Below are 72,089 nucleotides of genomic sequence, written 5' to 3'. Positions count from 1 at the left end.
TGCTTTGGTTTTTCGCAGAACTGATCGTGATTTGATGGTGGATGTACACGAAGCTCGGGCATTTCTTCGCCGTTGACACCCCGAAGCCCCTCAAAACAATACTCGGAAAATCTTGTTTGGAAGCGAAGAAAAGAAAAAAGAAAAGAAAATCGAAGAGGAAAAGGAAGGACAAGGTAATCAATATCGAGAACAGAGCAGTATCAAGTGAGAGGCCCTCTCAAGAACAAGAAGAGATAGAAAAATCGCTTTATGTGAAAACCCCCAAAACACTCGACTCGTGCTCCAGAACAGGTCCTGCAAAAAAGCACAGAACCGCAACAAAACCACAAACCCACCTCAGATCAGTCTCCAATCCACCAAAAACGAACAAAAAAAGAACTACAAGAGTAAAGACATGAATTACACGAATTAGGGTTTAAGGAAATATCAGTACCTTTTGGGCCTCAAACGCATCGAAACTGTTGGGAAACGCAGGCTGGTTCTCTGCTGGTGAAGACAGCAGCAGAGAGCAAAGAGAACAGAAATCCAGAGCTTCAACGGAGCCCCAATCACAGGCGATTCAGACCCTGCCGACATAAATCTTTTTCTCCTTCTCAAAACCCTCCAGTAGGAGCAGTTACTGGGCGACAAGAGAAAAGAGGGAAATAAAAGCTAGATAATATATATATATATATGTGAAGAATTCAGGAAAAATGAAACCCCTCAACTGCAGAGTAAAGGGTGAGGAGGATTAGGAATCTATGGCTGCTATTCCTCTCGGAAGAAGATGACAAAGACTGGTTCCTAGCTATTTCCGACTCCGCACGCAGAGCAGTGATATCGACTTCATGCTACTGGGGGTTTGGGTATATAGGGAGGGAGAAAGAAAAGGTTTCAGCCAACTGCAATCGTAAAGAACCAAATAAATATACATATATATAAATATTACGTTGACCTTATAAGGTCTTAAAATAACCGATTGCCTTGTGTTTTCTAAATTATTATTATTATTTTAACCGCCCTAACAGTGTTTGGAATTAAAATTTTATTATTAATAATAATGATATAAATCAGTGAAAAAATGTCTGTTTCGGTCTTCTCCAATTGCGAAAATAGACATGGATGAAAACTTAAAATTTATTTTTTTAATATTATTATTATATTTAAATTTGTAAAATGGTAAAAAAAATTTAGACCTTACTCTATCCAATTAATAATTCATTGCATAGGGCAAATCACCACGGACGTAACGTAAACATCCAAAAAGAATACCTTAAAATATTGCATAGGGCTCTATTGTACTTGTATTTCATTATTATTATTATTTCTTTTCGCTTTAGAAAAAGGAAATTATTTGTTTAACAACATGAAGGAAGGTTCATCACCCCTGACCATACCATTCTATTCTATGCCGTCCAGTGCATACAGTGCTGCGTGTCTTCCCCACGCGCTTCAAGTGCGTGTGGGATTGAAAAGATTGACGTGCGGTCCGGGTGGTGGGTGACTTTATTGTCGACGGAGCAGTTTTTAGTTTTCGGCTCCACGACTGGCAGCTTTACTGTTGCTCAATCTTTGTGCCGCAAGTTGCGTGAAATTTGCAGTAATGCCACTGTAATGTTTGGATGGGAACTGGGCAAGAAAATTCAACTATCATACCCATATGGTTTGGTTAGAAAGGGAAGAAAATAAATAATGACATAATTATGGTTAAAATAATAAATAACTATATATAATTATTAAAATATAATCGTAATTGATTAAAAATTATTAATTTTAATATACATATATATATAACCTTTCATAAAATATTCTTTAACTTATAATTTATCCCAAGAATGTTCAATAAATAAAATTGTGAACTTAAATATGTTATAATAATATAAAATTTTAATAAAATTATTTCTATAAAATATATAACATCTATCATTTCAGGCGTTAGATTTTTTAAACTCAATTCCAATTAAAATATATAATTATTAATTTAGGTCTAATTTAAGTATGTAATTTTTATTTTTGACTTTCAATTTCATGTACTTTCGTATGTTGTTGTCCATTATTTATTTTAATATAAAAAAATTATTTAATAATATAATTTATTAAAATAATTACAGATAAAATTTATGAATACAATTAACTTATTAGTTACGAATATAAAATTATAATTATGGTGAATAAGTGTCTAATTGCCTATATCTAATACCACGGGTGTACTCTTTACTTTTTAGGTCATAAATAATGGAACGTATTGATTCATTTGGGTCAGTCCATTGCTTGGCATCTAGTTTGGTCTCCAACCCAGTTCTTAGTCCAAAAGCTCGGATAATATTTTTATTCAATCTGAGATTCTTGTGCCCTATCAATTTTGAACACCCGCACAGTGATCCTCATCAACTCGTAATTTTTATCAAATCTGAGATTCTCGAAAATGATTCCTATCACTACCATATATCTCGATCCTCTATCCTTTCACAATAATTGACGATATACAATGTATCTTTATCTCTATATAAGTCATCCTGATCGTAGGTCAATATATGTAATACCACATGGATATACTCTTACTTTTCAGGTCATAAATAATATGAGCATTTTTATAATAATAGTTATTTATACTCACAAAAGCATATATCAACGTATTAATTAATAGTATAATGAAAACTATTGTCTCAATGTGTGTCTGGCCCTTGCATTTGAAAAAATCGGGACGTGACAATAAAGTCAAAAATGAAAGCAATATAAAGAAAAGGTTTATTATATATAATAAATAGCTAGAGGAAAATTGTTTAATTCTCTCAACGTTCAGTGTAAGAAACTCCGACGCGTATACATCTTCATTGTCCAGCTCTTGCCCGGGGTGATCAAGTCCGTTGAAAATACTTATTAGAGAAATTACTTAGATATTCTTTTTCAAAATATTTTTTAATGAAAGAAGAATAAGAAACATATATTATTAGAGAAAATACTTAGATGACGTGTATAATTGAATTTATTTTGATGTATATATGAACTATGGCCTGGTTAAATAGATCCAATGAAAAATTCAGAAAAAAATTCAAATGAAAAACCTAAAGGAAAAAGTCTTGCGTTGAAGAATTCATCCAATGACTACATATACTAACATACATTGGTGTAATCACGAAACCCAAGAACCAAAAGCAAACCTGAAGTAAAAAAGAAAAAAACAAATATATCAAGCAAAGGTACTCGAGAAACACTGTTTGTCAAAGGGGTCTTCAAGTCACTTTTTCAATAAACCCAAAAAAGAGGTTCTAGAGACTCTTAGGTAATCTCCTACAAGACATTCACTCCGTAATATCCTAAAATTAATAAAAGTGTAAATTAAATTTACTTAAATTAAATTTAATTAAATAATTAATATGATATAATTTTGTGTGGTTGTGTGCAGGTGCGTGGAAGCCATGGAATGGCCAGTGGCCATATTTTTTTCAAAGTGAGCAGAGAGTGAGAGATAGAGATCGGGTGAGGGAGATGGAGAGAAGGAGATCGAGTGAGAGAGAGATCCGTGAGCAGCTGAGAGATTGAGAGAGGGAGCGGCGGCCATGGGAGCTAGCCGAGAGCTCAGCCATGGCAGCCGAGCAGGGCGGCAGCGGCGACCGCGTGGGGCGCGGGTGGAAGTGGTGCAGCTGCTTGTGGTGGTGGCGGCCAGAGGCACGTGGAGGTAGCAAACGGCAAACGGCGAGGGCGGAGCTGGCCGAGGCAGCGGCTGGGGCAACGTTGGCCATGGCCGCAACGCGCCCAGGTGCAGGGGAGGCAGCGTGGAAGAAGAAGAAGGAAGGGAGAAGAAGAAAGAAAGAAGAGGAAAAAGAAGAAGAAGAAGAAAAGAAAAGAAGAAGAAGAAGAGGAGGAGAAAAATAAGTGAAAAATAAATGAATTTTGGAATTATTTTAGCGTGAAAAGTGACCAGGTACGTGGGTAAAAATTAATAGAAGCAGGTTATGTCTAAATTATAAATTTTTCGCGATTAAAATTAATTAATTTTGGTCCCGGTTGTGTTATTTGTTAGGAAATGATTTAATTTGTCTCGGGAGCTTGAGAGAGATCGGAATCAGCTAGTTTCAGATAAGTTTCTAACCCTTTCCTCGTATTCTTTAATTCCCGTGAGAAACCCTATGATTTCTCGTATTTTATACTCTCCCTTTGTCTGTTTCGGCTTATTTATTAATTATGAAATTTTGAGTCATTTGATTTAAATTTAATTTATTAAGCTGGCTTCGAGGATTTTATTAGCTTGATTTAATTTAAAATAAATATGAGACTCGTTGAGATATTAATTGTGGTGCGCTTACGTGAGATTTTAGACTGCTAAATTAATTATATTACACGGTAGATTTATTTAATTAAAGCTGCGATTTTATTTATTGCCAGCGAACGTTTTACTTCGCAGCAGGCGCGTAAGAAAAGCAAGGAACGGCCGTCTAAAGGTAAGCTCTTAACCCCCTCTTCCTGATCTTTAATTCCCGTGGAAGACCCTGTGATTTCCTGTATTTTATCACCTCCCTTACTTTAATTCGGCACCTTGCCTTATTAGTTAAACTATTATTCATTTGTTTTAATTTAAATTAAATCTAAGGTTTCTATAATTTTATTCGTTGTGAGCCTACGGGGGTTTGTACCGCCCCCATTCCTTTCGGAATGATACTGAACCCAGTTGGGGAACTAGGTTCCTAGTCGTGCGGGTTTTATTTACGATTTTTTCTCGGATTTACTTATGATTTGGTTAGAGCTATTGAGCAGTGGGGCAGGGGTCAACTGTTTGGTGACGGCAGGGTAGACTATTGTACGGCCTTGAAGTGGACCGTCAGGCGGACACTCCTAGTCACTGGACGTTGACCGGTGCCGGGCACTGCTGACTAGCTCTGCCAGTATGTGATTTACTGCATGATTAGATACATTGTATTATTGTTCATGATTTGATATGCACATGGGTACGGGATGCATATTGGGATATCCATTTATTGAGTATGCTTGGACACGGACATTCTAGTTTGGTTAGGTTGCATCCAGCGCGAGCATATGCATGGCGTGTGGTTTACTATGTGGGCGGAGCATGGCCTGATGCCTAGATGTATGGGCGCCTTGTATCACGTTGATGCTCACTACGCCATTGCATTTCTATGTGCATTGCATGGATACTGGTAGTATTTAGTTCTCGGACGGGAGTACCGTTCCGAGGGAGCCTATGGCTCGGTTGTCGGGAGTACCGACGGATACAGGTGACGGGAGTACCAGCCTGGGACAGCGCGCGCAGGTTTGTGGAGACATTTGTTGCCTTTCAGGGCAGCGGCAGGTTGGTATGGGACTTGGGTGCCAAGTGTCTTATGTGGGCCCCAAGGACCGGTATGTGCTTTTATTTTATTATGCTATTGAGCTGTTATGTTGTAGCGTCTCATGGCTTGTGTGTACCTGGGGGTTTATTCTGGGGTGAGATTTCTGGTTTTGTGTAGCCTTCAGCCTTTTCTTCCTTATGCTTGCTGAGTCTCTCGACTCACTTTGCTTTCCATCATTCCAGGTAGTGGTGGCGTAGGCCATGGCAAGGGAGTCAGCTTTAACGACAGAGTCGGTGTGGTGTACAGGCAGTCTCGTCAATCCCTATCCACTCTGATGTCTAAGTAGAATTTACTCTATTATTTCGTACTGTGCCAGGTGTTTTCTCGAGTCTTGTGTATGTCGGCACAAGAGTTTGTGTTTATTTATTTATCTTGTGACCGCTGTATTAGCGGGGTACCCATAGTGCATGCATATCTTGAGCTTTGCTTCCGCTGTTCTTATTTTCGTGTATGCATGCCGGGGTGGTCTTTGTCTCGTGTTTTATTTTTATTTTTTTCCTTTCCGTAGGCGCTCCCGTTCGGGTAGTCCGGGTGGTTGGGGATATCCGGGCGGGGGTGCTTACACACTTAATATTATGGATATCGCTACCCCATAAATCTTCTCTTGAAAGTTGAAATAACCAATCTCGAAATGGACAAAAACTGTATCATTTGTCAACCATCATCTCTATAAATAAATAGAGGGTGACGCTTTCTCTCTAGGTACGAAGCAAATATTATTACAGATGCTTTATAATTTTTTATTTTTAAAAAATTTAACTTAAGTATCAGAGAATTTGTATGAAAAATACTCTACATTCTCTTATATATTTTTTTTTCAACACCTTGATGGCTTAAAAATAGTTTCCCAACATTTAAATTCATTGTTATATTTAAGTAATAACAAGTGACATCGTTTATAAGAAATTATCAAAAAACCCAAACACAATGGTTCACACGAGATTTCAAATAGCTAAAAATAGGCAAAGTGAGAAAGGTCACAACATTAATAGTCTCCCAAATCCTCAAAGACAACGAGAGACTCTCAAAAGGGCTCTTAGAACATCTAGGATGGCACCTCTAACTATTCCTTTTAAGTACGAAGGCTTGAGATAATGGAATGAAAAGAACGCCAAGGCCTTCCGAGAGATGCCCGCCTTCTTGTAAAATCTTATGCCTCAAGCTCCATTACCAACCACTTTACAAAATTAGATAAAAAAAAGGAATCATTATCAAAAAATCCTCCAAACCCTACGAGAAAGTCTCTTGTGGGGCTTTCTCTTAGAGACCTATCGAGAAAACGGGGTGCGAGAGAGTCTCTAGAACTAGTAGGAAAAAGGTAACTTGACAATTGCTAGAAAAGAAGTTGGCATTGCTCAACCCCATAAAGGAAAATACTGGGAAATCGTAAAAAGCACTATTGTGGTTCCACTAAGGCATTAACCCCCACGAGAAACTGTTGATTTTATAATCCAATCTACTTCTCGATCAAACACCAGATTAAGCGTAAAAACGAAACAGAAATCAAAATATTACAACCACAACTCACACACGCAAAATATCAACACAACGAGTTACGTGTTCGGATCAAAATAGATCCTACTTACAACAGAGGCTCCGTCTTTAGTCAATCCACTAAAATCTCAAGATTATAATCGATTACAAGATCACAACTGAAGTAAAACAGTATTGCAAAACAAAGAATTGAAAAACAGAATACAAAACAAGAATAAGTGTTAGTTCTGTTCGAACGGATCTCGCGATCCAGTCAAGAATTTGTTCTATCAATTTCTACCAATCACTCACGCCTCAAGCGATTAAAACACAATAGAAACTGCACAATACTTTTGCTTACCGGATGATCTTACCATAGAAACAAACAACCGATCGATCGAGAGAATGATTCACAAGAAGAGTGTCACACTTCAAGTGCCAATTAAGGTTTCAAAAATGAGCGAGAGAATGTGATATGAAGATTAGGGCATTATCAGAGCCCTTTTATAGCCGCATCATTGAGATTGGAATTAGGTTGGGCCAACAAGCGCAACACGAGTAAAGACAAACTTAAGGGCTTGACCCATAACATATCTCAACCCAAATAAATTTGGCCCACATGATAATCAACAGAATATATACAATATTTAAATTCAATTCAAATGAATGATAAATGTAACTCAATTTTATATAAAAACATGCAATCAGATTGTATATCAAAATATAAATGATAAAACATTTAATGTATTTTGAATCACATATTAATCAATAGGAACTTGAAACTAACAAACAATCTATCTTCAATAGTCACAAAGCCACCGACATGAAGAAATTAATTGAATAAGTACTAGAACAAAAGAGACTGCTACCTATTGAAGAGGATCAATACAAAAGAAATATTCTATTTACTCCTTGTTATGCCTGCTAAAATAAATAAATAAAGGAAATGCCACGTGGCAGCCCTAAGAGCCGCCATGTGGCAAGCTATAACATTGCCACCTGGCTGCATGATGCAGCCAGGAGGCGGCCACAATGGCCGCATGTGTAATACCCTGAGATACCGTAAATATCTTGATTTTAGGCCCTAAAAAAATTATTAAAATTTTAGTGAGTATGTATAAATTTAGTAGTGAAATTTATTTAATGATATAAGGTATGTGACCCTAAAGAAATTATTAGAGTTTTAAATGTTTATTAAGTATAAATTTATTTTTAAGTTGTATGTAATTAATTTATCTTAAATCATAGTACGAATAAAATGTATAGTATAATTGAAATATACTTATGTACCAAAAATTATAAATAGTATGTATTGGAATGCTGTTAAACGTATGTATATAGGTGTGTATATAGTACATAGGTAGGTATAGGCATATATGTATGTATATGTATATACATTAAAAAAAATCAAAAATTAGCAAAAATCTGTAGCAGGGGCACGGCCATGCTCTGGCCGTGCCTGCGATCAAGCAATCAGAGGTAAGGGAGGCTTTTAATGCCTCAAAGGACGTCGGGTATGGCTTTCAAGACCCGTGGCGATCTTGATGTGATAAGACACGTCGGGTTTTGGCATAAATAGCCAAGTTCGCGCAAGGCCTTCATCAGATTTCTTTGGCTTCAAAGATCGCTCGATTTGGGTAGTGTTTGAGAGCTTGGTGAGTGGGGTCTTAGTTCTTGTTTCGTGGGCAACGTTTCTGGAGAATTTGATGGCCAACAGAGCAGAGGAAGCACTGGATTGGGCCTCGCCAAAAAATCGCGTCATTCGCTAGAGCCGAGACTTCATCGCACAAATCGAGGTACTTCGTGTTATTTTTTCTTGATTTTAAGGCTATATTCGGGTTCGGGAGATTGGAAATAAGAGGATAGGAAGCTTCTTTTGAAGCTTGGAGCCTGGCAACGTTGCCGGCGACGAAAGGGCCGTTGGAGAAGACGCACCAGTCGGGCGCGTGCAAGCCACGCGTCCGCGAGTGGGAAGAAGGCGCGTGGCCTTCATGCGCCCGACATGAAATAGAAAAAATAAATAAATAAGAAAAGAAAAAAATAAAGAAAAAATAAAATAAAAGAAATAAAAATTTTGCAAATTTTTTTATTAAATCTGGAATTTTGTTTATGTCTTGTTTTATGAAAAATATTCTGGAAAATGCTAAATTAATCATTTATTTAAATAGTTTTGCTATTATGGAAATAAGGAAAAAATAGGAATTTAATTTGGAAAATTCCAAGAAAATTTCAGAATGCTAGAAATATTATTTAAAGAATATTAGTAAAGAGAAATTGAATTATATGAAAGCCTAGATAATTATTATGTAATTTTGAAGAAATAAGGCTTAGAAATAAAGAGAAATTATAGAAATTATGAAAAATAGTGAAGTAATATTCTGAAAAATAAATTTAAATGTTTTAGGAGTTCTTGAGGGCAAGAGGATTGGGAAATAGCCGCCGACACGATTTTCGAGATTGACACGCTTTTCGAGGCAACTTGTCAATAAGTGTACCGTTTCAAGTTTAGTACTGTTATAAATGTTTATCTTTGAGAATGCTTTCGTCATATTGGCATACTCTGATATGTACCCATCACGTAGATTGTATCCATGACATGATTATGAAATGCATAAATATACGTTGATATCATTGATCACACGCATTTGAAGCCGTAGGGAGTACGAACTGGCACCGCTACTTTACCAAGGGTGCACCCATACACCCCGACTTCGAAAGAGGTGGCTGCAAAAATGGTAGGTAGCATGAGGGGTGCAGTTGACACCTACGAGGAAAGACATTGCATACACACATGACATAGCATTATATACCCTTACTTAGATGGTTCATCATCTAACTTGGGTTCGCCCCTAGAACATTCGACGTTCCAGTCGGGATTTGCAGTGATGATACAGAGATTGAAGATGTGTAGTGACGTGAGACGTCAAGAAACGAGTAACTGTGCCATGTTATATTGTAATATTTATAGTTCAAGAATTATGTACGTTTTAATTTATTTTCAAAATCTTATGTATTAACTTTGTAATGAATGCCATGTTCAGTTATTTATGCCATGAGCAGGTTCGATTTAGCTTACGCTTTATAAGATTGTATTTACCTCTAGTGTATAAATTAAGCACTAGATAGGTCCTAGGGAATTTCGGGAATAATGTAATATAGAAAAAATAAATAAATAAAAATAAGACCAAATTTTCTAAGGCATAACACGCCCTGAGAATGTGGGCTGTTACAGCATGGAAATGGCCTAAGGTTGCTTCCCTCCCCTACGCTGCCACGCAGCAGCGTGGCTAGGGAATGAGGACTCTTCCCCCTTTGCCATGCTGCCATACGGCAGCGTGGCTAAAGAAATTAAGAGGGGGGCTCCACCCCCGAGAGAGGTCACTCAGGGGTGCCTAATGCGCGCCCCTGTGCACGCGTTTGTGTGTTGCACCCATGTACCATCGCGCCAATAACCTCGTAAGACTTGGTTAAAATCACCTCCGATATACCCGCCGAGAAAAATAAGTCACACGACACATGGATGCCCCTTCCATCGCTATAAATAGGGGGTATTTTCCCTCATTCGGGATGCAACCTCTCACTCTCGTACTTACTTTTTGTCTTCAAGCATTTCACTTCTGCGAGAGACTAACTTAAGTATCAGAGGGTCCACGCCGGGATTCTCACCCGCGTCCCTAACCGATTTTCTTTCCAGCAGGTCATCCATCACTCTCAACCTAGCCAAGGGACTCACCCATCGCTGCCGTGACGCCCGAGCCCGAGAGACTCATTCATCGCTGCCGTGACCCTCGAGAGACTCATCCATCGCTCTCAACCTAGCCAAGGGACTCACCCATCGCTGTCATGATGCTCGAGAGACTCATCCATCACTGTCACTCCACTCCGGGAGACTCACTCATCTCTCTCAATAATTATTCATCGTTTGGACAATCCACATGTCACCCATTGCCCGAAAGAGTCATTCCCTGAGTGAGACATCAATTGCCCAGATACATCCCACGAGAGTCATCCATCATTCGAATCAGACATACGAGGGTCATCTATTAACAATTTTTCCTTTTACAAATTTATTATTATAACCGTGTAACAATACTCCTAAATCATGAAAACAACCCTTTTTTTTTCCCCCTAAATTTAAGATACCCTAACTCACAACTTACTCGGGAAAAAAGCGATCCCCACGATTCAATTCAAAACTGAGTCTGTGATGTTACATGACTGGGATGATGCTATTACATGCTAAGCCTTCTTTTTAACCTTGATTGGTTATGCCCGCACGTGTTTTACCAGCTTGGTAAAAAGGTCTATCTCATCCTTTAAGCAACTAAGAAGAGAGTTTATTAATGCCTTCATAATTAACATCCAAAGAAAGAAAAATGTTATGTATTTGCTCAAGCGTCTAACATGGTGGAAAATAAACTCTCAAACAGTATTTTGATCGATTCAAAAATATAATCTAGAGACTCGAGACTTATAGGTGGGAGTGATAGTCCGACAATGCTCCAAGGGATAAATGATATCACTACAAAAATCTCTTGATCTTGATTAGCAAGCTTCTTTGGTAGATTTATATGAAGTTTGGTACGGGAAAAGTTTTTAAATTCTTGAAATTCATAATTCTTGGGAATATTCTTATAAATATTTGATTCTCAAGATTTATGCAATTTTATGTTTGGTTATATTTAAATATTTTCAGAAATGTTGAGTATATTTTTTTAGGAATCTTACATTCCTATGTTTGATTTAAATGCAATATTTTTTAAAATTCATGTTTTTTTTTCAAAATTACCCTTATTTGATTTTTTGTTTAAAAATGATAAATTCCTTCTACTATATAAAATATTAGGACCCGCAACATCTTTAGAAAATCAAAAAAATGTTATTTTTTATACATTATGTATATATATGCATGTGTGTATATATATATAATATATATACATAATATATATGTTTGTATTAATATATACTTTAATATATATTATTTTATAATAAATAATATAAATATATTATAATATATATGTTTATATTTAATCATGGTTGTTAAATTCTCGATTTTACGGGTACGATTTTATGATTTTTTGCACCGAAAACCCTTACGATTTTATGATTTTATAGTTGAATCGCATTTGATTTTACAATTTTACATGTCGAAGATTCTCTTACGATTTTAACATTTTAACAACCTTGTATTTAATATATAATATATATATATATAATATGTTTGTATAGAGTTATAAAAGGGTAAGGAGTGTTTTAGATTTTTTCTTTGTTAAAAACATTCTCAAGTCCATAGGAAACTTGGATTCTTAACCCACCATGAAATCTTTTTGTAGGAAAGTTACTTAAAAATTATGTCCAAAAATCTTATTTTTTAGGATTCTTTTTATAAAAAGTTATACCAAATATGGGAATATAGATTCTCAACTAAATATTTTCAAGAATCTTAAAATTTTTCAGGTATCAAATGCCTCCTAAGTATATTTTACATGTTGATGCAATAAGGGTGGTAGGTGGAAATGAAGAAAAAGAAAATAAAGAGAAAGAAAGAGATGTTGAAGACACTTTAAAACTCAAATTTAAAAAATACACCTAGGTTACAGGGTTAAGGTTCGTCATTTTGACAGCTATTAAAGATCAACCCTTATTAAATTCCTCAAGAATTGAAGGATCAAGGTTATTTGTGAACTCTAAATAAAGATCAAGGCTATTGAAGGATCAAGGTTTGTGGTACTCATTGAAACTTCACTAACAAATGCTATGAATTGATGAATCAAATAGAAGTTTTGATTAAGGAGGGAAAATTGGAAACAAGAAAAAAAGAAAATAGAAGTTCCTAGTAACGAGAGAAATTCCTAATAATCCAGCCAAAGGAAAAACAACGATGGTATCTACCCTTGGTGAAAAGGCCCACAAATGAATCTAAAACACTTACATACGCTTTAAGAAATTATTATAAGACAGACTCAAAATGCTAGCAGGGATATATATCTACCTTTCAATATGTAATGCCTAGATAAAATAACTCTTTACCTATTGCGGTATCTTTTTTGCATATTTTATTTTTCAGGATAATAAATACATGAAAAAAAAGACTAAAATCTCGGTGAATAAGCAAAACTAGTACCGGATGTGAAAAAGGCGTGAGAATGATTTAGAGTTCACCGAGAAGAATAAAGAATGGGTAGAAAAATTTTAAATCAAAAATGCAAAAAAACATAAGAATAATTTAAGGTCTATCATCCAAAAAAATCTAGGATCATAAAGGCAAAAATCATGAGAATAATTTAAGAAAAACCTAATATAAAAAATATATAAAATATGAGAATGATCTAAAATAAAAAATTGCAAGAAACACGAGAATTATCTAAGACAAAGTTGAAGGCTACTAAAACGTGTAATGAGCTAAAAGATCCATTGTGATGCACATAGCTCAAATCTTTTAAGACATGCAATTGACCAAAAAAAACCTCATTGTGACACACGCAATAAGAAAATGAAGGTCACTAAGACATGCAATTAGCTAAAATATCGATCATGATACACACACTTCAAAATTATTGAGACATATAATAGATAAAAACAGACTCATTGTGATTCACATAATACTAAACCTTAAAAGGCCAACAAGAAAAATCTCATAATTTATGATTAACCAAAGTAAAAGAAGAACAAGCTTATTGAGCACAAGAACACGAGAAACCCTATCAATCAAAGGGGTCCTCTTAAAAAAACCCTTCATAGACCCTCAAATGTTTTGAGAGACTCTCACGGGTAGTCTCCCGCAAGACATTTATCTAATATGAATGCAAATTAACTTCTATCTCTAAAGTGTTCTCCTTAAAAGTCAAATTAATAGCCAATCTTGAGGTAGACATAAACTCTATCACCTATTAGCCATCATCTCTATAAATAGATGGATGGTGACCAATTCTCTTCAAGTACAACACCAACACCATTTTAATGCTTTATAATTTTCTACTTCTAACAAATCTAACTTAAATATCAAAAGATTTATATTAAAAATACCATAGGCTCTTTGACTCTCTTCTTTTTTGCATTATTTAAAAATAATATTTTAATATCTAAATTTTATTATTATATTCAAACAACAACATATATATGTATTAAAAAGTCAAGATTTTACAACATCACTCACCATCTTAAATTTTTTTATAGTAATTTATTATTTATTATTTTATTTAACAATTTGTCAAAAAAAGTTATTACTTTCCCATCATTCTGAAATGATCTCTCACAGTATTACTTTTGTAGCACTTAAAAATTTGAGCTGTTGATGGGACAAGTGGGCATTGTGTGAAATACTTAATAAACCATCTCTTGACACAAGGAGCAACGGTTTATTAATATACTGTGTGATAATATGAGAGAACCCACCATAGCTACTACCCTTATGGCAATATATGGTAATAACTTTGTCAGACTTATAGCTAACTAGTTAGGCGTGACGATACCCACACTGCTACCTAAAGGCGAGATAATTTATTAATATACTGTGTGAGTGCATCCAGAATGAAATTCCACAGGTTAAATAGTTTTTTTTTTTTTTTTTTTTTGTGATTAAGATTTAAGAAATTATATAAATTTTTATATCTTTAATTTTAAAATTATTATATATATATTTAATCAATTTTTCTACCTAATTTACACTCAAAGAATAATAATATTGCGAGAATTATCCAATAAAATAATTTGTACTCTAAATAGAAGAAATTTATTTATAAAAATTATTTCAAGTCCTCTTTGAGTCTTTAGTATATATATGTTGATTAACAATTGAGAATTTCTCATATGTAATATTCGTTCAGAAGTTGACAAGCTCTGGTCTACCACTATATTCGTCTCTAGAACTCAATCTACCCCCTTCAAAAATTATTAGTGCTTGTAGAGTTATGTTATATTAATACAATATGGTCATTATTTTTTGTGTGTTAAATTAATTTTATTCCAAAGTAACGAATGATACCATTAGGAGGTGATATGACTTTGCAAATGTCAAAATCACATCATAAGCAAGTAGTTATGCTTGGTGATCTAACTCTCTTAGTTAATAAGGAAAAATACCAGCCACACTAACCAAAAGGAAGGCATGGGTTACATCATACTTGCTTAATTTTCTTCAATTATTATTATAAGAAACAGAGATAAGGGAGATCGATCATCATTCATGGGTTTATAAAATATATATATATATATATATAGGTTGACATGAGTGTTTGAGGCCCTACTTTACTTAATTGTAGCTGACTAATGTTAATTAATATATGGACCAATTGTTTCCTCTTTTGAATAACTACTACTCTAGTAGTCTTATAATATTATACCTCAAAAACAATGGATGCAAAAATTCAACCATGCTTATGCTTAAGAAAAAAAATCTTAATTTTTTTTTAGATATACTCATATTTTTAAGTCTATATTGATTGGTTTATGAATGATATATTTTTTTTTTATTTCTGAAGCTTTTCTTTAATTTTTGTACCAGTCAATATATATTTTTCATATTATTTTATTTTTCAAGTTTGAATATTAATCATAAGATATATGTACCACATAACGATATGACTTATATTCTTGGAGATAAATTATTAGTTAGGTAAAGAAAATAAGGGGGAAAAAAGGCAAAATAATCATTTACATTTTAAGATGATATTTGTACATTTAAATTTAAATTGTTGCTTACATTTATGCACTCATGAGATAAGAGGAAAATAAATAAAAGAACCGAAAGAAGAGTGTGGAGTTCACTGCCTAAGGAGTGAGTTGAGTTTCCACCAAAATCATTTGGACCATGCCCCATGCCCCATACCGACACCAACAGTTTTGGACTAATTAAAGACATATATAATTGGGGAGATTATTTTTGGTTTTTACCATATTATTATGACATAAGTATGGGCCAAAATTAACAAGTGAATTCATATACGGTACAACTATTGTTTCTTTTTCAATATACACATCTCATCATTTATTTATTTTGTTAAAGATTTAAAGGTGGCTAGAATTTACCCACCTTTAAAAAACAATAATACAATTTATTTTTAAAGAGTAGTTGTGATCAAACATTAAAAACATTACAGATATTTCATGTTTTAGAGCCTTATTCTATGCTATCTACAACTTAAAGAGTAAAAAAAACAAAATACAATAAATATGTATATCAATTGTTGAGATAAACCAAAAATATATATATATATAAGTCATTGGTAGTATTAAATTAGAAATTATTTAGTAAGTTTTTTTAAGTAGTATAAAAGCATGACTTCAGTCACTTCACACATCAAATTTAGGTATTGAACCTCTGTCATGCGGCACAGTGAATTGATCCAAATTTATTTTACTGTTCTTAATTTATACCCAAAATAAATAAACCTTGTTGAGCTGGTCATGGAAGAAGACTATAAAGACATGCGGATGCCAAAGAAGATTGCTTGGATTTCCCGCCAGAGGCGCCGCCGTGGACCCACTGCCTCGCCTGCCGTTTTCCCGCCACCCGGTCGACGACAAAAGCCTGCGAGACACGAGTTAACATCTGCACACATGTGCCGTCCTCCGTTGACTAGCTTCAATGAATGATGGCGCCGTTACGCCTTACACGTATGCCTTCACCTAACCTGCCCTAAAAGGGAGGGAGGGAGGAAGTTTAATTCTTTTATTTTAAAATTTAAACTCTTAAGATGAACTTAAATAAATTTGTCAAAATACAAAATCTTACTGAATTTATGGTTTCAGTGAGCAGATTTCTGTTGTGTTATATCAAGTATTTTAAAGAAAAATATGTCAACTGAATGATACGTATGTATGCATCAATTTTCAGGGGCTAATCTTCACGTGTGCGTGACGCTGCAGGGCATGGCACCATCAGATTCATCACTCCAGACGGAGACTGCCCCAAAAGTATTAGTCGTTTCCAGTACTCCCTCCCTAATAATATGATGCTGTATTGTTCTTATATATTAACAACTATGTACTAGAATTATCTCATCTAGGGGGGTCTGTCTCGTCTCTTGCAGTCTTTTAGCTAATAGCTGGAATGTCACAAGTCATCCATATGAAGAAACATCTTTTCATGGAAAAAAAAAAACAGAAGATACGAAATCCCGTCCAATCGTTTCGGGCCTATTTGGCTATCCGTTTTAAATGGCAGCTTTTAAGCTTGCGTAACTTTTAAGTTTTAATAGCATTACAATTAATAACATATTTAGATAAATATATTTTTAAATTATTAATTAATAATTATATATTTAATTTTAAAAAAAATAATAACTTAACAAAACTTGATAAAAAAATAAAAATACACATATTATTAAATAATATAAAAATATTAATTTCTTATAAAAAATAAATTATAAATTTGTGATAAAATTTTACTGATAAATTATATATAATTATTAAAAAATATATTAATATAATATTTTATTAAAATCAATATATATTATGTGTTACATATATTATATACAAACTCAATATATATTATTATGTATTATATATATATATACAATGAAGAAGATGGTCGACAATGGAAAAGGAAATAGGCGACAATAGAGGAAGGGACAACTATAACAATCAGAGACAAAGCTGAGAGCGAACTTAAATATAAAATATATAATTTTAAAAATAGGACAATAATAATAATATTAAAATATAAAAATAGTTTATAATTATTTCCTACGACTTTTTATACTTTGATAAAATCATATAATAATTTAATTATCAATTTTATTAAATATATCATTTTTAATATATATAACTAAACTATCATTCATCCATTGATTTTCAATCCTATTACATAATCGATTCTTCACAATATTCATTGCAGAAAATATTCTTTTAACTGTAATAGTAGCAACCGAAAAAAAAAAATTCAAATGTGTAACGCCCCACTTTTCCCAAGCGAGCCTTAACTCAAAATTTTGGGAATATATATATATATATATATTTTTAAACACACAACATAAGTCTCTCGATACATATACATTCATCATAGTCATTTTTCGACAATCCCGATCGTACCTTCTTAGCATATCAAAATTTAAGAATTAATAGACTAAGACAGGTAATATCAATCACATCAGCGGAAGCAAGATCGAAACCTCAATAATATTTAACCGACAATTCCTTTTACAATAATCAAATCGATGTTTCACATGAAAATATCAAAATATTACATAACCTCTGAACATCGTAATCATGGACAAAACCTACGAAAACTAAACATAGCCGCTACATCTCGATGATATTCTTTCCCTTGGCGCCACTGCTTTCACCTGGAACGTTTGAATATTCCAGGGACATAGTCCAAATTAGATACTGAATCATCTAAGTGAGAGTTCAAAAACGTTTTCATGCAGATATGAAAAATCATATACAAAATCGATAAATCCCGACATGCACCAGCCTAAGAGAATCCCACATAGCACTTAACCCTAACTGGGAAAAATACAATCTCTCTAAAGGCGACACAACCACTTCGGCCCATTGGCAAAACAATTCTGCTTAAGAGGGACAACCTCGACATATGAACCCGGGAATCACCCCATTGTCATTGTTAGGCTTTACGCTCCAACTCAAAAGCAATCCAAAACCCAACGCAACCCTAGCCCCAAGAGTGTCACATCAGCACTATCCTCGGAATCGACGTCACCTCGGCATTAATGCAATTGCTCAAAGGAACCTGGGGTGGTGTCCACTCGCAGCCCCACCACTTGAGCCAACAACCGGGGTGGTGTCCACTCTCAGCCCCGCCACTTGGGTCCCGTAGGGTGAAGTCCCTCTCAGCCTCGTCCCAAGTGGGTCACCTAGCATTAATCCTAGGTACGTATCTCGAGTGCTGTCACTCTGGGCTACGTCACAGGTTACCAACCCACGCCCCACATGGACGACACAAAACAAGCCAATGCCAAAAAATCATAACATGCATAAAATCAACATCTCAATGTATGCAATTTACCGTACGAAATTCAATGCATGTGTAAATAATTGTTTGGACAACCATAATAAATCAAGCCATAGGGATGAACATTCACGGTAAACCATTCACCTGTCACTCAAGGTCCTTTTGGGTAGAACCACTCACAAGTCAAAACAAAGCTGGGGGCGAACACTCACAGTAAACCATTCACATGTCACTTAAAGTCTTTTCGAGTAGAACCACTCACAAGTCAAAACAAAGTTGGGGGCGAACACTCACAGTAAACCATTCACATGTCACTTAAAGTCTTTTCGGATAGAACCACTCACAAGTCAAAACAAAGTTGGGGGCGAACACTCACCTTTGGCAAAATTTCAAATTCTTCTCGACAAGCGCGGTACGCCTCGATTTGCGTACTTGCCTCGATTTGCGTGCCTTCTTTGAACTTCGCACGAGTCACTTCGTCTCCACCCTCAAAGCACCCTAATCATCACATTTATCCAACAATTATAATTTTCCTATTTTTCTCCTATTTTCTTCTCTAATAATCCAAAATAAATATCTACACAACTATTTTCTCAAATATTTTTACATAATAATTCATAAAACAATATTTATAAGCCTCTAGAATTTTCTGAAAATTTTTCAGATTTTTCTCCTATTTTTTCAAATTTTCATAATTACTTTTTCTTGAGAAAATTTATTTCTCATCGATTTACTTCGAATATACTTCAAGAAAAATCACCAAAACTCATCAAATAAATTCCTTATACTTCTGGAATTTTTTCAGAATTTTCTAAAAATTCCTCCTATTTATTTTCTATTTACATTTCCTTTCAAAAATCAAAAATAATTATTTCCCCAAGAAATTTCCAAGATAAAAATTCATCAAAATAAACTATTCATCTTTCTTGAATTTCTGGATATTTTTTCAGAATTTTAATTCCTTTAATTCTATTTTTTATCGAATTTTCTATATTTTCAATATTTAAAAAAACACAAAAAATACTTCTGGGGCGACAGCGACCGGCGACCTTCTCCGATGGCTGATCTGAAGACACCATCTTGAAGCTCTCTTCAAGTCGATCACAATGGAACCTTCACATGGCCGAAAAACTTACCGGAAGCTGCCCGATTTGATGATTTACAGTTCGGCTCGGGCGAAGCTTTGGGTTTTCCGACGAGCCAAATTGACCTTCGATTCGAACTCCGATTCACACGAAACTTTCCAGATCAGTTACCCATCGCCTTGCGACCAAAATCCCCTTATTAGATCGCTCAATCGATCACTCTACAACCTGATTTCACCTTCACTCGATATATATATATATACATGCGGCCGAATGCAAAAACACCTCTACACCGCTCCAAAAATTCTGAAACTCTCCAGAAATGATCATCTTCCCTCAAGGATCAAAAGCTCCTTATTGGTTTCCCTCGATTCACTCTCAAACTTGAGCGATTTGATGATTCAAATTCGGCCGAAACCCTTTGCTATTTATAGCCAAAATCCGACCCCCACGTGGCCAATTTCCGGCCAAAGCTTCTTCCCCACGCCTCCTAAACCACCCTAGGCCACTCCCTGACGGTCCTAAGCTGTTAAATGGCCGGATTTTCCGGCCAAATCAGCCATGCTTGTACAACTTTCTGAAAATTGCACCTTGGCCCTTTGAAATTTCTCTTTTGCATTTTGGCCCTTACCCTCAAGCCCCTGATCTCTCTAGCACCATCACTAAGACCTTCAAGATTAGTACTTCTCATTTCTCCCTTGAAATTTCTGAAAATTTACCGTTTTGACCTCTCTCGGGCATTTTTAGAAAATTACACTTAGGCCCGATTGATTGATTTGACCTCAAATCCATTCGATTCTACCTGAAACCAGTTAAGGGTTGTTCTACGCATCGAATACTAGTCCTTGACATTCTCCGTTGACTTTTTGGACATCGTTTATAACAATTCAGTAATACGAACTTATTGGCAGCTGTATTTTTGCTGTACCGAAAATTCTTCCCGATCTCATTTATTTTTTCACTAAAAATCATAATTTAAATCACTTGTCGTTTCTATACAATTTTCCTTGGCCATCTAGGGTTCGGGGTACTCCCTCCGACTAATTTGGTCGTCTAAAGCTGTATTAGTGTACCCTATAGTCTTATTTTTTCCACAATTTCATTTATGCCTTTTATCAAATATCATTTTTGTCCTCAAATTACTCTCGGGTATTACAAAATGAGTATTAGGAAATAAAGCAAGAAATTGAATAAATTTATAAATGAAATGAATTAAGACATAAGAATTAGTGAATTTGGACCATTTGACCTATTTAAGCTAAGCTTTAATACAATAATTTTGAATTAATTTTTAGAATTGGACTTGATTAAAAATAATATAAAATCCAAAAAAAAATTAAGATCTAGCTTAATAGGGCAATTGCCCTCACTGGGCCTTACTTGGCTCCGCCACTAATGACGATGGTGAGAGGAGGTGAAATAAGGAACAAGAGACGCAACAACGTTGGGTGACTTGTGATCGCAAATCTAGAAGCAAAGGTAGTGATGGAACAACCAAAGATGAGACCCACCAACAAGAGGTGACTTGTGGCAGTCGAGCTGAGCAACGGCAATAACGACGATAATGGTAGATGCAAAAGAAAGATGGGAGAAGAGATAACAAAGACAAAGAGTATAAATATTGAAAATGTTGAGGATAAAATAGTAAATGACTTGGTCAACTCAATAAATTAGTGATAGCATTTTTGCAAAAACTAGGGCAGAAGCCTTTTTTCAAACGCCGTTGTAAGCTACATAGCTTGCAAGCTATTTAGTGTTGCCAAATATGTAACGAAAAAAGCTAAATAGCTTATAAGCTATATAACTAACTTATAAGCCATCAAACCGCTTAGCCAAACAGGCCCTCAATCATGGCCGTTGGTCCGAGAGGTTTAAGGCTATAATAATAGGTGTTGTGGTGAAAAACAGCCAACAGGTGACTTGGCAGCCATCATCGGAGGGGCTGAATTCAATTGCGCTTGCAGTCGCAGAGGCGCGAGAGCTGGGGAGCCTTTGGTAAGACCCAATTTTCAACAACTCAATTCGGTTTTCTTTGGCCTTGCTAGAAAGCCAGTGGCGCCTTTGGTAGGTTTGATGCCCAATTTCCAAATGGAATGAGTTAGCATTGTATTAGGCTCAATTACGAACCAATAGTAACAGCCAAGGTTATTGACCTCCACAAGTGCAAATATATAGCTTGACGGACACAAAATAGGCTACGCTTCGATCTTCATCCAATTGAATTCCTCCATGTTGATATATTATGTAAATAAAGTCCATGAGGATGGTGCCAAACCCTTTAATTGTGAACAAATTTTGGAGTAAACCAATCTATCCACAATTGCTTGAATCTTTTGGGTGTCAACAAAACCTCGTTCTGAAGTGGACTATGAATCCTAATAAGACAACTCGTCTGTAAATAATGTACACTTTCTAAAGTTGGCATAAATGCTATCTTCTGTAAGGGTGGAACACACTCGTATAAAATGCTCTAGATGGTGTTCTCTAGCCCTACTAGATGAGTAGGATGTTGTCAAAATAAACAAGAAGGAAACATCCAATAGAAGGTCTAAATGCTCAAATTATATGAAGTTACTAGTTGTCCTGAACAGGCCAAGAGGCATGACTAATCATTCAAATATATATATATATATATTTGTCTTAAAGGCAATCTTCCACTCGTTGCTTAGGCAAGTCTTAGTTTGATGGTAACCACTCCACAAATCTAACTTAAAAAGAATTGTTGCTTAGGCAAATCATAGTTTGATGGTAACCACCGTCAGATCGTTATATTTGAGCTAGGGTTTCTTAGGAATAAACTGGAAAAGAGAAAATTGGATCGGAAAGAATCAGGAGAGAGAGAGAAAACAAAGAGAATTGAGATAGAACAGAGGAAGAGAGAGATATCAAAAAGAAATCAGAGAGAAATTGGCAGAGAATTGAAGAGAGATGAATTCTGATATCATTCATCAATACCTCTATCCTCTAAGATTTTGCCTCTTTATAGACATGTCTACTTTCAGTTACAATAATAACTGAAAGGTACAACAGCTATAATACAACAAAGTACAACTTACTACAATACATGCAATATACAATTATTACTAGTCATTGGGGTCAAGACAACCACTCTACAAATCTAACTTAAAAAGGATCATGGCATCTAGCGACAACTTGACCCTGGCCCAAACAAAAGCATGCTCGACTTCTGGTTCAAAGAGGTCACCCCACAACTTGACCCTTTGGATGCAGTTTTAGAAGGGTTGCCGTACCTGTCCCAATTAGCTGCAGACTCAAACTCCTCAAGATAAAGGTTACGGTTGACTCACTAAAGAAGCAGGCTAAGTGAACTCGCTACCTGCAGGGACATCACCACCAACCAGGAAGAGAAAATACAACCCATGCCAAGATCAAGGAAGGCATTCCTGATACAAGTATGTTCTTTTAAATCCTCTTTTCCATATTGACCTTCTAATCTTGGGTCATTTCCAAGCCAGTTGCCAACCCCCACCAAACCAATGCCCAAGCTGATAACTGGTTCCCCAGCATTTCCCTCACAGAGGACCTCGAGTGTATATGACTTCCATGGACAGACGGGGATCATGTCTATCTCGAACTCATAGTCTGCCGTGAAATTTACTTTATGGACTCTACAAATTGTCATCACAGTCAGTAGCAACAGCATCAGACGTGTAATCCTCCCCCTCTATGGCAAGCTTCTCCTCATCATACTACATTTTTGGGTCACTGCAATGCTTCAACAAGATGCAAAACTGAGGGAACTCTGTCAGGTGTCTGGTCAAGCTAACCCAGGGTGCAGCTTCTTCAGGCCCATATTACCCTTATTTGCTCACTATCAGCAGCTGGTTCCTGGTCACTGGTAAGCATACTGGCTAGGCACGAGATGTATTCTTATATAGACGCTTCACCCCTAACCCTAGACCTGCGACAAGCAACACTAAGGTGATTGATTGGCTCCCAGTAACCAACCCCACATTCTTCATCTTCTCCTTTACTACATGTTGCATCTCAACTGTAACATCTCCACAGAGCCGACACAGCAAGCCCTAATGTCAATGAGGTAATAGCTTCTTTCCAGATTACTCACACACAGGGAAGGAAGAAACAAACATTTCTCACTTGGGATGTTTGCCACACTACTTTTCTGCCTAATGGCCAGCCAGATGGTAAGAAAAGAAAATAACATATGACAAACAATATACACCCTGATGAGGAAAAGAAAAGTATATGTTCCGGCTCTGTAATTCAGAACAACAGATAAAATCACAAATCCATTTGCACCCTGATATATCCAACTCACTCGTCTCTCAAAAACCTGATCAGGCATAACCCTAATTGCCCTGAACTCATGCATGGAGGAGGATAAGAATTGCCTACAAACCATATTCATTTAAGTCTCTGAAATTACAAGCTTAATTAACTGGTGCCATTTATGTCAAAGTACAAAAGTCGGTTCATCATTTAGTTATCAGGGGCGATTTGCAAAAGTGCATTAGCATACATAAAACTGAAAACTCCAACGGTTCCAATCCCCTACGGAATTTTATTTTAAGCTACAAACTATGTCATGTTGATCGGCAAAACACATTTAGCGATCATTTAAAAGGCAATAACCAAATTGAAGCATGTCATACCACAGTGAAGCTAATCCTTTAAATCATCTTCCATCTATCTCCGAATGCTAGATACAAGCCTCGCACCGACCCTGTCAAGCCTCTTAACCATGGCAGAGGCCTTCAAATTCCCGTCCTTCCCAAAAGCTTCAACCATTCGCTCCCCAATCTGCATTCCCCTGTTCTCATCATCGGTCAAGGCAACAGCCGTTGGCCCCGCCCCGCTAATGGTGCACCCAAACGCCCCGGCCTCAATGGCCGCCTTCTTCACCGCCTCCATCCCGGGAATCAGAGGCGCTCGCCTCGGCTCCACGATCTTATCGGAGGACAACGCCATTCCCATCCCTTCCAAATCCCCCTGCAGCACTGAGGCCACTAACGCCCCAGCCTGGCTGCAGTTCCACACATGATGCGACATTGTGATATCCTTTGGTAATGCCGCTCGCATTTTCTTAGTCGGAGCTTCGAATTCCGGACTCACCAGAACGAAGAACAGATCTCTATCGTTTGGGAACTTCAAATGAATCAAATCCAGAGGATCATAACTCCGTATCAGGACGAACCCTCCCATGATCGCCGGCGCCACGTTATCGGCATGGTAACCTGAGACCTTCGACTCCGATTCGAGCCCGGCGAGGACGAGATCTGACACCGAAAGAGGACCGCCAAAAATCTCGTTGACGGCGACGGCGGCTGCTGCGGCACTGGCAGCGCTGGATCCCAGGCCACTTCCCAGAGGCAGACCTTTCTGGAGCGAGAGGGAGAGGCCGACCGATCGGATGTTGAGCATCCTCATGACGGCGATAGCTGCTATTCCTGCGCAGTTGTAGAGGGGGTTTTTGCTGAGTTTCTTGGCCGAGCTGCCGACTCCATGGATGTCGGAGATGGAGACCTCGCCAGGGCGGACGTCCGGGTCGACCCGCAGCGTGACAAAGTCGCCGACGCCGTCGACAGCGCAGCCGAGGAAGTCGAAGCCAGGGCCAAGGTTAGCGACGGTTGCGGGCGCAAAGGACTTGACGGAGGCGAAAACGGGTTCGGGTTCGGCAAGTAGTGGGGTAATAGAAGGTACGGAGAGATTGCACCGGAAGGATCCGGGCAGAGACAGCGAAGGGTAGGGTTTAGAGAGGTTTATGGAAGGAGATGGGGGAATGAGCTTGAAAGGAGATTGATGACACGAAATGGCCATTTTAGACGTACGGTGAAATAGGGTTAGGGTTTTCGACTCAGAAGTAGCGAAAAGGATTAAGAACACAAAACCCTCTGGGCCGGCTCCGACCAGATCTAAAATTTCCGGGCCGATGGTTCACCTTCCGGAGTCTCTGTAATCCAGATAATGAAGGTGATTGGCTAAACTTCAAAAGACTGCTCAAAGATATCACACTTGTAAAATGGTAAAAAATGATAAACAAAAGACTGCTATCATCTGGGGGGCAAATCCAAATCTTGAGGAAAGATAGAAGAAGAAGAGAAAGCCAAGACAAATGAAATTGATTATCTCTCAACTTTAATTTCACTTAATCCTCTAAAGGTTTTCATTTCACAACTCTCTCAGTAAGTAATAGCATCTGAATAAAGAAAATTGAGTGAGAAAGAAAATTTGAATACAGAGAAGAAAATCTGAAAATGCCTACAACACCTTTCCAAGAGCCACCCCGTAGAATTTGTCAATTTCCCTCCGCCATTGCATCAACACTTTCTGTCCCAACCTTGGTAACATGCACCCTTGTGCTTGCTAAATTAAATGTTGGCTTAAAAAAAGGCACATAATTAAAATATCTTGATCGTAACTAAATTAGTTTTGAAATATTACACAAAAGATAAATAGGATAAATGTCATATGTACCTTCATTTGAGATGGAAAGTGTAACCTATTATATTGCTTCAAAAGATAAAAACAAACAAGAAAACATTAAGCCCATAAATCTCAGAAACTGTATCTAATACACATAATGTGATTAAATAAAAGCAAACATTGATCTATTAGAACTTAAACCGTAAACATATTATCCATTGACAAAGAGAATTGAGAAATTTGATTTCTCCCTCTTAATTCCGACCTTGATGACAGATGAAAAATATAACTGTAATTTTTTTTTTTTGTGTGTGAGGTAGAGAGAAGGTCAAACTCTTATTTATAATATTATCTTATCTTATTTTCTTATCAATATATTAAAGTAGAATAGTCTGTTAAAATATTTTGTCAAGTGACAAACAATGGTGAACTATTTTCTCTCCAGAACTTACATCAAAGTAAATATAGTAATTAATTAATTAAAATAAAATTATTTATTATATTATATTTATTTATAAATATAAATTAAAATTTCTAAACGTGCTTCCTGCAAGCATTTCATCTAGCCATCAAATCAAATAAAGAATAATGCTTAAGTGTTATGATTGATGACAGTGTTATCATAGCTAATGATAAAGTCATTAGTCATGACTCCTAGCATTACTCTCAAATAAATATGTGTAACTTGAATACTCGTACTAATTAATTAAATACAAAAGTCTACTAAATGAAATTGTTTTCTAAAACTCTTTGTTTTTGTTCAAATGCATAGATTTTTCAATACTAATTAAGATTTAAGAAATCACACGTTCAAAATTATAGAAGAAAATTAATGCATAGTGGAAGAAAAATAAGTCAAAATTCATATTTTTAAAATTTTATTATCATTGTAGAAATTAAAATTCAAGAGCATTATTCATTCTCATTTGGAGAAGCGGGAAGAGCATTATAAAAAATATGTCAAGTTTCAATAAAGAATCTGCTCGATTTCATAGATCCAAACGCAGCGAAAATTTAAAAAAATAATAATTTGGATCAACCAAACTCTTTAACCGATCTAAAAACCATAAGACTAGATTTAATAATTTTCAATCAACCAAACTCTTTGGTCAATCTTGAAACTCAAAAAGGCTAGATCTAGTATGCAAATATATAATCTCTTGAAGAATAAAAAACATATAACAAAAACCAAACCTTTTGGTTATTCGACGCAAGAAATGATGAATCCTTATGCCACGAGGTGTTACCCACCCCCAATAAATGATTCACACCAAGAGAAACTTCAATCAATGTCCATGAGCATGTCTCTTCGATCTCCTTGCATCAATTATGCAAGCTCTTATCCAACTCTTGGAATTTTTCTTGATTTTTCTCAAAAAAATAAATTTCTCTCTTTAGAAAATAAGGGGGATAAGGCAAAAATGGAGAATCATCATCAACCCTAGTCAAACTAGGGATTTAATAAGCCCCAGCATGTTCTAGACGTGATGGGCCACGACCCAACCCATGGGTAGGCTGACCGCGTATGCTTGGCACGCGGGTTGGGCCTGGCGTGCTCACGGGCCTGGCCTAGCCGTGTGCTGGGCCACGCATGCACAGCCCCTTTTTGTTTCTCGCCCATTTTTCCTTTTTACTCATTTTGTTGACATCTCGTGGACTTCTTTGCAAGTGCTAACTCAGTTCAAAAACCCACGAATTCATCCAAGCCAAAAACCATTTTTCGATCCCACTGAATTTATTATGAAACTTCTCTTTGTTTATGTGTGATCTTATAAGTTCACAATGAATATGGCAAATGACAATTTATAGAATCCTACTCTTAATCAAACTCTTTGATTATGATCCATAATTTATGTAATCTCATGACAAAAATAATTATCTTGCCCTTAGACCAAAATTGATGTCTAGCAACATATCATAACCCCCATATCATAATGAAATATAAACAGCACTTCAGATGAACATTTCCACGACAAGTTCCAGTGTTATTCGATCCATCTATCATAATGTCCCATTATAGTCTAGAAGTATGGTAAAATGTCAAACCTTTAATAACCAACTTTATATGTACAAATACTAAGTTCACAACTTAATAACTCTTATTAATTCTTAGCTATCCGCATTGACCAATAACTTCCCAAGTTGTGACTTCATCATTCACATAAGGCATATACATTTTTAAGTCTTACTAAAGTCAATAGATTTCATCTTACATACTTACCTACCTTCGTATGATTTGAATCATACTTAATAACCACCCTATTAAGGACCCATCTTACTACACTATACTATAGCATCAAAGCATGACGCTCCTTATACAAGATACTTTCGATACCTCAAGAGAAGATATTACTAACACATGTCACCACATATAACTCTCATTTGACATTTAGTAAGAATTACCATTTGGATGTTCTCAAGTTAGGTTATCCAATGAACTCATTCACCAATAAGCACCTACACACTTGCGTTAGTGTCACCACATAAGTACTCAATGAGATCAACTACTTCCTTACGAGAATACTTAGTGTGTGCTGGTCTTGATTGTATTATAGAAGCCTTACTCTATAGTCTTATGATTAGGAATAATTTAAAAATGAAGCATCAGTCATTCAATCTCATTAGTATGATCTCATTATAACCTGATTAGCATCGATATACTCTTTGGGATTCATCTAAATAGGAAAACATAAAGATGAATGTATTGTCAAATATTAAAAGAAAAATATTTTTATTAATTAAAATATATCCAAGATTAATAAGAGATACAGTCAACTCACAACTCTTATGATTGGCTTCCAGGTTAAAATTATATCAATCATCAATAAAAAAAAGGGGGGGGAAGAAATTAAATAATGGGAATTTGACTAATCGGAAAACTCAAAAGAGGAAGAGAGAGAGAAATGTGGTATTATAGAGAGATGAGGACTTTGTATCTATGTGTGTATGGAATAAAGAATGACAATGAAAAGCGTTGCTCGTTTCTATGACATCAATCACATTGAAAGAATTTCGGATGAATATCTTATCTTATCTTATCTTATTTCTTTTTCTTTTAAGTAGAATAGTCTGTCAAAATATTTTGGCAAAATATTTTGGCAAATGGCAATTAATGATGAACTATTTTCCCTTCAAAACTTGCATCAAAATAAAGGTAATAATTATGTAACGGCCCGCCTCCCGGAGCCCCCGAGCACCAAGAGGATCCGTGAGAGGGTCATTACTAAAATGATATCGAATAATGACGCACCTACAACACACACATAACCCTTTTTGAAATCATAATTTTTCTTTATTACAACATCTCATCATAATCTTTACAAACCATTCATCAGTTGGGCCCACCTGGGCTTACATAACATGCGATAAACTCTGAAAACATTAACCTTATTAGGACACGATGACACCCAGGATCTAGGTTTGGGAGAGCTCTGCACTTGCTACCATGACATGACGGTCTGGACCCAAACCCCGATGAACACACCTGCGGTCTCAGGATATGCTGACCTGGAATGATGTAAAACAACATGAGTCGCGAGACTCAGCAAGCTCTAGAAAGAAAGTTACGGGTTTAGGATAGGACTCTTCCCATGACACCCCATGCAATTCATGTCAATGAAATCACGCCATGTCATGAGTTATACGTACCTTACTTCTACATGCATAACATAAAATAAACTGCACATAAGGAACCAGGGGCCCACATAAGTCAAACATTGGCACCCGGGTCCCACATACAGCCTAACATAGGCTACCATATCATCATTCTCTTAGACCAGCCTTTTCCTGACATGGTCGGCTTTTCCTGACATTCAACTTTTGTCTTTTCCTGATACTTGTTACATACTTTTCCTGATTCCCATCATATTCTCATGTGTTCATCATGTCATACATCACATAATCATATACTTCCGCGATCTTGGTCTTCCCTCGGGCCAACCCCGAGCTAAAATCTAAGCCGAGCCGAAGCTCACATGAGTCGGTACTCCCGACACCTGGCACGGTACTCCCGTCCAGAATAACAGTGATGACAAGGCCCCCATAAACCAAACATCAGGCCCTGCTACGCCCACACATAAGAATTCACACACGCGACATGCTCTAAATGCATATGCTCATCTAGGGTACCCAAATTGGCTCTTGGACCAACCGGGTCATGCAAATGCTCATACATCCCATCACACACAAAGCATGTCCCCACGTGAATGCAACCCAGCCCTTTGTAGCACACACATCATGAAATGCACAAACCAAGGCGGGAATCTGGAGTACCAGCTCTTCTGGCCGTCTAGCGCTTATCGTAACAACCGATGACTGGCGCCCATACATCCAGCCATCAACTGCCACGACCCACGATTAACAGTCAGTGGCTTTGTACCCATACCCTTAGACACACTTACTGACATTATTAACTTTATATCTTCCCAGCTTAACTTTACATAACATTTCTCCATAACTCATAACCCTTCATGTACATAACCACATAACATCGTAATACCATTCTTATTACTTTTCATTCACATAAAGTCATCTCAACATACATAATAAACTCTTTAACACATTTTCTTAATTCTAACCATAACCAATTTCTCTAAGAACCTAACCCCAACGGGTTCGGCATCATTCCCAAGGAAAGCGGAGCGATACGAAGCTCCGTGACGGTTGAAATAAAAGACGCCATGACATCATTACTTAGCTTATCCCATTAACAATAAACTTATTAATAAAATAAAAGTCGTAAAATGGTTACTACGCGGATTATTATTATTTATGCGTAGAACCGAGTCAAGGTGAGGGAGGGTTTAGAGTAGAAGAAGCCTCAAAGACTTTCAAGGGAAATAAATAACGCGAATAGAGGGTTAGGAGCTTGCCTGAAAATGGTTGATTTCAGCCTCTCTTGTGCTCCCGATGCGAAGTAAAACGTTTCCTATCAAATAATACAACCGTGACTTAAATCGGTTAATTCTAACGTGTAAACTGTATAATCTAACCGTATAAAATCTATGATTTAAACATATAACACTTATATAAATTTTACCCACTTACCGAAATATTCTAAATACCGAATAACCTCGAAGACTCCTTAATTTTATCACTTCACTTCCATTTCGTAGCTACCGTGCGCTTCCCCAATTCTTTTCTCCTTCCTTTCCCTTTGCTGCTCGCGGTCTCCCTCTTCTCCAAGCTCTGCTCGCGAACTCCCTCTTTTCCAAGTTTTCTTTAACAAATTTGTATCCCTATTTATACTCCTCAGAACACCTTCGCCACTAAGTTTTTCCCCAACCCCAATGGCCATCATTAAACTATCAAATCTCATTTAATTCTCTCACAGCCTCTTGACTTTTGAACCAATTTCAGCCGCATTTAAGCCATTTTGATTGACCATTTTCCATGAAAATAAGGAAAACACAAATTGGGAAAAGAATTAAAGGCAGCACATGTTGCCAGCGCGCCACACGTCCCACACACACACACTATATTACATGTATACATATATATATATATAATGTTATCTCAAACATTCCATACTTATATATATTATGTAATATAATATATTAACTTAAGATTATATTTTACTTCACATATAATTGCGTGCGTTTCCTTCCAAATTACTTTCATTCCTTTATTTAATTATTTTATTATTTTATATTATATACAAATATATTAATTGCTATAATATTTTATTTATCTTAATCACTTAATAATCTAAATCCTAAAATTCTACAAACTTCCGATCACTTCCCCATTTAAGAATACAATAAATTTAACATCCTCATTTAAATTTCTTTAACTCACAAGTATTCCATAAGTCACCAATCACTCTAAAACATCGAAATTAGTACTTATTATTTACCTCTAAAATTTCGGATGCTACAAATTAACTAAAGTAAAACCATTTATTATATTATATTTATCCTAAATGTGCTTCCTACAAGCATTTCATCTGGCCATCAAAAAAAATGTGTAACTTGAATAGTCGCATTAATTAATTAAATACAAAAGTCTACTGAATGAAACTACTTTCCAGAACTCTCCAATTTGGTCAAATACATAGGTTTTTCAATGCTAATTAAGATTTAAGAGATCACATTTTCAAAATTATGAAAAAAAATTAAGTCATAGTGAATAAAAAATAAGTTAAAATTCATATTTTCAGAGTTTTATTATTATTGCATAAATTAAATTTCAAAAGCATTATTCATTCTCATTTGGAGAAGCGGAGAGAGCATTATAAAAACATGTCAAGTTACAATAATTATAAAATATATTTAAATATTTAATAATTTATTATTTTAAGGTAATACCTTTTGTGTATAAATAAAAAGTTCATATCAAGAATTTTCATTTTCTATAATACTGCTGCAATTTTTGAATATCTTTTTAAAATAACTTTTTAAAATATGGATGGAAAATTGATTTTATCAATCAAATCAACGCTGGCAAGCCACAATGGACATTGAAGGTTCAAATCATGAGAATTTGGGAGATTTCATGCTTTGAAGATAAGTCAAAAACTTATAACATTGAGATGGTTTCATAAATGAATAGGGTTTTTTTTCTTATAAATTTAATGTTAATTATTTATATAATTTATTTTGTTTTGTATAAATTATTTAAGATTTTGTCATAAAATTTATAGGGGTAGAATAATTCATTCAACAATTAAGCGTTTGTTGATTCGGTCTTTCAAAACATTGATTTGTAAAGGACAAATGTATTTTATACACAATTTTGTAGTTGGATATAATAATATGAAATACAAAACTACAACCCACGAATACAAGCTAAATTTTATGATGCTTTAGTATTTGATTTGATTATAATCAATTAACTTTCATAAATGATTATGTAAATCATCTATTGTGATTACACCTCCCGTGCATTGCACGGATTTAACACTAGTTACAAAAGTAGCCTCCCATCAAGGCTCTTTAAGAGTTGTATTTATCTTCTAAACAAAATAGAATTTTAGTAATCAATTATCTCATTAAATTCTTCAATTATCTTGTCCGATAAACACAATCATATTTGATAAAATATTTTTTTCAATTATCATATGAGGCACAAGATAATTCTTACATTCTCCCACTTAACTCATATGATATTACTTTTACGATTTAAAAAGAAGAATGTAATGTGCGCAAAGATCATACTAAAATTTTTCTCACTTTGGCTATAATATTATATCATTATCAAGTTGAAATATTAATGCAAATCATAGCGGTTGTATGTCAATTCTCTGACACATTCTCTTCTATGTACCGCAACACTAACTCTCAACTTAATATGAGTTTAATAAAGATAATCATAATGATTTAACTTTAATGTTTTTTTTATAAAATTATTCCTGTCTACATCACTCTAAGACAATTATGTATAAAATAAAAATAAAAAATATCATAAGCACATAAATGAACTCAAAGTGTCAAACGTATAAACTTTATTAACATTACAATATCTCTAATGGTGCCCAAAAATAGCCATCCTTTCAACATGTTCATTAAATGTTTTGGGTGACAATCCATTTCTCATAAGATCTGCAATCATAAGATTGGTGCTATGTATTCTATTAACACTTTTTGTTTCTGAACTTCTTCTTTAACAGACAAGTATTTTATTTCTATATGTTTAGCACTCTTGGAACACTTGTCGTTTTTAGAGAAAAATATTGTTGCAGAGTTATCGCAATAAATTTTCAACAACTTGACAATACTATCGACAACCTACAACTCTAAAATAAAGTTTTGTAGTCATAAACCATGACTAATAGCCTCAAAGCATGCTACAAACTCACCTTTCATAATGGATGCAGTAATGATAGACTGTTTCATATTTTTGTAAGCACCCCCGCCCGAATATCCCAACCACCTGGACTACCCGAACGAGAGCGCCTACGGGAGGAGAAAATAGTGGAATACAAGACAAGAACCATCCTGGCATGCATACTCGAAAATAAGAACAACGGAAGCGAAGCTAAACACATACATACACTACGGGAACACCACTAGCACAGCGGTCACAAGATCAATAAATAAAAAAAGACTCATGTGCTAACATACACGAGACTCGATGAATGACCTAGTATAGTAAGAATAATAGAGTAAATCCTACTCAACCATTAGAGTTGACAGGGATTGATGAGACTGCCTGTACACCATACTGACTCTGCTGCTAAAAGATGACTTCCTTACCATGGCTCACGCTGCCACTACCTGGAATGATAGAAAATAAAGTGAGTCGAGAGACTCAACAAGCATAAGGAAAGAAAGGCTGAAGGCTATATAGATCCAATAAACTCCCCCAGGACACCAACCCCCAAGCACACACAAGCCATGAGATGCTACCACACAAAAGTATAGCATAATGAAAGCACATACCGGTCCTTGGGGCCCACACAAGACACACGGCACCCAAGTCCCATACCAACCTGTCGCTGCCCTAAAAGGCAACATAAATCTCCAACAATCCTGCGCGCGTTGTCCCGGGTCGGTACTCCCGTCACCCATGTGTCTGTGTCGGTACTCCCGACACCCGAGCCATAGGCTCTCTCGGAACTGTCCTCTCATCCGAGAACTAGTAACTACTAGTAACCATGCAATGCACATAGAAATGATACGGCGTAGTGAGCATCAATGTGATACACGGGCGTCCATACATCCAGACATTAGGCCATGCTCCGCCCACATAGTAAACCACACGCGATACATATACCCGTGCTGGATGCAACCTAATCAAGCTAGAATGTCTGTGTCCCAAGCATACTCAATAAATGAATATCCCAACATGCAACCCGTACCCATGTGCATATCAAATCATGAACAGTAATATAATGAATCTAATCGTGCAGTAAGTCACATACTGGCAGAGCTAGTTAGTAGTGCCCGGCACTGGTCAACGGCCAGTGACTAGAAGTGTCCACCCGATGGTCCACTTCAGGGCCGTACAATAGTCTACCCCAACGTCATCAAACAGCCGACCTCTACTCCACTGCTCAATAGCTCTAACCGAATCATAAATAAATCCTAGAAAAACTATAAATAAACTCGCACATCTAGGAACCTAGTCCCTAAGTTGGGTTCAGCATCATTCCGAAAGGAATGTTAGGTGATACAAACCCCCGTAGGCACTCAACAAATAAGACTCTAGAAGTCTCAGATTTAATTTAAATTAAAACAAATGAACAATAATTCAACAAATAAGGCTAGGCGCCGAATTAGAGCAAGGGAGGTGATAAAATACGAGAAATCACGGGGTCTTTCACGGGAATTAAAGAACAGGAGGAGAGGGTTAGGAGTTTGCCTGAAATCAACTGCTTTCAACCTCTCTTGTGCTCCCGATGCGAATTACAACATTTCCTAGCAAATAACACAACCGGGTCTTAAATTAATTAATTCTAATCGTGTAAAATTTATAATTTAAACATCACGCTTCTACTAATTTTTACCCACGTACCTGATCACTTCTCATGCCGAAAAATCCCCAAATTTCTTTATTTTTCCCTTATTTTTCTTTTCTTTCTTTTCTTTTCTTTCTTTCTTTCTTTCCTTTTCTTTCTTCTTCTTCCTCTCTTCTTCTCCTTCCCGCGCCCCTGCTCCTGCGCCTTGCTTCTTCCTCTCCCTTCCTTTCCTTCTTTTCCTTTTTCTTTTCTTCTTCTTCTTCTTCTTCTTCTCCATGGCGCGCACGCCTGCGCGCACCAGCGTTGGCCCTTGCCGGCCTCCGTTGCTACCTCCACGCGCCACCGCCCGCCTGTTAGCCCGCTACCCTGATTCGCCGCCGCCGTCGCTTCTTGCTCAACTACCATGGCCGAGCTCTCAGCCATCTTCCATGGCCGCCAAGCCTCTCCCTTCTTCTATCTCTCCCCCTCAGCTAAGCTCTCTCTCTCTCTCACGCTACTCTCATTCTCTCTCAATCTCGATCTCTCCCTTCCTCCCTCACTTGGCCGAGCCCTCTCCCTCTCCCAATCTCTCAGCCCATTAATCTCTCTCTCCTCTGTTTCTTCTCTGTTTTCCATTTTGAAGAAATAGCCACTTTGCTTAACCTTTAAGCACTCGCGCACAACCACACAAAATTATAACACATTAATTAATTAACTAAATTTAATTTACACTTTTATTATTTTTGTAAATATAGTATTATTATCATTATTATTATTATCTTAATACCTTAAATCCTCAAATACAGAAATTGATATATATATATATATTATCATTTTCAAAATTTTGGGATACTACATTTTTTTATGAAACCGCTCCAACTAATAGGAACAGGTAACCAAATGTAGATTTTCTGGTATTAACACATCTGGTAAAATCTAAATCTGAATATCTAATCACCATAAGATAATCGAATCTTCTATAATTAAGCATATGATCTTTCGTTCTTTATAAGTATCCGAGAACTTTCTTTCCAGCTTTCCAGTTATCAAAACTTGGATTACTTTGATACATGTTCAGCATTCAACAACAAAACTATTGTCTGGTTTAGTGCAAGTTTGAGCATACATTAAACTCCCAACTGTAGATACATAAGAAATGTTTTTCATTTACTCTCATTCCAATTCATTTTTTGGACATTGCATAAGGTTAAATTTATCCCCTTTCTAAATTGGAACTACCCATGCTAAGCATTTATCCATTTTAATTTTTTCTAGAATTTTATTAATATAAGCCTTTTAAGACAAGCCTAACAATTTTTATGATTTATCATAGAATATTTCTATTCCTATCACATATGTTGCATTTTCCATATCTTTTCATTTCAAAATTCTCATATAGATATTTCTTACTTTCATGTAGCAAACCAAAATCATTAGCAACAAACAATATATGGTCAACATATAGAATAAAAAAAAAATAAACTTGCTCCCATTGACCTTCATATATATGCATTGATCAACAGTGTTTTCTAAAAAGTCAAAAGAAGTGATAGTATTATTAAACTTCATATATCATTAACGAGAAGCTTGTTTAAATCCATATATTAATTTCTATAACTTACACACCATGTGCTCATTTCCCTTAACTAAAAAAGTCTCAGGTTAATCTGTGTAAACCTATTTCTTCAAATTCTCATTAAGAATGGCAATTTTAACATCCATCTTATGTAATTATAAGTCATAATGAACCACTAAAGTCATAATAATTGTAAGAGAATCTTTCTTAGAGCCTGGCAAAAAAGTCTCTTTATAATCAATGCCATCATGTTAAGTAAAACATTTGGTAACAAGTCTGGTTTTATGTTGTTCAATATTACCTTTTAAGTCATGTTTGGTCTTAAAGAGCCATTTACATCCAACTCTTTTACACTCTCCGGGAATTCAACAAGATCTCAGACTTGATTTTGATCCATAGATGTTAACTTTTCTTCCATGACATTTAACCATTTAGTAGAATCATCATATTCTATGGCTTGCGTAAATGAAACTGGATCATTATGAATTCTTAAGTCAAATTCTAACTCTTATAGATAAATCACATAGTCATTAGAACTAGCAGATCTCTTTTCTCTTTGAGATCTCCTTAATAATACTACTTGTGATTCAACTACTACCAGTTCATTGTTGGCATTTTTATCATGGAGTGATTAATCAATCATTTGTTATTCTTTACTATTATTTGATTGAATTACAACTTGAGAAACAACAACCGTATCAATTTTGGGCATAAGAACTTTTGCCTTGATTTCTTGAATGGTGACATCATGCATTCTTTCACTCCCACTAATGTCAACATTTTCAATTAACCTAACATCTCCAAATTCAACAATTCTAATACTGTGACTAGAACTGTAACGACCCATTATTGGGTTTAGAATTTTAGAATGATATATTAACTTATTTTAGTTATTATATAAGTTGAGCAAATTTGATTCTTAATGTTGAAATAGATCTATGGGCTTGTATGTATGAGTTTAAATTAAATGGATGGGATAATGAGTTGGGCTTCAATTTATTTAAGGCAAATGGGCTAAGAGTTGGGCTTGGGCCTTTAAGGAAATAGAAGATGGGCCATTTATTTGGGCTTAAGCCCAATAAAAAAAAAAAAACATCCACCATCTACGCATCATTACTTCCCAACCCCCTTTCTTTTTCTTCTTTCACCTTTTCTTTCACTTCTTCTTTATTGTTTTTCACTCCCTCTTTTACTTCTCCTTTCTTCTTTCACTCCTCCTTTTACTTCTTCTTTTTCCTTTTACTCCTACTTTCTTCTTTCACTTCTTTTTTTACACCTTCTTTTTCTTCCTCTTTATCTCCTTTTCTTCTTCTCCCTCCCGACTTCTTCTTCTTCTTCTTATTCTATTCTTCTTCTTCTTCTTCTTCTTCCTCATCTAATACGCATTCTTTTTCTTCTCTACTGCTTCTATTCTGTTAAATTTTCTGTGGCAATTGGAGCTTCTGTGCGGGTGCTTCATCTTGATTTATTCATCCTCAGGCAAGTATCCTTTCTTCTTCTTCTTTTATTTTTCTCCCCTTCCATGTGTAGCATCTCTATTAAATTTTTTCTATCTACATAGTATAAAATTCCTAAATATTGTGAGTCTATTTGATGTCTCAAAAGGGGTTTGATTCACCCCAATATTATTCTGTGAATGGCATTTTTCACCTCCATTATGATGGGAGTTTGTTCACCTTCATTGCTCATTGTAGTGTATTTATTGATATATCTTATATGTGAATGATGTCTGGATAATTAATGTCTATACCCGAATGTCCCATGAAATTGTGGAAAAATATCAAGTTAATGTGTGAAAAATTCGGATGCTACAGTACCATATAGTACCTATACAGTATCTCAATACAGTACCTATACAGTATCTCAATACAGTACCATACAGTACCTATACAGTATCTCAATATAGTACCTATACAGTATCTTGATACAGTACCTATACAGTATCTCAATGTAGTACCATACAGTATCTATACAGTATCTCAATATAGTACCTATACAGTATCTTGATACAGTACCTATACAGTATCTCAATACAGTACCATACAGTACCTATATAGTATCTCAATACAATATCTCGATACAGTACCTATACAGTATCTCGATACAGTACCATACAGTACCTATACAGTATCTCGATACAGTACCATACAGTACCTATACAGTATCTCGATACAATACCATATAGTATCTCGCTATAGTATGATACCGTATTCGTACAGTATACATACAGTATCTTGCTACAGTACCATACCGTATCCGTATAGTACCCCGCTACAGTACCCATCCGAAAATTTTTATTAATATTAATTAAACATTTACTTAATGTATTAGAGCGATTGTATGGTGGAAAAATAACAATTTTTGCCATAACATTCTTCAATGGTATTAAATGTATATTGAGAACGAGAATTTAAATTTTACATTGCTGGTAAATGCATACATGATGCATACATGTACATGATGCTCATATATATATGTTCTTAGCGCACTTATTATTTTGCGCGGAAATAAAGGGTACCCTAGGAGCGCCTGACGCGAGACGAGGTGGCCATAGCCCTGCAGGTTGTGCTCGATACGTTATGTGTTGATTTACTAATATGATGATTAACGCATATTTTGCATCGTGGCTTATGAGCCTATGGGATTTATACTTATGATGTATGCACTTGTATGATTATACATGAACAAAAATTTAAAATTTATAATTCTATGAGATATGATTTCCGACTCATATAATTGAATATTGATATGAAGTCGTTGTACACTCCTCTCGGTGTCATCATGATTTCTTTTTCTTCATACTGCTCCTTTGTACTAGAACTTGCTGAGCCTTGTGGCTCACTTGATCTTCTTATGCCATTCCAGGTAAAGGTAAAGCAGTCATTAAGGGCGAGTCCAGTGGGACTACAACCCAAGGGTAGTGGTGTACAGAGGCACTCAACTCGGAGATCCTAGTTGCGTTTTGGTGAGGTAGATTGATGAGATTTTAAATTGTTGTTTTATATTAGAGCCTCATATTCGGTTTGTATGGCCTAAGAGCCTAGATGTATCAACATTGGTTTGTAACGAAAGTTATTGATATTCCGCTGCGTGAAAATAGATAAATGTGTGTGTTTATTATGAGGTATTGTTCTATATCATCCTTGTGATGACCTCCTTTCGAATGTCCTATGCTAGCGGGCACATTCGGGAGTGGGCCCTTACAAGGACAATAAAATCTATACCCCTTAGACTTTTTCAAATATCCAATGAAATCACTAGTTGTTTAAAAGTCTAATTTCCTTTCACGTGGATTGTAAATTCTTACTTCTGTTGGGCAACCCCAAATATGTAAGTACCTTAAACTGGGTTTCCTACATGTCTACAGTTAAAAAAAAAAAAAAAGTCTTTTAAATTGCCTTACTAGGAACCTTATATAGCAAATACATGTCAATCTTTAATGCATACATATCTATAAATATAAGGGTAAAAAGGATTGACTCATCATGCTCCTAACCATTTCTATTAGGGTACGATAACACCTTTCAGCAATACCATTTTGTTGTGATGTACTTGGCATTATGTATTAAGCAAAAATACCATATTTTTCAAAGATTTTGGCGAATGGACCTATACATTGACTTAATTCATCAAAATTTTCATAATATTCATCACATTTATTCAATCTTACAATTTTCACTTTTTTATTCAATTGTCTCTCAATCTCTTTAATATACACCTCAAGTGTATCAACTGATTGAGATTTATCATGCAATAGATAAATGTAAACATAACATGAAAAATCATCAATAAAGGTGATAAAATATTTTTCTCCACTAAAAGATTGAGCATCAAAAGGTTCACAAATGTTGATGTGTATAATTTCAAGAAGTTGTGTGCTCCTTGTGACTTCTTTCTGATAGGTTTGAAATGCTATGGCACCAACCCAAGAGGGAGGTGAATTGGATTATTTAAAAAATAGCTTGAAAACTTGAATTTTTTTTCAAAACAAATAAAAATATAATGCAAATGAGGATTATTGAAATGCTTGAAATAATAAATGAAACAAAAAATATAAACAAGAGATGAACACAAGAATTTATAGTGGTTCGGGTTAAACCAAACCTAATCTACTATCTTAACTTCTTATTAAGGATTTTAAACTCAATCCACTAAAACCCCCTACTTAAACCAAGTAGGTCCTCTTGTCCAAAACTAGAAATTACAACCTCCTACTTACACAAGTAGGCTCTCTAGCTACACAAACTAAGAAATACAAGAAATGTTTAATAGAGAAGTTTTAAGAGTATACACTCTTAGTTACAATGTCTCTCGAGAAAATACAAGGATTGAAATAATTAAATACAAATGAAAAATAAAACCTTTAAAAGGAAATTATCAAAGCACAAATACAATTTGAGAAGATGTAAATAATTTATAATCTCATTTCACTTCACTCCCATCTATTAGCTTCTTCAAAATCATCCTTGATTTGTATTTATAGGCATCCTAGAACCTTCAACCAAAAACTAACCATTAGAAATTGAAAAACTAACTGTTAAAGGCTTTTAGCAACAGAACGATCGATAGATGAAAAGTATTGGTTGACTGGTTAGTTAAAATTTGAAAGTCGATCGACAGATGAGAGCAAACGGTCGATAGATCAAAGAAAACGATCGACGGATGCAAAATTACATTCTATCGGTCGACAGATGAGAACAAATGGTCGACAGTTTATTATATATATTAGTTTGCGCACATAAAAAAATAAAGAGAATTTTGGGTGGAGTGGTTCCTTGCTTTTGTAGTGCTTGTGTGTGCTGGAATTTGGGTTCAAGACTTGGAGCCTACACTTTGCATAATAATTTTTGTTTTTAGCTTTTAAACAATTTTTGTACAACATTTTTAATCAAATAAAATATAATATTTCAAATGACATCAAATAATTTTTTATAAGATCTTTGGCATTAGATTGCAAAGAGAAAGTCATTCAACATTTTTTAAATCAATTAAAAATATAATATTTCAAATGCTATTAAGAAATTTATCACTAGATATTTTGGTATTGGATTTAATTTTCTTTTAACGATTTTGATCAAACAATATTTCAATTGTCATCAAGAGATTTACAACAAGATAGTGACATTAATTTGATAAAATTATTATTATGCTTAATTTATCAAATAAAAATAATTTGAAGTACCAAGTTAACAAAATAACTTCATTATCAAAAACAATCATTTGTCACCATTAAAATGCAATTGGATTTTTGCCATTAAAAGATTTTCATCATTAAAATTATATTAAAGGCAGAAACATACACGGTCTTTTGCCTTTAAAACAGTTTGCTTCATTTATCCAATGATTCTTAATACTTGTTTTTGTTAATCTCTAATTAATATAGAAAATCATAGATCATTTTGATTTAACAACCCATTTAAAATTAATTTTTATTTAAAAATCATATTCTTGACAAATGACCTAGGGGATAAATTGATTTTGTTTTTCATCATCAAAACCAACCACTAGAGTAAAATATCACTTTCTTATTATGTTTTGTTTATCTGTCTTTAATACAATTAATACAAACTTCAAGGTCAATGAAATCTAAATAAGGAATTATTTTATTTTTTTACTAATATTTTCATCATTTCTTTAGATATGTGAGCCAAACGTTTATGTCACAAGTAAGCGGAATTTTTGTCAACTAAACTATACGTTTAGTATCAACATTATGATGCAAGGCCATTAAGGTCTCAACAAAAATATCATCAAGTTTAAACGTGTAAAGATCATCACATAGCATTCCAGGACCAATAAAGCTATTACTTTTTTTAAATAAATTAAAAAAATCTAGAACCAAATTTAAAAGAAAACCTTACTACATTAAATTTTTGCAAAGAAACTAAATTGCAAGAAAATGCAAGCACATAAAAGAGTTTCTAATAATTCTAAATAATGTTCAATATCTAAAATTAGATGATAAGTGTCAGCGCCTTCAATAAGAGTTTTACTTTTATTCCCCATGAACACGAAACATTTGGCTTTATGGTTCGAATCGTAAGAAATTCTTGCATCGTATTACAAATATGAATAGTGGAACCAAAATCAATCCACCAAGTATTATGTAGAATTTCAGTAAAATTTGATTCAAAACATACTGAAACACAGGGCCTATCTTTATTTTCAAACCAAACTTTATGTTTTAAGCAAATTGTTCCTGAGGTGTCCACCTTTATTACAAAAGTAACACTTAATGGTCTCATGTTCCTTCTTGTGAGCACCTTTAAAAGATTCATTTAGGTTGTAAATGTAGAACCCCATGACCCAAGCCCTTACCACTCGAGCTAAAAGCTATAGCTATTAATCGAGACATCCACTTAATCCTATAAGCACTACGGGCGACGCCATCACTAGTGCACAAGCCCCGCACACCAATTCTGGGTCCATTTCCAAGTGGCTAAACCAGACCAGGGCCTTCTCCCAAGGACTACAATTACCTAACAATTCCTTCCCCCTGAGTTGCGTCCGCGTAGACTCAAATCCGTGACCTGCTCTGATACCAGTAGAATCCCAGGACCCAAGCACTTATCACTCGAACTAAAAGATATAGCTACTAACTGAGGCAGACATTTAATCCTATAAGTGCTACATGGAGCGCCATTACCAATACAAGCCCCACAAACCAATTTTAGGTTAATTTTCGAGTGGCCAAATCAGACTAAGGCCATCTCCTAGGGATTACCATAACCCAATAGTGAAAACCTTTCTTCTTACCCTTTCCACTTTTCCTTTTAAAATTCTTTCTAACATTTTGATAACTCAAGAAATGAATAGAATGAACTCTTTGATTCTTTAATCTCGTCTCCTCTTGAACAAGCATACTAGTCAATTCATTTACATTCCACTTATCCTTTTATAGTGTTGCAATTTATTTGAAATGACCCATATTGCTTAGGAGACAAGGAATTAAGTATGAACTGTATCAAGAAATACTCATCCATATTCATCCCCAAAGTTTTTAATTTTGTTGCTAAGGTCGTCATCTCCAGAACATGCTTATGCATGGTATGTGAACCATCATATTTTATGGTGAAAAATACTCATTAATGTACCAGCAAAAGATTTATTAACAGTTTGACAACGCTCTTCTACAAATTTCATAATTCGTAGCATCATTAGTTTTACGAAGAGTTAAATTGTTTACAATTGTCATTTGCATAAGCATCAAGCTCAATCTGTTTGATTTTTCCCATGTTTTATGGAAAGCCCTTTGATCATCGCTACTTTCATCAATAATCGTAACGATTTTCTTAGTTCAAAGTGTTAGATCAAGATCCATAACACCTAAATGAAAATGAACTTATTCACTCAAATCAGAGAAGTTCAATCCATAAAATAGAGGAACAAATAAAGATGTGTGAATACATTGAAACATGTATAGATACTACAAATAAAATTAAAATACTCATTCATTAATGCTTTGAAGCAAAAATTTTCATATAAGTTCATATTTAGATATTCAACATAAATAAACATAAGGTACATCAAAAGTTCTCTTTTGAACGATACTAAGATGTACAAAATAAAACAATCATTGGCAATTATATATGCATTAAGTATATCTATTTTGATATTTTTGGATATGCAAAGTAAGACTAATAGAATATACAAATCATCATATTTATATTTGACAATTATGAGAACAGATAATTAATCTTTGAGCTAATCTTTGAGCTAATCTTGAATAGTCTTATAATACAAACTTCAATTTACCCACAAACAAATATCATACATAGTTTTAATGTCATCATTAAACATAAAGTTTGTGGGTAATTAAAAATAATTTATAACTCAATTTATTTACTTTTAAAAATTTGGTCACTTTGCTAACTAACAAATTATTCCTAATATAAATTTCAAGTTATAATTTTTTTTATAATTTCCATTTTTTTAAATGAGTTCGTTATTGAGTCTGTTATTGGATTCTGAATTCGAATTGGATTAACCCATTCAAATCTATAAGGATCTGGTTATCTAGATCCGCTATATGGATCACTTTATTTTAATTATTATGTGAGCCACATGATAAATAAGATAAAAGTTATATGTACCCACATTTGAGATAGAAAGATTATTAAAAAAAAAAAAATCTAATGTCATTTGGATGATTGAAAATTAAGCATCGTCCATTTATCTTCACATTCAAATGTCTGAATACAAGTTTCATAAATTTGAATAAAAGTTTTAGAATGTGTGAACTTGATCAAAACACTCAGTTGAATTTCAAACTTTATTCAAAGGTCTTAAGCTACCCCTCAAAATGTCTAAAACTTTTCAAAAAGTTAGCAAAGTTATCAAATGTCAAAAAGAAAAAAATCTCTAAGACAATTCGAATAGTGTCAAAAGACTTTTGAGATCTCAAAGTTTAAAATATCAAACTACTGAGCAGTATTCTCAGACATTTGAATCCCATTCAAACCTTACGTGAACATTGATCCATATACTTCATTATTAACTATATCTGATATAATCATTTATTTTCAAAAAGTTTAAATTTATGTCCATAATTTTATATTTTTCTACATATGTAAACCATCTTTTGTCTTAAAGACTGTTGAAATCCTTCCTAAAGTAACCTTGTTGACTTTATTTACACACTTTTGACATTGTCATAACTGATTAGGTTTCTTCTTTAATTTTGCTCCATTTATTTGAGTTTATTTCTCTCACATCACTCAAAAGGTAATCAGAAATTCCTAGCTAGTTGTAAGCTCGTCGTTTCTTCTTAATGCATCCAATGACTAGAAGAATTATAAGGTTTAAATACTAGGCTCGATTAGATTGGAGTTCTTGTCCCAAGAAATGAGTTAATTCAAGAAGGGCAAATTGGGTTTTGAATTTTTTTTACTTTTCTCTCAAATAATAATATAATTTATGTGTATTATGAATAAAATACAAAAATAATAATAATAATATCAAGTACAGATAATTAAAAACTCAAGTTTTAACTATTGCACAACTTTGCTCAACTAAACTCTAAGTATATGCAATATAAATACAAATAAATATGTTCATCAATTTGAATTTAATATAAGTAAATATAAAACAAGCACTGAAATTTAAATATTAAGAGAAGAAAGAAACAAACTCAAAGATTTAAAGTGGTTTGATGTCTCCTAGAACTTACATCTACTCCTCAAACTCCATTTCAGATTTCAATCCAATAGTTTCATTCTTTCTCACAAATGAAGAATAAACCTTTAAGATGATCATTTTCTAGGTTCAAGATCACAGCTCAATTCTTTTTTCAGATAAAAAATCACAACCTTGGATCTTCTTAATTTTTCTCTTACTAGGAAATAACCAAACCTAGATAGAGCTATACCTTTAGCTCTTTAGTAATCTACTCAATGCAATGATAGAAGTTTCGTTGTTTACAACCTTTTTTTTATAAAAAATCCTCTATAGGATAAATTTAAATGAAGTTATAAAATTGATGGGGAAGACACTTAAAACTCACATGAATGATTTCCCAAATAATTCTTGCATCTTCTTTTTTCTAGAGGTCAAGGGTCTTATATTTATATAGTCTTTGACATCCCCTGCAGACAACTAGCTATTGAAATTGATGAGTAGTTAACAGTTTTTCCTTTGCATTTTAAACTTTGACTACATTTTGTAATTTATTAATTTCAAGTATTTTTTAAATATATTAATTGTTGGCTCATATTTTTTAAAGTCATTTTTAAATATTATTTAGAGTAATTTAAGATTTAGTCATCATTTATTAAAGTTTTGTGTTGAAACATTTATCATCAAAATACTATCAAAATCAAAATAATAGAAGTAAGTGAGATTTTTGGTTTATTAGCTATCTCATGTGTTAAAGAAAATAGGAGAAGTATTGGTGCTCAAAAGCTTTTCTATGTTCATATTTGAAGAAGTGTTGTAAGTAATTTATTTTAGTTGTGTATTTACTCACACTAGTTAGGGATATTTTTATTATTTTTTTTAAACACAAATTTAAATTCTTGTAAAGTAAAGAGTTGGATTAGATATAAATAGGGTTGTTAATTTCATGTAAAAGGTAGGAATTGTATCAATGTTACTTAGCTGGATATAAATAGGGTTTGGGTTGTCCGCTGGTCAGCTACTAGGCCGTATTGGCAGGCTGAGCCCATAAGTGCGATTCTATTATTCTTTATCTTTGGCCTTTACAATTTTTTAATCAATAATATATATATATATATATATGCAACTTAAAATGTTTTCGTTTTGGGGGATTCGCCCCTGCGCCTGCATACTAAAAGCCAAGCCAGTTTAAAAAATCCATCCCTAGAACTATAAGGTCATATATCCTATTAATTGATAAGGCACAATTTTAAGAAATTATTGCACTAATCTCAACTGGATATGCTTCAGCACAAATAATATCACATTTAGTGTCAGCGAGATGTGAGGTTGTGAACTCTCAAACATATTAAGTGAGATAATTTGCTGTGGCTACTACAGATTAGATTAGTGGCTAATATCTAATTTTCAACCTCTTACTTACGTTTTCATTTATTGTTATTTTGGTTATATCCTACTTTTTGCGCCTTCAGTCAGTCACCGAATGCGTTTATATCTAAAAAAACAGTTGTCGAATGCGTTTATATCTAAAAAAACAGTTGTTTGGATGCATAAGCAAGTTAACTAACCCACCCCCCAAGCTTTTAGTTTATTAACCCAAACCAAACTTAAATACAGATACATTACAACAGATTGACTATTTTCCTTGGCAGCTCAGCTCTCAAATTATTGCGTGTCGGTGAATTTATTAAAAAACAAATGTGATCTATTTTGGTGGTACAACAAATTATTTATAACTTAGAACATCTCCGATGAGTAGTGGCATTTGGGGCGCCATTTTCATACCCACCAAAATCTCCAATGAGTAGTGGCTTTTTGGGTGCCATTTTCATACCCACCAAAATAGCACCTTAGATTAAAAATTAACCACTCCAATGGGAGTGGGATATGGGATTGTAGAATGACAACAACCTTTTTGACGTGTCATTTTTATAACTTTTGGAAAAAGAAAAAAAAAAGAGATACAAATTTTAACTGTTATTTTTAATTGGTCTATTTTAATTTTTATTATAAAATATTAATAATACTTTTATTTTGACACTTAGAATAAATTTATTTTTTAAAAATATTATAATATTATTTAAAATTATAAATAAATAATTCAACACTCTAAAATGGCTCCCATGCTTTTGACGATGGCACTCGCATGCTCTTAAGACGACAGCTTACATTTTTGAGGTGATGCCAACCAACTACTACTCCAGTCCAGTCATCTGTTTTCTTAAAAGCAACGCCGCAGCGCAGATGAGACGGATTACCCAATACCCACCACCACCATCCCCCGCAACAACCACCCCCATTCATGTCTGGCTTAAGACAGATTACGTTTTCTAATTAAAATTATTTAATTTTAAAAATTAATACTAACCATGTCATTAAATAAGAAGCATTAAATGCATTTTTTTAAATAATTTTTATTTATTATAACTCATTTTTAGGTAACATATAATAAATATATATTATTTACAAATAAATATATTTAATAATAAAAACTCAGACGAAATCCACAACCATACATATTATAAACGATGCATGTAAAATAAAAAAGTTAAATTAGATATATTTTGTAATTAAAACAAAACTAAAGAAAAGGTCACATGCGACTTTCAAATTTATTTTTTTTTAATTTAAATCAGTTTCATTCTTGAATTTTTTTAATCAAATTTCAAATTTGGCTTAAAATTTTATGATAATGGTTCAATTTATCTTTAAAATAATAACTTTTATTTATTTTTGAAGTATCAAATGTTTAAGTCGGGCTGTAGATTTAAGCAAAACTAAAATATAAAAATTAAGTTGACAGTGAAAGAATAGAGAGAAAAAATGATCCTTTTATTCCCCAAAAAACATTCAATTAAAGGTACCTACTACATAGGATTCATATCATATACTTATCCAATAATTTTTCAAATTTGAACCCTAACTGGGGAACTCTGAATAATTTGGGGGGCATAATGACCCATTATTCTATCTATTCTCTGGGTGGGTGGGTGGGTGGGTGGGAGAAGGATTCTTCCGTCGCCGTCGCCATATAGAGGTCGAGGTAGGTAGAGATGCAGCTGATCCTTTTTCCAATTAGCAAGAAAAACAAAAAAAAAATATATATATATATATAAATATATAAATTGAACATAAATGTCTGATTTGATTTTCGTCTTCTCATTTTTTCCAACTGTTACAGTGTATATTTTGTATGTCCACCTGACCACCTCTACTTTTTAATTAACAACCAAAAATTAAAAATAAAAATAAAAGAATTTACAATACGCTTTTTCCCCTAATATCATAACTGCCGACTACTGGCTCGGCATCGTTTCCGGCCGCCACAGGGGAACTGGGTAGTCGCCCGATACGAAACTTCCATCCGAATACTCAAACAACCCGTCTAGCGCCACGTACTCACCGTTGTTATTGCCGCTATAGTTGTCCGCATAATCAAACGCGAACGAGTCATAACCCGAGATCTGATCGTCGTCGAACCTCCAAAGCTCACCGAATTCTTCGGACGACTCAGGCGAAACTCGCACCAACTCCACCACGTCGTTGCCCTTCTCGCTCGACGAGGCTGTCGCCGTAGGAGGCAGACCGAGCTCGTCGTCGGATGCTTCAAGGAGGAACCCGAGATCCGGCTGCGACTCGCCGGACTCAGACGTTAGGTCCACGACCGTGGCCGGCGGCGACGAGGCGGATATTTCTTCCTCAAAGCTCTTCATGAAGGAGTCCAGGTCCGGGCTAGTGGAGCCCAGATCCGAGTCGTCAAGATTACCAAGGAGATCTTCTCTGAGTCGCTTCACCTCCGGCGAGTCCAACTGGGACTCGTCCGAGTCATCGCGAACTCGCTTTTTGTCGCTTAGCCTTTCCATGCCAAAGTATCAAAAATACGAGGGAACAAATAAATTGCTGGGGTTTCGAACGTAGAGAGAGAAGCCGATGTGGTGGACGAAGCGAACCGCGAGTCTCAATATATAGTGGCGACGATATAGAGAGAGAAAGTAGAGAGAGGCAGAGAGAAAAGTAGAGAGAGAAAGAGAGAAAGAAAGGGATATGGTGACGCAGCAGCGCGTGAGAAGCGAATACTTTGGCCATCTCGCACGTTGCCACCTTTCGCGACTCCTTTTCTTTAACGTGTCTGTGTTGGTGTTGGGTTTGATTTTTTTTTTTATTATTATTATTATTTCATTTTTTATTTGTTTTTCCAAAATTGGGGCTTAGATTATATTCCCTTATTATTATTTAACTGGTTTGAATTCTGCGTTTCAGATCCGCTCGGTTTCCGTGGGGCCCCTTTACATAGTCAATCACGGCAATGGCTTTCTGTCTTTTGGTTTACCGTTCATGTCGGACGGCCACATTCACCTCGGAGCCTTGCCCTTTAAAAAAGTTAACGCCGTTAACGACAGATTCGGATTTGTAATTTACCATAAAATCTTAGCCGTACATCGACAAGACTGACTTTTCGGTCAACTAATTAAAAATGACGAAAACACCTTTAAAAAGAACACTTTTTTTTTTTTTTTGACAAATTAAAAAAACTGCTTTATAATTCGCCCATTGTGTTGTATTGTATTTTCCCCTCCTCTTTATATATTCTAGTCACTTCCAGTGTCTAGAAAGATGGCGAAGCCTCGTCTAATTGTAACCCACTTTGAACGATAAAATTGCTTGTAATTTACGTATCGGCTTCGATGCCACCATCTTTCAATCTAATTAAAATAATATAACAATACTTTTTGAAATAGTAAATTAAGTTCTTCTTCATATCGTATGTACTGAATATTTTTTCAATAAGTAATATTATTATTATAGACGGAGTGAGAGAAAAAATTAAAAATTAAGGGGACTTAAAACTCGAGATTACTTGTAAGATGCTACAGAAGCAAAATAATAAGGAGATGAGCTTAGATTTAATTTAGTTTTAGAAGACGAGAAGAGATTGAGCCAAATTTCTACACAACAGAACGCAGACGATAGAAATAAAATATAAAATGTGGGTATTTTTAGAAATTGACATATCACACATGTGCATTACAGGTATCAATATCATCCTCGTTTCTTTCCAAGAATTAGGGGAAAACGACGATTTCCAATGAAAAATCTAGAATTTTTATTCTTGTTTTTTAGCATTTGTTAATATCAACCATTCATTCATCCAATAAATTTCGTCAGAAATTGTTTATAATGTTTATTTTGCTGATTTTAGTGTAGAAATAACTAGAACTCGGTTAAAGTATCTTTGAAACATTTAATATTCAGCGCATTATCTTAAGATGATTCCATAAAATTTAATTTTAAAACTTTCATTATTAAATATAAAAAGTATAATTTTTTTTGGTAATACAGAATTCGGTTAATATTCTAGAACTTGGTTAATTTTTTTTCTTTGAACATTTAATATTCAGCGAGCTCTCAATAATGATCGTTCAGCTCACATAACAACAAAGTCGTTGAATAGACGGAGGCGGGACCCATCTACTTTACCTAAGACAAACCAAATCCCTGGTAATACAGAATTCACTCCCGATTTTATGGAATTGATAAGGACGTCTTGTCCCCTTGATGTCATCCTTCCACTTTTAGATTTTATATAATTGTAAACACTTTATACTATAAATAGGGGTCAAAAACACCATTATAAAGAGGGATAATAATGATATACTGTTACTCTACCAAAATAACCAAAGAATAGTCATGGATTAGATATCATTATGACCGAATCACGTAAAAACTTTTCTCTATGTGGTTTATTATTTGTTTACTCGTGCCTCCTATTTGCGTTTGTGCTCATTTTTCTCATTGTAGGCCTACAAATCATGGTTGACCAACTTCGAACGTCGACAAGTACAATGACTTATTTATTCATTGGTTTTAAAGTATATTAGCTAAATTGAGTTTAAAGCCAAAATATAATATCTTATTTGGCATTTTGCACTTAAAATTATTTGAACAATAAAAACAAAATTTAATAAATGATTTTTTTTTTAAATAAAGTAGATTTATTATATATCTTAACCATTGCTTTGAAAATCGATGTAATATTATTTAAATTACTAAAATACCATTGCACTTGTCGTCTCGCTCACCACGTGTATTGTTTAAGAGACTGGCACGTGACAAGTCCACAATGTGAAGTGGGGAACATTCTTCTACGACCAGTTAAAAGACACGTGGCAATACTTGTAATCTAGAGTAGAGTCCAAAAAATCCAAACAGGACCATGCAACTCATTCTAACTTGACCAAGGTTCTTGGAAGTCGTGCCTTACCACCTCTAGCTTTATCTCGAGTACCCTATAAAGGTCTCACCTATAAAAAGTAGGGGCCCTTATCAGGTATAACAACTCTTCAGCTCTAACATTTTCTGCTACCCTCATTTACTTTACTGATTTGAATGTCGGAGTCTATCATGAGGGATCCTAGTCCCGTCACTCTAATGTCTTGTAGGCTACATTTTTTAGGCCAAACACAGTCAAGTCTAAAGCTTCCATTCTCGAACTCTATCCATCGAGGCAGCACGTGGTGGTCAATTTAAAAAATTATCATAAAAAATAATGATATAATTACCTATAGAAAACTAGATAAAAATTACGAATAATGTTAATGAGTATCTTAATAAAGACATAAATAAACCTTCTTTTTATAAATTACATTTGTTATCTAAAAGCATTAAGGTTGGTTGATGAAATTTTTTAAAATATAATGTTTTTATATTACCAACTAATATGAGTATTTGAATATTCATAGGTAGGTAATGTTAGGTGCAGTAAATGTTAAAAAAAAAACTCTTATTTATTGATGATAAATATATTATGTTTTATAATATTTTAGTTACTATTAAATTTATTTTAAAAATAAAAATAAAATACAATAAATAATTAAATAATACTAGCTATTGCCAATTGAAATAATTACATTTTATTTTTAGATAATGTGTATTTATTTTATATTATTTTCCTCATGTAATAATTTAATCAGTTAATAATAAATATGTATCCTTTAATTAACTAATCAAATTATTCAATATTAAAAATAAAATATAATAAATATATATTAATAATTATCTAACAATAACAACCACTTATGCCCCCAAAATAATTAAAGGAAAAAGGGGCCTACATATTTATATCTCTTTTAAGGAGTGCCATAAAATTGGTAAACGAATTTATCAGGTGACTCCCGCAGGCGCTGCATTTTTTAGAATTAAAACCGATTAGAGTCATGAGTTATCACCGATATTTTAAGACGAGTCTACGGCAAATCACGTGAGATGCGTCACTAACAGATCCACAACTACAAGCGCCCATATAATATCTCTCTCGCTCTCGCTCTCGCTCTCACTCTCACTCTCCTGCCGCCCTGAGTGGCTGACCACTCTCTGTCAGCCTGTCAGAGTTTTCGCGATTATCACATTGATCAATTCCATAACATCGTGTCTACTTATTTATTATATTTTAATTTTAATATCTGTAAATATTATTTATCAATTAACAATATTAAAATAAAAAATATAATAGATGTATTAATATTTAATTATTATCAATAATCTAGCTTCATCCTATGATTATTGTTTTTTTTTTTTTTTTGGTACGGATGGTGGTGCACGCGAAGCCGAAAGCCAAGCCGGCGGACAGCTGTGGAGCCAGGTTCCAGAAAAGGGCGACTTAACCAAACCATAGTAATTGCGGGGAATGGTTAAGTTAGTTAACCACGGGGGGGGGGGGGGGGGAGGGTTAGAGAGTACGGGGGTGGTGCAGTGCAGCTGATTTCACGGCCAACAATGACCTGTCGTGTCGTAGTCCTCGGAAACCTAATAATGATGTTTCTTTTGCCTTATTAATTTTCTTTTGTCAGAGCCTCCACGTAGGCTCTGTTGATTTTCGCGGATATCTAGATTGATTGACACTGTTTGTGCGGATGGGGACCACCTGATTATTAAAACCCATCATGTGATGATGTGAGTGAGGCAGAGGCGGGCCGGGCCGGGCCGTTGCAGCGGCAGTAGCGGTGCGTCATTATTGTATGTATGTATAGGTTTAGGTTTAATTGATTGCCCCATTTTGATGAACGCGTCCAAATCCGTGAGTCAGCCGAGACCTTTGACTTTCGATTTCCATCGACGGTTATAACGCCGTGTCTGTGATCCGACGGTGGGCAGCAATTTTCCTTTATTTTAGATGCGTCGTCTTTTAAAGGATTAATTAATAAATAAATTTAAAAAACTGCACTATCTAAATTATTTTATTTTATACTGAATTATTAATACTTTTAATAATCCTATTTATTTTTATTTAGTTTTAACTATGAATTATTCGTAAAATATGGCACCATAAATTGGTGTGTAATGAATTATAATGAAAATTATTCACCTTATTAATACAAAAAAAGATATAAAAAAAAAATGCACAAAAAAGACTGATCAAAAACTTAAATAAAAAATAGCATAAAAAGGTTGAGACTTGAATCTAAAGAAAAGTCATCTTTGTTACCTGACATCTACTCCACCACACGTTAAATTTACAATATAATATTTTAAGGGTAATCTTTTAAAATAAATAGAAGTAAGCTGTTATTATATATATATATAAAAAAAATTAATCTAAAAGTTTAGACTGGGACAAGAGTTTATTTTATTTTTATAATTAAACTTATTTGAAAAAAAAATAAATAATGGAAGCTGGTGGTAAATTAGAAGAAAGCATTAAGTTAAGTGGGATCTGGTAGGAACGTGGGGTGGGTGTTTGGGCCGGTCAGAAGGCAGTGAGGGTAAGGAAGAGCTTTAATTAATTAATTAATTAATAGTTAGTTTGGCGAATAAGAAAACTTGAAATGCTTTTGCAACAACTTTAAAGCAATCTCTGTTAACACGTTTGTTAAAATAAATAATATAAGAATATGTCTCACTTTTTTCCACCCCATTATCTTAGATTAACAAACACTATACCTAAATAAATTATCTCAACGGATTCAAAATGCTCCTCCAACAAATTGATTATTAATTAATTCCACGAATTCTGTCATTTTCACAAACTTGAAATATCATCCAATCCAATTGAGGTGATAAACTTTGTCTGGCTGGTGAAATCCATGCTTATCCTTTCAGTTTCAGGTCTGAATGTGGCTGGCATTTATTTATGCCTTGTTATTGTTGTTGTTGAGGTGATAATCAATATTTAAAAAAAAAATGAAAAATTATTCTAAATAAATTCAATTTTTTTTTTTTAATGTCCCAAATGATAAATATATTAACCGTTACCAGATTGAAGGATGGCATATTGATGTTGTGGGTTAATTACTAGACTAGATTAAAAGACGGCCCCTCCTTGAAAAACCAATTGCCAGCACCTTATTCACTGTCATACATCTGTTCATTTATTTTTAATTAATTAATTTAAGGTATACAGAACCAATCCAATCCAATCAGAACGAGTTTTATATTATTTTGTTTAAAGAAATATTTTAGTTAAATAATAATACTAACAAATGTGTTTTTGTAGTTATTCGTCAAGCTGTCTTTTGGTTTAAAAAAATAAGGATGACAATCTAGCAGCAGTAAATCTAAATCTGATAAGAAGCGAGTAAAATAAACTATAAAATTTGTTCTTATTTAATAATTATCACGACCAAGTTACTGACTGGTGTTTGAAAGAAATCATCTGGCACTGGCAGATATTTTTTAAAAAAATATATAAAAACTATCGGAAAATAATAGACTACGTCTCCGTCGTAATTAAAGAAACTTTTACCAGTGGGATCATTGAATTATTATTATTATTATTATTATATGAATAGAAACAGGATGCCTTAACATTCCAACAGCTCTTACTTGGAAAATGAAATGGCTGCACCACCACATGCCCGCCCGCCCGCCCGCCCGAGTTGAATGTCACGCCAGAACGATAAATACTCTCTCTGGCCACAACGGTAAAGTTAAAATTTGGTATAGAAATTAACACTCAAAGATCAAATAATCAACTCCAACTATTAATAAATGAATGATAAGGTATAAAAACAACAGTTAAAATGTTATCCGTCAAGACAACCATCATTTTATTGCCTAACATCTCACTGTTTAGATCCCTATGAGGCCATTTATGTGAGATGGGATATTTAAAAGGGTTAAAATTACTAATTCATTTTTGTAAGGCAGCAAGCAAATTTTATATATTACCATGTGTTTTTTTATTTTTATTGATAAATAATTAAAAAATAACACATGTCCTCCTATTTAATCCATACATATCAAAAAGATAAATTTGTAAAATTCAATTCTCCAATTCTAATTCGAGAGGACCTAATCTTTATCAACACAGAGATAACAAACACACAAATTTTTGAAGATAATTTTAGTTCAAAAAATTTGTTGCTAGCTTGAGATAGTTGAACTTGAAACTTTGTATATAATTTTTGTCTAACGAATTCATTACCAACCCAAAATACTTTAATCTGAGAATTTTAAATATTTTGACTTGCTTTGCTTTTATATAAAAGTCAAAATTTTTACAAGTAAATGAAAATATTCATAATTTTTATTACATATTTATTTTTTATTTTTTTTACTATATTAAGAGCCAAAGATTATATTGAGAGGAACCAACCCCAGCTATGCTTACAAGTATTTGAATCAAAATATACCTTCATGAACAATCTAACTATAAAAATTTGGAATCATAAGGTGTGAGAAAAAAAGAAATTATTAATTTCCTCCTCGCATAGGCATAGGTACTATCGCCTTAAAATTGCAGATCGTTATAGGCACATAGTAATTTTATAATATGAAAATAAAATATAAAAAATAGCATTACTTTACTTAGTATAATAATGAAAGACATGTGTGTACGACAATTACGTAAGAAGGGTTGTTTTCGGTCTCGTGAATTTTGGTGTCCTCAAGCCTCATCATTCAAACCGCCGTGCCTTCGTGGTATGGTATCTGAAGGCTGAGGCTGCAACGTCAAGTCAAAAGGGTTTATCCCTCTGTTTCGCGTGTCAGCACACCCAACTTGCCCAAAAAACATATCTTCAGATAAAGCCGAAGGCTTTATGTCTCCGTTTGAGCATTCCCACAAAAAAAAAAAAAAAAAAGCATCTAACGAAAGAAAGCATGAGCGAAAAAGACTGTTATGCCCTCCCTTCTCAACCAACTAGATCTCTAGGCCTATTTATTTATTTATTTATTCATGCACCCAGCATCATCCATGACTAGAGGAGCGGTTATGTTATGGGTGTATACAAATTTTATTAGTAATTTAGTATAATTATTTTTAATTTTTTAAGCAAAATAGATAAAAGATATTATTGAAATTTAACGTAATTTCAATGAGAGGTAACACAGGACAAAAGAGTTTGCTTAATTAATAGAAGATATGATATTGTGTAGCTCAATTCTACTTAACTTAATCCATTGACTTATTTTTCTTAATCTATATATTATACATATCAGGTTACTAAGAACTTTATTTTAGATTGAAGTAACACTACTTTATGAAATTAATATTATCTCATTAAATTTTTATCATAACTGAATTAATCAATTTACTCCTTAAACTTGTGTATCACTGAAATGAGAAACCATATTTTGTTGGTATAATTAATGAGAGAGTAATTTTGAACTTGAATCTCCATCATAGTTTAACCTTTTTCTAAGTAGAAGTTTTGCGATTATTAATTCACACATAAAATATGGTAGTGTTTAATAAAAAAAAATGACATACTTTAATATCATAAAAAATGATTATCAAACTTTTTAAAGAAATTAAAAAAAAATAGAAGTAATTACCCTTGATATTTGACATAATTTCAAGAGTCATTTATTTCTTCTTTTTCTCTTTCTCTTTCATCCCTCTTTTAATTAAAAAAAAAAAAAAACAGAGAAACAGGTTGTTGCCGTTGGTTGTCAATAACTGTTGTCTGTTGGATTTGAATACGAGAGAAGGAGGTGAATCTAGATGGCCTAATTTGATTTAGTCTAGGGAGTAGGGGGGGAGGCCAGAATGGAGAATCAAATCCACAATAAGCATCAGATCCGGCGGCCTAATTAATTAATTGAGAAAATTCATAAACTAAACTGAGTTGATTGACTCATTCCAATGCTTGCTACTACCTTTACGTCTATTTTATTTTATATCGTTCGTCTGTCTATTCATCAATAATGCCCGGACCATCCCAACAGTTCATTGTGTTTGTTAAGTGAAATATTATCATATTTTTAAATTATGTTCATAATATATATATAGCTAAATAATTTACGAATAGAATATTAAAATGTAATTCTTAAATTATAAGTTTATAACAATACAAACTAATAACAGTAAGAGATTAGAGAAAAATTAAAAAAAAAAAAAAACATACATGTAACAATTAAAACTAGAATTAATATATAATCATCCCTACCTAGTTAGGATTTTTGTTGTTATTGATAAATTGTTATAATATATATAAATATTTTTTTAATTTTAGATATACAAAAGTACACACAATCGATTTGAAACTTTCCTACAAAAAATGTTACTAATATAATTTTACAAATTTATTAAAAATAAGTAAACTCAACAGTCAAAAGTACTGTACTTAAGTTTAGTTGTTAAAAAGCCTAAAGTGGTGGCATCACTGATTTGCTTAGAGGACTACTAAATTAAATTTCAAGGCTTGTGAGTCTCAATGATCTCTATTAAATTTCAGTATAGGGTTCCATCGTACTAATCTGATTTTAAGACTTCAAGGGACAAGTAATCTAACCACCCTTCAAAAAAAAAGAAGATATTGTCTTATAAATAATCTAATTAACCTTTAAAAGGTAAAGTTGGAGCTAGCTAGCTAGCTAGCTAGCCTAATGGCTAATGGTATGCTGTATATCTTAGAATGGTCGTGAAAATGATGACACACCTTAGAAAAAGTAATTAAATATTGGTTTCAATGGATTCATTTCCATTCCATGGAGCCAAGAAACCATATGATGCTTAAATTTAGAATGTTAGATATATGATCCGTCCGAATCATCACATTTTTTTTAAATCCATAATAATAATTCAAAAGCATTCTCACTCCTTCCAATTGAGTCCATCGCATCACCACAAAAGTAGATTTACGTCACTTTCATTTTATTTAAAATGACACTATTGGTGGTTCAACTTACAAACGCGTCCATTATCTTTAAAAATTAATTGAATGGCTTTCAGGGTTAAGTTAATTGGGTGTAGATATATAGTCAAAAAATGGGAGAAGGCCTCTCCATTATTTTCACGCAGCAGCCTGGGCTCAGACGACACAGACGGAGCCCCAAGCAGTCAAGAAAGGTGAGCTTCGTGGAAATTAAATTTTCTTATGATTTTCAAGGAAATGAAAAATAATAAAAGGGAAGCTTCTCCTCCTGAATTGACCTTGTCCCCAATTATTATTTATGAATTGTAGGGGGAGGCACGTAATTTTGATTACATACGGCAAGGTTGACAAGTGACAACTCCATTAATTGATTATGTAAAGATATAATAATGGAGTATGCATGGTCAAGATTAAAGCAGCCCGCCGCCCAAGGCCACGGCCAGGCCACGATTCTTCAAGTTAACGTTTTCATCACTCACCATCTGATCTAATTTTTTTTTTTTTATAGAAAAGAAAAACCAATAATGGGCCACCATCAATCACAATGAATGGTCGCTTCTTTCTTACTTTTCAAACCTCAATTCCTCGGCCATAGACATAGCCATATGTGGGCTCAAATGCCTGCCTGCCTGCGTTGTTCCATTATTGTGGGCGCAACCATTCCCTTTCTTTATTCGCTGCTTTCTTTAAAGGAAAAATGTTCACGAGGACTGTGTATATGTGGGTTCACTAAATTTAAGTAAATTCTAGACCCATAAAAAGTCATATATCATTAGATTCCTCAAAAATCTCGTGACTTATCATAGCAATTTCTTTTTTAAATCCCTAGCCCCTCTTCTTTTCTATAAGAAAAAAAAATTAAGAAATTAAGTGAGTTCCCCAAATCCTATTAAGGTTTAGTAAATTTTTAGTTTATTTAATTAATTTTATATTTATTTAAACCAATCAAATACTGCTACCTCACTACATGTCCCAGACCCAAAGGATTTTCATATTTTTTAAAATAATGTTGTTTATTATAGGACTTTAGTTTAAGAACAAAGTTATTTATTAATCTAAACCCAAATGGTATCCAAATCTACGTCGATTAGGACTTCTTGATTGGAGCAAAGAATCTGACAACACTCGGGGAATTAGGATGTATAGAGCCCAAAAATCTGCGGGGGAGGGGGGGATGTTGTTTAAATTAGAGAAAAAATCTCTGATTCAACTAATAGGTAAAGATTTTACCGGTTGAACTCAACTAACATGTCTAGGCCCCCATAGTTCAATCATAAGGGTCCCTAGCCTAACTGGCGCACACATGAATATATATCTTCTGAAACTAAATTCATAAATACCTTCCTTCATTATGATTTATGATGTTAAAGTTATAATTGAAAAGGTGATTTTTAATAAATATATAATATTAGTAACCAATTATGGAGAGGATAAAAAAAAAGAAAAGAAAAGAAAGAGTGCTAGCTTATGAATAAAAATCACTACTTTTTTAATCACATCAAATCTAGTGCAGCATGTCTCGCCATCAACTACTAGGTTCCCAGTTAGAGATGGACAATTAACATCATGTACGCATTAAAATTCTGTAAATAAAAAGTGCTCTCTAATCTCACAAAAGACCTTCAACAAAAAAATAAAATTGTATGATTAAGCTCAAACACTACTTGTCAAAATCAATAATATATCATACAGAGAATGCAGTCCAAAGGCTCAAAACCTTAGTCGGATCAGTAATAATAATTTGTACACAGTATAAATTGGGATCGGGCGTCCATTTTGGGGTTATATTGGAGAAGCAAAGAATTGGAGGGAAGTTGGATGGGAGAGAGAGAGCGTGTTCACATGGTGATGATGACTTGGTTAGATTTCAAGGAATTGGAATGGCATCCAACTTTGGATAGACACAGAGAGAAAATCCCAAATGGGAACTACTGATGGGATTGGGATTGGGATTGGGATTGGGCGTGGGCCACCCCCATGTCCCATCTCCAAGTTGGAATAATAATGTAATTTCCCGGAAACCAACCCCCATTTTCTCACCTATTTTCCCATCTGCTTTTGACAAAACCATTGCTGTCCGTTTAAATTACTCTTTTCCAGCTGTCCTTCCCGTTTTACCCTTTTTCTTTCTCTCGTCCATAATTTATATCAAAATTATTACACTTTCACCCCCAGCAATATGCCTCAATATCGTTTCACCTCCTTAAACGAACAGGCTTTTTTTGCACGTTGACCCCTTCAACAATCATATGTTTTGGGATAAATTAATCATACATTCCTTAAATTTTAATTCTTTAGTCTGAATTTCAAATTCTGTCATATGCAAAAGGTTTTTAACATAATATTGATTATTTGCAATTTGTTTATTTATATTATAATAAATTATTTAATTAAAATTATTATAAATTTACGTATATTACAGATTATTTGATCAAAATTGTATTATAAGTGGGTATTAAAGCGTCAAGTGATGGCTGCTGCATTGAATTCATTAGAGGGGTCAGACAGAATAATGATTAGCGAGGCTGAGGCATTATTATTGCAGCAACCAACCAATGGGACTGTCAAACTGTAATCATCACATGCTTTATTTTACATAAAAACAAAATGGTAAATGGGAGGGCCTGTTCAGTTGAAAACTTCAATTTTCTATTAAATAATTAAATTTCTTGATAGAAAATAAAATCTTTTGATCTAATCTAGTTTTTTTAAATGCTTATTTTTAATTTTAACTTTATAATTAAAAATATCTTAGTATTTTATCTTTCAACAAGTTATTACATTTATTTTTAAAAATTATAAAATATCAAAAATGATATTTCTAATTCATTATGTAAAGTTAAAATTTTTATTTTTTATTTTTAAGAGAGATGTAATTATTAAATAAAAAGCTTAATACATACAACACTTATCAATAATTAAAAAAAATATAACGTGTAGTCTTTAATATGTAAAATATAAATATTTAATATTTAATTATTAAAAAGTAATTTTTAAAATTCTTACTATGATAGAATATTAGTATGCGTATGTACCCGTCTATTTTCTTAAGTGACATGCTACATGGATGACTTGTTGGCAACATTTGAATAGGTTGACTAATTTATTGTGCTTCCTCAATAATTAAAATATTATTTGATCCTTAATGTGTAAAATGTTAAAATTTATATCTCAACTATTATAAATTATTATTTTAAGTGCTTACCCTGCGTCACAAAAGATGATATAACATAAGAGAGCAATGGAATCAAGTTCAACAAAGAGAAATAATGGATATTAGTTCTATTATATTTTGTGATTGGAGTATAAGAAAGTAGCATTTTTTGGATTATTCATAAACTTAGATATTTGGGATTTAAGATTTTGTTAAGCTAGCTATAAGTAATTTGGTATTTTTTTCATCAAAGTAAATTTGAATCTAATATGTTTTGTTAACATGACATTTTTATGATATAACATTTTCTCTTTTCTACGTGTATGTTTCACGTAGCGTAAATAACAACTTTGTTTACTCTAGTCAAGGTAAGGACTTAAAGTAACAATATTTAATTATTGAGATATGAAATTTTGATATTTTTATATATTAAGGATCAAATATTATATTTTTTAATTATTAAAAGAGTATAACAAATTAGTCGATCTATTTAAATACTATTAACTAGTCATAGACATGGCATGTCACTCGTGGAAATGAGCAATTTTATACATACGCTAAAGTTCTGTTACAATAAATACTTAAAATAATAATTTTTTATAATTAAAATAGCGAATTTTGAAGTTTTGCACATTAAAAACTAAATATCATATTTTAATTGTTAAAAGTGTTCCACATATATTAAGATGTTACAATAAATACTTAAAATAATAATTTTTTATAATTAAAATAGCGAATTTTGAAGTTTTGCACATTAAAAACTAAATATCATATTTTTTAATTGTTAAAAGTGTTCCACATATATTAAGACAGAATAAAAAATGTTGTTAAAAAAGAAAATATTTTTACAATTGAAAAAATCCTTTTTTTTAAATTTTCTAAAAATAAATATTATTGTGTTTTAAAATATAAAATATTAAAATATATTTAAAATTAAACAACACATAGATAGATAGATAGATAGATAGATGAACGAAGAGAGATGCTATTGAGGCACAAATGTACCCAAGTGTTTTAAATAAATTTTTTTATTTTCGGGATTATCATTATTACGCGGTCTCTCAATACTTGTGTTTTTTATTTCAGTAAAAAAAATAAATTATAGATAAAAAATTTACCTCACAACATAAAACAAAAAATTGAATTGACAATCTATTATTAATAGGAATTCAACTAACCCAACAACCACATATCTTGGCCTCCATAGTTTGTCTTCAAACTTTAATTACTTTTTCACCAACTGTCTATTTCATCTCTCTCTCTCTCTCTCCATTCCCAACATTGGCCTAAAGCATTGGATATCTTTCTGAGGAAGGTTTATCCAATAAATTTTAAACAATGCTATACCAACATAATTAATTTTCAAAAGAAATATAAATACATTTTTAAAATAAAAACACTTTTTTAAGGTTGTTTTGTTTCTTGATATATCATTTTTTATTATTTAGAATTTAAAATTTCAAATACGTTATTCGATTACACGTGATTATTAAAATAAATTCAGATTAAATTTAGACTTAAAAAATAAAAATATTTAAAAATCATTTGAAACGAAATCATTAAAAATTTCTTTATTCAAACCTATATATAAAATTGGGTGTAGGGTGACTCAAATAATATTCGTAAAAATAAGGCCAATTTGCTTGAAATTATTTTTGACAGAATATGCACGTGGTGCCAACGTTATTCACACGTTGCTCGGATGTGTTATATACGGATGCTATTGTCCTCTTGCCATTATCCATCCAAAGTGGAAGGAACATAACAATTGACTTCTGACAGGCCGAAGCCTACTGGAACTGAGGCACCGCCAGGTCCCTAGTATTCATGTGAAACCTCACATACCACATGGCCCCCTAACTCTGCCAATTCCAATCACATGTCTACAGCCAGCTCAAAATTCTATGGCTCTTAGCTATATTCCCCTGAATATGTATTTTTTTTCCTCTTCCTCTCTAATATCTTCTCTCGTCGGCAAGCCACCCATTGCCAATTACGGGCCACTGAGCATCGATTGCCCATCAAACTCAAATCTAGGTGGTGAGAGATGGAGTGAGAGAGAGAGAGAAATATGCTTCTCCATATTGGTTTATCTTCATTTTCATCTTTATCTTGTCGATTCATTTTTGTGATGAAGGAACACATTTCCGTGCAGATGAGAGAAAAAAAATAAAGTTAGATATAAATGAGAGATCGAAAATATAACAAGGGTATTTTTATTATTTATAAAATATTAATGACAATTTTAGAGTGTTGGAAGAAACTGATGTGAAAAACATAAAAGCCAAGACTCAAGAGAGATCATTGTTATTTTTTAAAAGATAAAAATAGTTAGTGTAGTTTAGATAACCCTTAAGAATGATATGGAAATTTACTATTTTCATAATTACAAATTATATTTTTATTTATTTATTGCATATAACCAATAACAATAAGGCATGGCATTCCGTATAGTTTCTAGATTTGTGTGTGTGTGTTTTCAAAATGAAGATGGGAACGCTAAAATCCACAATTTTACCTCATTTTTGGATTTTACATTTACTTTTCTTGGAATAGAACCAATAAAGCGAGTAGTAATTTTAAAAAGGACATCCTGACAGTCAGACCACTTGTTTGCCAGCAAACTATAGTCTATATATAGTCGTTGATTTGAAGTTAAAAATTAATAAAGAAAAAGAAGAACGAATGAAGTGAGAAGCAGACAAAGCAACCAACAAAGGAGTCTGAGGGACACATTTGCTTTCTTCCCTTATTTAAATAATTATGTACCGCATGGTAGATGAGATGAATGTGTCACGACGCTGAGGCATCGGCCCATCCACCAACATGGAAGAAAATCACATGTAGGGTAGGGTCGGGACAAGTTGGAGAGCTCAAAGCCTCAAGCAACAAGCAAAAAGCATTGTCCTTTGTTAGGTAATTTACTATGACGGGAAAACAAGTTGTCACGTTGCTCCAGTTTGGGGGGTTGGGTTAGGTTGCTTGCTTGCTTGCTTCCAATATCCAACTTCTCTCTCACTTAAACAAGACAAAATCTTCTTTATTTATTCAACAAGCTTGCTTTTGGGCTTTGGATGCCTGACCTTCTTATCATGATTTTTATTTTCGGATGACTCCTTAATCCTTAAGCTAGATGGTTGATAACAAATCAATCACTTTTAGGATTTTGTTTCATAAATAAATCTCTTCATATGATATGAGATTACTGTGTAATAGCCTTAATTGTCAGAGTTATAATAGAGATGATTTAACATCTTAACTGGTTTATTATTGGGGGTTGTGCCTCAGTTCGGGAAAGTGTGCCATTTTTTTTTTTTTTTTTTTTATAATTTTGGTGATTTGAGCTTTTATTTTTAATGTAGACACAGTTGTTATACAGTTAATCTAACTGCTTTTATTTTTTATTTTTTTATGATTAGAAATTTTAAATTTTCTGACTTCTCATACGTCATGCAATTAATTGCTCCTAATTAAACAGCCCCCCAAATAACGAAGACTAATTCGTAATTACCAGAAACATTGCAGACGAATTCATAATTAATTACTAATAATATTACAAAACTTGACATTTTAATAAAATTTTATGTCAAGATATTGATCTCAAAAAATAAGGCCATGTTCTCTTTACTGTTTTCAACTCGTTTTCAGTTTTTCAAAATAATAAAAACGTGTTCTCTTTACTATTTTCAAAAACCAATTTTCGAAAATAAGAAAAAAATTGTAAAAAAAAATCTAGAACAACAAAAAACCATTTTGGTTGTTTTCAACCAAAACACGATCAAAAAATCAAAACGTAGAAAACGCTCACTGTTGCCTCTTTTCTCTCCCAAATCCAACTTCACTCTTCTTTTCCTTCTCTCTTTTGATCCGATTCTCTCTCTTCTTTGTTGGCCGTCAATCGCACCTTCCACGGCTATCACCGCTGCGAGCCGTTGTCGACCACCATCTCTATCTCTTTTCCAGATCCAACTCCATCTCTTTCTTGTTAGCCGTCGATCGCGCCTACCACAGCTATTACCGCTGCGAGCCATCGTCAACTACCATCTCTATCTCTCTTCCAGATCCAACTCTCTTTATTCCTTGTTGGCCATTGACCGCACTTGCCACGGCCATCATTGCCATGATCTATCGTTGACCACTATCTCTATCTCTCTTCCAAATCCGACTCCCTTTCTTTCTTTTGGTTGTCGCTGTGCTACCACCACCATCTCTGTCAAAGGTGTAATGAGTTCCTTGGTTTTTTTAGAGGTGTTTGGAATGACTATTGGGTTGATTGAGTCTATTTGGTAATTGTTGGTATGATAGATGGGATTCTTATTGGTGGTTCTTTTTGAGTGGTTAGGTGGTTCTTTTGAGTGTAATTATGTGTCTTGTATGGATTCAATTCTAATTTTTGAATTATTTGGAGGACATTTTCCTATTGCCTTTCAAGTTTTGGGGACAATACTTTTCACTCCATTGTTTTATTGGTACTACCAGCTACCGTTTTGGAGTTTGTGTTCTTGGGTTGTTGTAAGACAAGCTTGGGGATTATTCCTTATTGCATTATGTGGTGAATTTGAAAGGAAAGAAATATGATAGATTTTGAGAGCAATTGAAGCCCAATCCAATTGAATGAAAGGAACTATATATGCTTGCCTTTAAATTGGGCCAGTATCCCATGCCCCATTCGTGTTATATTATGTTGGGGTGAGTAAACATATAGAATGATAGAGGCCATGGTAACATTGATTCTAATTTTGGTATTCTTACTAGCTATTTACTTTTTGCTATTAGTGTTGCATTTTTTTTTTGTTCTTATGTTTGTTTTTATTTTCCTTTTCTTCTCCTTGGCCCAATGGTGGGTCTAGCAAATTATGATCTTAAATTATTTTTCATGTTTTGTGGAGTATATTTTGATAAGTTACACTATATTTTTTTATGTTGTCTTGATATTTTTAATTATTTTCAATATAGAACATGGGTGGTCACATAGGTAACACTAAGGAACAAATGTCGTGGTTCGATGAGAACGAATACACTTTTATCAAAATTCTTTATGAGAATGTGAAATTAGGGATATTACAATATTTTGCATTCACGAAAGACGAATGGGACAAGATCAATCAAGCCATGATTGCTCTCACAAAAATGGATTACAGCATAAATAGATTAAAATGGAAGTGAAACCGCTTACGTAAAGTGCATTGCTTATTCTCTGAACTTTTAGGACATACAGGTCATGTTACATAGGATCCAAATACCAACCGAGTTAATACTGCAGAGAAAGTTTGGCAACATTTTTATATGGTATATATCTTGATTAAAGAATATTTTCACCATCATTTTTTTTATCATATCAATTTTATCCATTTTTGCTATACAATATGATAATGCGACTTATTTTTACTATTATAGATTTACAAGTTTGAGTACAAAATACTCAAGAATGAAAGATGTAAGTATTATGAAACTCTTAGAGAGATATTTAACGGGAGTATAACTATTGGAGGATTAGGCAATACTTCCACTCAACTTCCTCCAACATCAGAGGAAGAAAGACAGCTAGAAGATAATTTTTTAACCAGAGGAGCTCATGTATGTGTGGCAATTGATGATGAAGTTACAAATACTCATCGGCGTGAAGAAATCAGTACATCTAGCAAACGCCGACGTAAAGAACCTAATATTAGTAAAGGCAAGGTCGGCCCTAAGTTTTTCGGGGCCCTAAGAAAAAAAATTTATGGGGCCCTCTATGATTATATTTAAAAATAAAATTAATACGAATATAAATTTTTTATTATATAAAATTTATAATATTTTACTTTAAATTTACTCTTTTAGTATTTTTAGATGAAAAATTTACAATTAAACTATTACAATTAATTTGTTTCAATATATGTTTTTCAATAGACACCATCGTCAATCCATTAGTATAGATTCATTAATAACAGATGGATCACAAATATTAAAATATATACACAAAATTAATTGATAAATTAAGAGCTAATAAAAAAATTAAAAGATATACATAATAAGTCACACAACGGGATGATGAGAACGAAAATGGAATCGTTGAAGAGAAGGCGTAGTTGAGAAATCGGTTGGATTGGGGACATACGCCTGCGCAGATTGATAACAGATGCTAGTGACAATGGATGGATAAAAAATTGAGAGGAAGAGGAATTGAAGAAAACGATAGAGTCGTGATCACTGTCATACGCATGTAAATAGTTGTGATACAATCATGCAAGGGGGAGATTGAGATTAATTAAAAATACATAGAATAGTTATGAGGGGATGGGTGTCACTGCGAGGCGCATAGGAATGAGATTGATTATTAATAAAAGAATGTGAGAGATTGCGATTAATTAAAAATTATAGTAATGCTCGTGGGATTAATTATTGATAAAATAAGGGAGAAGATTGAGATTAATTAAAAATTTACAATGGCTTAAAATGGGCATGGCCCCATAACATCTCTTTAATTTTTAAATTTATTGTTTTTAATTTAAAACAGTAATGGAATCGTTGAAGAGAACGAAAATGGAATCATTGAAGAGAAGACGTAGTTGAGAAATCGGTTGGATTGGGGACATACGCCTGCGCAGATTGATGACAGATGCCAGTGACAATGGATGGATAAAGAATTGAGAGGGAGAGGAATTGAGGAAAACGATAGAGTCGCGATCACTCATGCAAGGGGGAGATTGAGATTAATTAAAAATATATAGAATAGTTGTGAGGGGATGGGTGTCACTGCGAGGCGCATGAGAATGAGATTGAGATTGATTATTAATAAAAGAATGTGAGAGATTGAGATTAATTAAAAATTGTAGTGATGCTCATGGAATTAATTATTGATAAAATAAGGGAGAAGATTGAGATTAATTAAAAATTTACAATGGTTTAAAATGGGCATGGCCCCCTAACATCTCTTTAATTTTTAAATTTACTGTTTTTAATTAATTTTATTTTTTTAATAATTTAAAATTTAGAAATTGAAATGGGCATGGACCCTAGGCGGCTGCCTACACAGCTTATGCCTAAGGCCGGCCGTGAGTAAAGGTGATAAACTCGAGACTTACATGGCGTAATAGTCATCTTCAATTAGTATGAGGAACGAATAAACTGAACTTATAATACTTTACTTAAAAGAAAAGCTTGCAAAGATCTAAGGAAAATCATGTCATGAATTAAATAATGAAGCTACTAGTTCGAATCCTTATTCAAATGTGGTTTGCTTGGACATCTTAAACAATATGAAAGGGGTGTCTAATGAGATTTATATGAAAGTGATAAAGGTTTTTAAGGATCCAAATTTTAGCGTGTCATTTGTGAAGATGCCAGAAACTAGGAGAAGACCTATTTTGGAACTTCTTTGATTTGGTTGGTTGGATTGCATATTTTTTAATAACGTATTCTTTTCATTTGTGATGTTGTAGCTCGAAGTACTGTGTTTTTTACATTAGATTGAAGTACTGTTTTATTTTCATAGCTTGATGTTGATGGTCGTAAAACTGTGTTCCAAGTGAAATTCCTTGATGTTGCATTTCTCTATAATTGAATGTTTGTTTTATTTTAATCAATGGATTATAATTTACTAATTATTTTTTTATATTGATTATAATAAATGATGATTAATATGACTACTGATGATGATTATGAATATATTTATGCACAAAATGTTTATTGAATCAAATATGGTTGGTAATGTGAGTACCAATGAGTTGACTGACGAAGATTTGAGTGATGATGATTTTTTATTTATGAATGATTTTGATATAAATTTTGGAGATTTAATGATGTTTAATTGCTTTGTTGCCAACAAAAGAAGTGTCATCGATAGGATACCTTGTAGAACAACATTATTTATTGGGAAAATGTACATGCTAGAAATTTTGAATGGACATCCAAACATGTGTATCATACTTTTTGTATGCATAAACATGTGTTCATGAATTTTTGTGATACTTTGAAATAGAAACATCTCTTGAAATATGGGGAAAATGTGAGCATCGAGGATGGCATTACTATATTTCTGATGATTGTAGAGCACACTACACGATACAATATTATTAGTAATAGATTTCAGCATTCCAACAACGCGATACACAAATAGTTTAAATGAGTTTTGCAGGTGGTTTGTTAATTTAGCGCAGAGATAATCTTCTTGACACATCAAAATGTTGTACATGAGCGAATTTTGCTCAAATATCCTTACTTTAAGGATTGTATAGGCGCAATAGATGGAACATATGTTGCTTGGGCACTTGTATCGAAACAAACATATTTTCATATAAGGAAAACTAATATAACACAAAATATGATGTTGAAGTGTGATTTTGATATGAAGTTTACATTTGTGTATTCTAAATGGGAATGTACTATTAATGATTCATGAGTATTCATTGACGTAGCCACAAGAAGCTCAAGCAACTTTCTAATGCCATGTGGAAGTATATTCTATTACTTTAAATGATTTGTCAATTTTTTTTATAGTATTACAGTTTTTAAGTCATAGTTCTTTTACCGATCAATTTTTACCTTACTGATTTTAGTTTTCCAAATATGCTTGGTTTTTTTGTCTCTTATCAAGGTCGAAGATATCATCTGTGTGATTATGTTGGACGAGAAAGACCGCATGGAAAGAAAGAACTGTTCAACTATAGACACTCCTCGTGTTGTAATATTATTGAACGTTGCATTGGAGTTTTAAAGGCAAGATTTTCTATTTTGAAATTAATTACCAATTATCTATTTAGTAGGTAAAGACAAATCTTTACTGCATGTTGTGCAATATATAAATTTATTCCCTAGGAGCACACTTTAGATAGTTTGTTCGCTAAGTATTTATATGGTATTTCAACATATGTCAAAATCAAGTCAAGATCAAGAAGTTATACATTTTGATATTAGTCAAATAGCTCAAATGGGACAACTCAGAGATCAAATTGCCACACAAATGTGGAATAACTACTCAATGAGTCGTACATGATTTTGTGGATTTATTTTATTGTTTAGTGTTTAAACTGTGCTTATTTATGCCATGACTATTTAAATCTATAATCATAGTCCATTTGCTATTGAATTGTTTAATATAATCTTACTTATCATGAACAATCACATTTTCTCATTCTCATTAAGCTTATCTTTAATTTTTATTTTTATATTTCCTATTTTTTGCCAAAGTTAATTTATTTCTTGTTTGTATTTTTTTTTTCTTGTAACGGAAAAAAATATTGCAAATTCACCGACTTCAAAATGTATATATTATTAATAATATATTAGAATTAAACTGTTTCAATTTAATGAATAATCAAATTTATTGAATAAAATATTATAAAATGAATTTTCTCAAAATTTCAAAATGAATGCATTTTTCCACTTTCAGTTTTAAAAAATAGTTTTTCAAAATGACAAAAAAAATTCATTTTCAATAATATCAAAATAGACACTCAAAATACAAAAGTGAAAATAAATTAAAAATTAAAAATTAAAAATTAAAATACAAAAAGAACACCATCTAAGGTAGTCAAAGTACCACCTAATTACATAACACCGCATTCTTTTTTTTTTTTCTTTTTCTTTT

General features: G+C 33.6%; 3 protein-coding genes across 4 annotated transcripts in view; all 3 read right to left on the bottom strand.

The window, feature by feature from the left end:
• LOC127798379 (ethylene-responsive transcription factor ERF118-like) overlaps positions 1–885 on the bottom strand; it is a 2,101-nt gene extending 1,216 nt beyond the window's left edge. The window contains exons 1-2 of the mRNA XM_052331913.1: positions 434–885; positions 1–294 (exon numbers count right to left, since the gene is read on the bottom strand). The exon at positions 1–294 is cut by the window's left edge and continues 1,216 nt beyond it. Of these exons, the coding sequence (XP_052187873.1) occupies positions 1–62 (62 nt within the window). The 5' untranslated portion in view covers positions 63–294; positions 434–885. The remainder of the gene's footprint in view (positions 295–433) is intronic.
• Positions 886–17,889: 17,004 nt separating this feature from the next.
• On the bottom strand, positions 17,890–26,119 carry LOC127798319 (homoserine kinase). Of its 2 annotated transcripts, none has more exons than XM_052331814.1 (2): positions 24,434–26,038; positions 17,890–18,085 (listed from the first exon to the last, which is right to left on the bottom strand). In XM_052331814.1, exon 1 carries the CDS (start codon positions 25,596–25,598, stop codon positions 24,468–24,470), a length of 1,131 nt encoding a protein of 376 aa, XP_052187774.1. In that variant the 5' UTR covers positions 25,599–26,038; the 3' UTR covers positions 17,890–18,085; positions 24,434–24,467. The 2 variants fall into 2 exon arrangements, with proteins under 2 accessions (XP_052187774.1, XP_052187772.1); XM_052331812.1 differs by lacking the exon at positions 17,890–18,085 and adding an exon at positions 26,049–26,119 and having other exon boundaries at positions 24,278–25,731.
• A 23,276-nt stretch (positions 26,120–49,395) lies between these two features.
• Positions 49,396–50,214, bottom strand: LOC127796410 (uncharacterized). The gene has a single exon (XM_052328545.1). The coding sequence runs from the start codon at positions 50,131–50,133 to the stop codon at positions 49,567–49,569; it is 567 nt and encodes a 188-aa protein (XP_052184505.1). The 5' UTR covers positions 50,134–50,214; the 3' UTR covers positions 49,396–49,566.
• Between the last annotated feature and the right edge of the window lie 21,875 nt (positions 50,215–72,089).

Source organism: Diospyros lotus, chromosome 3 (assembly GCF_014633365.1).
Source record: "Diospyros lotus cultivar Yz01 chromosome 3, ASM1463336v1, whole genome shotgun sequence".
Lineage (NCBI taxonomy): Eukaryota > Viridiplantae > Streptophyta > Magnoliopsida > Ericales > Ebenaceae > Diospyros > Diospyros lotus.
Note: the sequence above shows the minus strand (reverse complement) of the source record. Positions and strands in the feature narration are given on the sequence as shown.

Bases quoted from the DNA above. Each gene is read 5' to 3' on its own strand.
- LOC127798319 (XM_052331812.1), bottom strand. From the start codon at position 25,598: ATGGCCATTTCGTGTCATCAATCTCCTTTCAAGCTCATTCCCCCATCT.
- LOC127796410 (XM_052328545.1), bottom strand. From the start codon at position 50,133: ATGGAAAGGCTAAGCGACAAAAAGCGAGTTCGCGATGACTCGGACGAG.